Here is a 70,682-nt window from a genome sequence, read left to right on the forward strand (position 1 = left end):
CCCATGAGGATCTAATGGAAGGAAATAAAAAAAAGGATTTTTTCCCCGCCCTTCTCCTAACTGTTTTTTCAACTTGACTCCTTTCATCAGCCTCTTCCCTCACACCAGATTTCTAGGATTTCATCCTATTCTAGTTTTAGAGTCGTTACGCTGCCAAAAACTTGAAATTAAGAGAGTGGAGGCCTTTGAACTCTGGTGCTGGAGGAGACTCCTGCATTGAGTCCCTTGGACTGCAAGGCCATCCAACCGGTCAGTCCTAGAGGAGATCAACCCTGACTGCTCTTTAGAAGGCCGGTTCCTGAAGAGGAGACTCAAAGACTTTGGCCACCTAATGAGAAGGAAGGACTCCCTGGAGAAGAGCCTCATGCTGGGAACTATGGAGGCCAAAGGAAGAAGGGGACGGCAGAGAGAAGATGGCTGGATGGAGTCACCGAAGCAGTCGGCGTGAGCTTGAATGGACTCCAGAGGATGGTAGAGGGCAGGAAGGCTGGAGGAATGTTATCCGTTACGCGTGGGTCGGACACGACTTTGTAACTAACAACAACAACAACGCTGCCGGAAAGATGTACGGACAGCATGCATTTATGGGATTTCTTTTCAAATTTCTGGAGGAAAAAATAACAATGGTGCAAGCCCACACAAATTTCCTCTCCCAAGCTGAGTTTCATAGCTTCCTTTTGTCAGGGTTCCAACAGGTGCCCTAATTAAATCATGAGCCTCAAGCCAAGCTTCAAAATAAATCCAGATTTATTAGGAGCTTCATGTAGGCATGTTCCTAAGTGAAGCCAGCTCTGACCCCACATAATTTACGGCCCCAATCATGACCCTGTTTCACCCACCCACCCCCTTCCAGAGTGTGTCATCAATCACATTTGCCAAAGGGGGCAATTTCACAGGTTGTAGAGATCACTCCCCTCCGGCCTCTTGTAAGTAAACCTGGGATACAGCCTTGAGGGATACAAGTCTGGAATGTGCATCTGTCTTTTGCTGCCATGTTGTTTCATCGGTTTCCCATCACCCCCTTTCCTATGGCAACTCGAGAGCAGAGCAGGGGTGCTTCGCGAGTTGACACCTTTCTTCTAACATTCCTACGAATGGATTTCCAGAGAAAATTGCAGACTACAGGAACCATTTGCACCACTCAGGCGACCCTGAGGACACAGGTCAACCTCCAAGGGCTTCAACAGCCCTCTAAAAGGATGCAAATGACCAGCTGTCTGCAAGGAGTGTCAATCCTTCCATTCCCTCACCATCCTGTCGGAGCTGAAGAAGCTTCCCGGATGAGAAGCAAAACGTCTTCAAAAGAAAAAGCAAGGAAGTCCAGGGGCCTCCTGAAAAAGGGACAGCCAGGACTTGGATGATGGAGAATCTCTGCAGATTTTTTTAATAGGACATCTAGTGAATATTATAGATGGGGCAAATCAGAAGCAGCTGTTTTACCATGCTCTAGGACAGTGTTTCTCAACCTTGGCAACTTGAAGATGTTGGACCTCAACTCCCAGAATTCCCCAGCCAGCGAACGCTGGCTGGGGAATTCTGGGAGTTGAAGTCCAGACATCTTCAAGTTGCCAAGGTTGAGAAACACTGCTCTAGGAGAACGAGACAGTCAACTTCGTTTCAACAAGGAGGTCTTGGCAATAGCTTTCCGAACGTGCTACTTGCAGGAACCTGGAGAGGTTTTTTAATTCTCCTCTTAAAAAAAACCCGACAAGCAAGAATAAAGTGTGTTTACTGACTACTGTTTAAGACTTCTGTACCTATTCCCAAAGGTCTTGTGTTTCCTGTGGCTTCAACACTGCTGAAATTTCACGAGGCCTCAGAGCTTCGCTTCTAGCCCGTTAAAGACAACATGGTTAAGTTGCCTTCAACGAGGGGGGGGGAGAGAATGCAACTGAACTGCAGGTGTTGAGCTCGGGGTGTGTGTCTTGGAGAGTAAGTACCACTAACAAAACTATCAACAAGCTGTTAGTCGCCTGGAATCGCGTCTGGCCAGATGGGTGGCATAAAAGTTTGATAAATCAATCGATGGGAGAAGACACTCCTGGATAAGTTAAAATGGTTTTGACATGGGATTTATTTATTTTTAACCAGGGGTGTCAAACTCAAGGCCCATGGGCCATATCCGGCCCACGGGGTGCTTAAATCCAGCCTGCGGGGCCACCCTGAAATATCAAAGAAGCGGCCCGTGGTGTCTCTGGCAGTTGAAATGGGCGGCATGCAGGCCCTGGGCCTTTTTCTACCCTTTATGGCCTCCTGCAGCTGTCAGGCCTGCAGCCATCTTTTATTTTGGGTCTTTGGCCTGCCACACTTTCTATTTATTAGGCATTTTCTATGGTGGGAAAATGGGAGGGGGGGGATTGTATGGAGTTAGATGATATGCAGCCATAACAACATTCTTTCGAGAAAGCCAAGGTCATCCTTTGTCTTTGCACCTCTGCACCTGACCGGAACTGGATGGGTGGAATCTGCCAGCGTGGCAGTGGGAGATTGGACTATGGGATGGACTTGTGGGTGTGGGGGGCAAGATCTTGAATTTTCAACTGGGTGGGGGAAACTGGGAAGCTTTCACAGATTCGGGTTTTCCCAGCTGTGCCAACACGGCTCTCTTCATAAAGTGGAACTTTGAGCAATACTTTGCCTTGGACTCTGATTTACTTTGGATGCTGTTAGGGGTATCTCCGCTGGGAGACAGAAAGTAGCGCAGCGGAATGTACAGCTAGAGAGAAGGAACGTTGCTAGTAGAAGTAAAAACACACGAATAGAGTCTCAGACACTGCCAGTAAAAACAAGTAGCTTTAGTACTACTAATAGCTTCACAAGCAGTGATAGTAGGTATTCGTCCAAACACAATTCAAGAACAAACAATTGCTTACAGTTGCAGTTCATGTTCCAGTCATCAAGCGAGCAAGTAGTTATGAAGCATAGGACAAGCAGAGAGAGTGAGCTTTCTGACTCCCTCTTATTGCAAAGTTAATTGCAGCTGATTGTAAAGTTAATTACAGCTGATAAGTAATTCACCCATTTAAAGCAACATCGACCATTTATTATTGTATACGAATCTATATTTCCTTCCCAACACTAGGAGAATACTCCCAACAGATGCTATTTGGAACCCTGACATCAACACCCACCGGCCCCCAAAACGGGCCTGAAAATGGGCTGCACGCAACCCGTTTTCAACGGCAAAGTGCTGCAGGAGGCCATGAAGGGTGAAAATGAGGCGCAGGGGGCTGCTTGTGGACCCACCGACCCTGTTTTGGCCAGCAGAGTGCTGCTGGAGGCGGTCATCCTGTCTATCCCCCTGCCCCCACCAGCCCACAGAGGAGAACTACAATGCTGATCCGGCTCTCGAAGAAATCCAGTTTGACACCCTGTCTCAGACCAAGACTAGGCGAAGACCCCTTCAACAAAAACGAAGCCTTAGCTCTCAATCCTTACAGACGCTCAAATCGGATCAGTTACCATTCTTGAACCTTGGTCAATCGGCCATTATCCACGAAGATCGAGGAAGAGTTTAATTTGAAGTTTACGAGAAACTGACATGTGTCCTACTCGGAAGGTCGCTGAGGTTAGAATGACCGAAACACCAAATCTGGATTCGCTTGCAAACCACTCTAATTCCTGATCAGTGGGGCTGATAGGTGAGTTGCTATTTAGATTAGTGAAGAGTTTTACATGCTGGGGTTAAGTGGGCCACAGAGATGTTAGTTTTGCTCTGATATAAACACCTGAGCAGCTCCGTTGTGGTTTATAATTCTCCTCCCAAGAAAAAAATCGGAACTACGGTGAGAATATCGCTAGCGTGGCCAAACACACAAGAGACGTTATAGTGTTAATTAAGGGAAGACTTGGATTGCCACTGAATTTTTTTCAATGAACTTAACCCGGATAAATTTAGACCAAGGAAGAAATTCCTTGCAAGGCACATGAAGGTTTGTTCCTCGCAGTCTGAGTCTCCTTCCAGTGCTTTTTTAAATTTTTTCTTTGCAAATTCCCAAGTGGGCTTCCGTGTGTTTTGAACACTGAGGCTAGGCTTCCATCTAGCCACTCTGCCATAAAGCCCATATTGGTGGAGGCCTGCAGTGATGGTGGTCTATCCTTCTGGAACTCTGACCATTTTCCAACCATTTGTCTGAAATGGCCTAAGGCCGGGATGGCGAACCAATGGCACGCGTGCCACAGGTGGCACGCAAAGCCATTTCTCAGGGCACGCGAGGCATTGCTCTGTCAGCTGGCCAGAGCGCATGTGTGCGCTGGCCAGCTGAGTTCACCCTTTTTTAAAGCCATTTTTCGCACTCCCCAGGCTCCAGAAGCTTTATAGGAGCCTCAAGAGGGAGAAAAGAGCCCCCCCCCCCCCCGGGGGTTCAGGAGCTTCCCTAACCGGCCTGTGGGCAAACAGGAAGTTCCGGAACGGACTTCTGGTTTGCTCGTAGGGCCGGTTTAAGCCCTCTGGAGGCTTCAGGGACCTTCAGAAGGTGTCCCTGAAGCCTCTGGAGGGCTTAAACCGACCCTACGAGCAAACCAGAAGTGACTTCCGGTTTGCTCGTAGTCTCCTTTTATGCCCTCTGGGGGCTTCAGGGACATCTTCTGAAGGTCCCTGAAGCCTCCGGAGGCCTCCGGGAGGCGGGGGTGCTCTTTTCACCCTCCCCAGGCTCCTATATAGCCTCCGGAGGGGAGGGCAAAAAAGCATGCAAAAATGGGGGGGAGCGCCTCTCATGCACACTGGGGAGGTTGCATTATGGGTGCGCACGACCTCACTTATGGCACGCGAGCCAAACCCCTAATGCAATGCCCTCCCCACCATGCATATGCACACAACCCCCCTTGCATGCGATCTGGCCTCACTGAAGCCGCCAGACTTCCGGTAGGCCCGTTGGGCCGTTTTTCACCTTCCCCAGGCTTCAGGAAAGCCTCCAGAAGTTTGGAGAGGGCGAAAAAACGTCCCAATGGGCCTACTGGAAGTCTGGAGTCTTCAGTGAGGCCTGTGTGCATGGGCGGAGGGGAGCACCGGGGGGTTGTGCACGTATGCGCGGGGGGAGAGGGCATTGCAGTATGGGTGTGGTCCTCTGGTAGGCCGAAAATCAGTTGGCCAGCATGTGTATGGGCCCTGGAGATGACATAGGACAACGCCTCGTGTGCCCTCAGATATGGCTCCACATGCCACCTGTGGCACGCATGTCATAGGTTTACCATCACGGTTCTGTTCTATTCTATTCCATTCCATTCTCTATTCTATTCTCTATTCTATTCTCTATTCTATTCTCTATTCTATTCTATTCCATATTCTATTCCATTCTATTCCATTCCATTCTCTATTCTATTCCATTCCATTCCATATTCTATTCTGTATTCTATTCTGTATTCTATTCTATTCCATTCTCTATTCTATTCTATTCCATTCATATTCTATTCTGTATTCTATTCTATTCCATTCCATATTCCATTCTGTATTCTATTCTATTCCATTCTCTATTCTATTCTATTCCATTCCATTCTCTATTCTGTTCCATTCCATTCCATATTCTATTCTGTATTCTATTCTATTCCATTCTCTATTCTATTCTATTTGTATCCTATTCTATTCTATTCTTTCTGTATTCTATTCCATTCCATATTTTCTTTATTCTGTTCTATTCTATTCTCTATTCTATTCCATTCTCTATTCTATTCTCTATTCCATTCTATTCTATTCCATATTCCATTCCATTCCGTATTCTATTCCGTATTCTATTCTATTCTATTTTTAAGCCCAAAAAACCCCATATTATCCTTCAAGTATGTGGGTCCCCTCCTTCTTCAAAATGAGAGTTAAAAAAAGATACTTACTCTTTCTTTCTCAGTCAGTTTGTCATTAATGTTATCTTTGATGGCCGACCGGGAGCCCTTGTGAATGATGGGATACCTGAGTGGTACTTGCAAGAAGTAGGAAATCATGGAGACCAGGTGAGCCGTATAGCCCAGAGCGACGGCAATGCTCCCATCATCCTTTGCTGTAAAGAAGAGCAAACAAGAGCACACGCCGTTCAGTCCATCTGACCAATTCAAGCTTTCAGAGCGGGACCCACAGTTGTGCTCTCCAGATTTTGGGATTCGTTCTTAATTGAGGGATTTAGATTATATTTGGGGCCTTCGAATCAGAGCTGAGTCCAGCCAGACTCCTGGACAAATCCTTGCAGTTTTCCAGGCAAGATTTTGGAAGCTGTTTGCCATTGTTTGCTTCCTAGGGCAGGGAGGAAGCGACTGGCCCAACTGTCTTTCATGCCTTGGGTGGGACTAGAACTCACAGTCTCCTAGTGATCTGCCCAAAGTCACCCAGCCAGTTACATGGCTAAGTCAGGACCAGAACTCACAATCTCCTAGTGATCTGCCCAAAGTCACCCAGACTAGAACTCACAGGCTCCTAGTAATCTGCCCAAAGTCACCCAGCCAGTTTACATGCCTAAGTCAGGACTAGAACTCACAGTCTCTAGTGATCTACCCAAAGTCACAGCCAGCTTACATGCCTAAGTCAGGACTAGAACTCACAGTCTCCTAGTGATCTGCCCAAAGTCACCCAGCCAGTTTACATGGCTAAGTCAGGACTAGAACTCACAGTCTCTAGTGATCTGCCCAAAGTCACCCAGCCAGCTTACATGCCTAAGTCAGTACTAGAACTCACAATCTCCTAGTGATCTGCCCAGTCACCCAGCCAGTTTACATGGCTAAGTCAGGACTAGAACTCACAGGCTCCTAGTGATCTGCCCAAAGTCACCCAGCCAGTTTACATGCCTAAGTCAGGACTAGAACTCACAGGCTCCTAGTAATCTGCCCAAAGTCACCCAGCCAGTTTACATGCCTAAGTCAGGACTAGAACTCACAGGCTCCTAGTGATCTGCCCAAAGTCACCCAGCCAGCTTACATGCTTAAAGTGGGATTAGAAGTCATAGGCTCCTAATGATCATCCCAAGATCACCCAGCTGGCTTTCAGGACTAGAACTCCCAGTCTCCTGGTTTTCTAGTCCAATGCATTCATCACTACCGGTTTAATTGAGGTATACGGAAGTCAAAACAAGAGTGCTTCAATAGAGAAAGAATTTGAGCTGGATAAAAGGATGCAAGATGGCAATTTCATGCCCAGCACTGCTTTTAATTTCACTCAAAATTAGCCCTTTTGTGTAGCACCTTTCCCCAAATACCTCCTGTCCAGGGAAAGCATCCTTCATGGCCAAAACAGCGGTCCCCCACCTGGCCACATCCCCCACTAGCTCACAATCTCCTTCTTCCTTGGAAACTCCCCATTTCTCCTCTTCCTTTTTCTACTTTTCCTTTTTTTTCTACACAGAAAACTCAGGTTTATGGAAGACAGAAGGATGTTAGTGGAGGAACTAACTTATCGTCTATGCGTCTGAGTTTTTTGTATAGAAAAAAAAATCATTTTCTGGGGCAAACCTTAAAAGACATTACAATTTTTACTTGTACAAATTTGTGTCAAGGTTTTTTGGTGACAAGAGACAACACAGGAAACCTTAAGAAAAGAGATATTAGATTAAAAAATATGATTTAGAGCAAGAGGGGAGGGGAGGGAGTTGTTAGTTCAAAGACCTTTGATTTTATGGATTAACTTTATCCTCTGGGGTTCAAATCTGTGTTTTCCATAGCCTCGTTCCTTTAATTCTTTCCCTCTCCAAAATATATTAAAAAAAGATGAAAGCAACTCTCCCTCAATGCAATCTGATTTCATTTTCCTCTCCAAAATTTTTAACCATACTGTGGGACAATTGAAGAGTTTGTAAAAATATTAACAGCCTCACAGGCACTATCAAATAGCAGCCTTAAGAAACAGTATCCAGCTGTTGAGGAATATCAAGATGGTTTCCTTTCTCTCAGTTTTATCCTCTCCTTTTGCTCAAGTCCAATTCATAAAAGTGCCACATAATGCTAAGATCGTGCCGTTGTTTTGCAGGTTTCTTCGCGATTTGGGCAATATGGCTTTGAAACAGGAGTAAAATGCTTCAAGAATACTGTTCCAGGACTGAATCTACTCCAAGCTACTCACAATTTTCTAGTGCGGCATTTTGCAATCATGGCAAGAGGTTGATTGAAGAGGTGTGGACTTCAATGCCCAGAATTCCCCAGCCAGCAATTTTTTTTTGGTCTCAACAACAACAACACAGTTTTAACAGAACCGGGGGGGGGGGGGTTGTTGGCCTATTCCATTGCACAAAATGAGATCACAAAACGAGAAGGTAAAATCCCCAGTTACCTTGGAAGTTTTCAGAATTGGGCAGCTTCACTCCACAAATAAAATAATGTTCTTGATCGTTCTGCGGATTGAATGGCAGAAAGTGAAGTTGTATCAGGGCCATGTTGATAAAACTCCCGATTCTGACAGCAAGCTGGCACACATACTGTACATCTTAATATATATACATACATGTATGTATGTAAAGGTTTCCCCTGTCCAGCCAAGGGGACCCAGCATTGTCCGAAGAAGCACACAGAACGCTGTGACCTTCCCCACCAAAGTGATTCCTATTTATCTCCCTGCCTTTACATCCTTTCCAACTGCTAAGTGGGCAGGAGCTGGAGCAAGGGACGGGAGCTCACTATATATATGTTATATTTGTGCTGATAAATAAATAAAGGGAGACTAGTATAGATCTATTTCAAGCTATTTAGCTCTCATCAGCTAGCCATACCCTTGCTGGGAATCGAACCTGTGCTAGCTGATGAGAGCTAAATAGCTTGAAATAGATCTATACTAGTCTCCCTTTATTTATTTATCAGCACAAATATAACAAATGTAACAAAAAGGCAACAGTAAAAAATATTGGGTTTCTGTCTGGATGGTCTCTTGTGACAAGCCGAAGGACAGAGAATGGAAGTGTGATCTTCTCCCATATTTGGGCATACCAGGGGTTGTGACTTAAATAAATAAATAAATAAATAAATAAATAATAAATAAATAAATAAATAAATAAATAAATAATAAATTATATATTATACATATACATATATATATTAACACACATATACACATACACATACAACATACACATACACATACACATACACATACACATACACATATATCTATATATGTATGTGTAGTGTATGTGTATGTGTATCTAATTATATATAATTAGATTTTTACAACCCCTGGTAAGCCCCAATTATGGGAGGAAGCTAACTGCTTCCATCATCTGTCAATCGGCTCGTCACAAGAGTCCATCACGACAGAAACCCAATATTTTTACTGTTGCCTTTGTTATATTTGTGGGTTTTTTTATTTGTGCTGATAAATAAATAAAGGGAGACTAGTATAGATCTATTTCAAGCTAGTTAGCTCTCATCAGCTAGCCATAGGTTCAAATCCCAGTAAGGGTATGGCTAGCTGATGAGAGCTAAATAGCTTGAAATAGATCTATACTAGTCTCCCTTTATTATTTATCAGCACAATAAAACACACACACACACCACACACACACACACACACACAACACATATATATATATATATATATATATATATCTTCTCACCCACCCACCCAACCTCCCCTCCCCTCCCCATCCATCCATCCATCCATCCATCCATCCAAAATTTATATGCTGCCCCTTCCACTTTAGACAGTACATGACTGCGAAGTGTTAGCTGATTCCTTCCCGCCGCCTCAAATATTTCAATAAATACAATGGGAGAAACTACAGGCAGTCCTCAACTTACAACTATTCATTTAGTGACCATTCATACAATGGCACTGAAAAAAAGTGACCTATGACCGTTTTTCACACTTGCGGCCATTGCGGTATTCCCCATAGTCGTGTCATCCAAATTCTGAATGATTGGCCCTTGGCTCATATTATGACGGTCGCTGTGTCCCGGGGTCATCTGATCCCCTCAATTTGGCAAGCCAGATTCATTAACAACCAGGCTACTAATTTATCAACTGCAGCGATTCATTTAACCACCGTGGGGCAAAACAGAGTTAACAAATGTCTCACTTAGCAATGGAAATTGTGGGCTCAAAATGCGGATGTAATTTGAGGACTACCTGTACTGGCCTCTCCCAGCCCTATCACCCCTCTGAATTTAAGACCCCAGGAATTGAACCTGGAAATATAGGGATGCAGAACCTTATGTCCCAAAAATGAGCTCTGGGCTGCTTGAGATAAGGTCGTTTTTTGTTCATCGTGGATAGTTAATGTTGAGGACAGTGTTTCTCAACCTTGGCAACTTGAAGATGTCTGGACTTCAACTCCCAGAATTCCCCAGCCAGCGAATGCTGGCTGGGGAATTCTGGGAGTTGAAGTCCGGACATCTTCAAGTTGCCAAGGTTGAGAAACACTGGTTTAGGATAACTGAGGTTCAGATTTTCCTCCAGCATAAAAGCCAGACACTTAACTAAACTCCCGAAACGGCCCTTCCTCCTTAGAAAAACCCGTCACTCACCGTATCAATCGGATAAATACAGGAAAGCTCCGAGAGCAGTTGCCTCCGCCTGATGGTCAGCTGAGCATTGGTCTTCAAGAACTGCTCTCTGGGGAAGGAGACAGAAACCGGTCAGATGTGCAAGGACAACTTCCTGAAACAGCTGTCGACACACCCGTATTCTCTGAGAAATTGTTATTTCTGCCCCATTTGAGAGAGGGGCCCTACTCTTAACTTCCAATATACAGTGTAGCTGGGCTGAAAATGGCCAACGTTAAGGAGGATACCTTTCCTGTGTAATGCGCTGACATGGACATTAGGGAGGGAAATGATGTCTTGGGAAGTTTTAACCTAGGACAAGGATGGCACTGAGTGCCCAAACCAGAACATGCATGAATGAGGGCACATGCGGGCACCGGCCAGCTGGTCTTCGCATGCCCAGAGCATCGGAAACCCAAAGGCCAGCTGGCTGGTGCACGCATGCCTGTTATTTTGGTTGTTTCTGGCTGTTTTCAATGCCAGAATACGGCCAAAAATACAGCCCCAAAAACAGCTCCAAACCTGGGATTTTTGGCCGTTTTTCGGGCCGCTTTCAATGGTGTTCTCCAGCACCCACGAAGACCAGGTGGGCGTGTATGTGCGCATCGGAAATTATAAGAGCAGCTGGCGACAGTGCCGTGTCCCAGAGAGGGCTCGGCATGCCACAGGTTCGCCATCAGGGCATTAGACAAATAAAAACCTTGGTAGTCATTGAATTTTGTCAGCTGCAGGAATTAAGTGTCCAGCAAAATGATGGACACCTGATTCTCGCAGCGCCTAATAAGTATATCTTTAGCAGATGTTTTTATTATTATTATTTTTCCCTTCTACCAACACCTTACAGTCATTACATCAACATTGTTTATGTCAATCATACCTGTACATGTATGTAATATTTCACTTCTATATTTACACACTTTATACACAGTTCTATATAGAATTTAGAATAGAATAGAATTTTATTATTTGTATTTAGATATTGTTCTATATATCTATATATATCTATATATATCTATATATATCTATCTATCTATCTATCTATCTATCTTTATATCTATCTATCTATCTATATATATATATATATATATCTATATATCATCTATCTATCTATCTATCTATCTATCTATCTATCTATCTATATCTATCTATCTGGCTTAATTAATTTTATTCTTGTTTTGCAGCCATTTGTACCAATTGTTCCAAATTTCATAATATTCCAACTCTTCTTTATCTTTTAATTTCAGTGTTAATTTGTCCATCTCTGCACAATCCAAAGTTTTTTTTAATCACTAATTCGTCCGAGGGGGTATTATTTTGTTTCCAGCATTGGGCAAATGCTATTCTAGCTGTAGTTAGCAGATATGTGTTAATATGTACTTAATTTTCTTTGTATATCTCCCTTTGATTATTCCCAGTAGAAAGATTTCGGGTTTGCATTTTATAAGTATATCTAACTAACTTTATCTCTCTAACCATCTTCTCCTCTGCCCTCCCTTTCTCCTTTTCCCTTCCCTCTTTCCCAGCAGCAGAACCTTTTCCAAGAAGTCGTCTCTTCCCCGTTAGTGGCAAAAATATTTGCGTTTCAGCTTCAGTACCTGTCTTTCCCAAAAAACCCAGGCAAGTTTGGTTTTCGTTTAGGATATGTGTTGGTTAGTATACAAACAAGCAAAAGATACACAAATCTCCCTGCCCCGATTTAAGAGTGCTTTTTACCTCTTGGCAGTGCATTCTTTCCTTAATTCTTGTAGAGGTTCCTTATCTAAGAGGAGCTTTGAATGTTCTTCTTCGAACACTTTTCCTACCGAAATCATTTGAGGAAGAAAAAATAGCGGAGGTTACTCTTCAGTTGGAAAGACTGGCAATTAAGCAACACTGTTTAATTAGTTAAAGCATTGGTAATACGCAAGATCATTCTACGGCATTATCTCGTGCCAAATCTCTAATCCTATTCTGCCATAATAACCCTTTGTTCTGACCAAGGCTACCCAAGAGCAGGAAGCAAACTCCTTTTATTAATTTAATGGTGAATTCTTCACATCAAGCAAAGTGTTTCGAGGCAGGATTTACAGTCACAGACCTTATCTGGCTTGGAGAGCTGCAAAACTTGGCAAGGGGTCTCGGAGAGTGACGAACCAATTAAGCGAACTAATTGTCTCCTGCAAACTCCACTCCCCTTTCGCTCCTCTTTTATTCCCTCTGGGAGGGGCCGTTTATCGTCCACCTGTGGCCTTACTCCCAAGTCGACCCTGTTCTTTAGCTGTTCCCTTCGTCTGGCAACTCTGCGCATGCGCACACTGGGAACAGGCTCCAGCTGTTCATCTGCCTCACTGATGTCTGACTCTGAAGGCAGCTGATAACTTGTCAGATGGCCCTGGCTTCCTCTCTGCCTCCGACACAGAGCCCTCATCAGAGCCTTCCCCAGACTCCAGGACTGGCCCATCTTCTCCCCAACCTCCTCACTGTCTGAATAGGCTGGCAGCTCCACTGGCAGGCCACAATACTACCTAATCCCACAAATGCACCAAATGTTTTGTCGCATTTTTTTCACATGCTTTTCCCGCCACTAGCACGGTCTTGTTCCCACCTGGCCACGGATCAGTACTAGCCGTGGGCCAAAGATTAGGGACCCCTGGTTAAGGCCTCTTTCCCTGGATGTATTAACATCCATAGTAAAATATTTATTTTGCCACTGTTTTTCATTGCTCTGTTTCTGAGGGCTCCTTGGTGCTCTCTGAGCTTGGTTGTTTTCTTGCAGGCGTTTCATTAGTCTACCCCTAACACTGATGAACAGATGATGTTCCCTAATCGGGTAATGAAATGTCTTCAAGTGAACACCAAGGACCCCTTTGTTTCAACCCTGAGCCGAGGGTGGCGCAGTGGTTAGAGTGCAGTACTGCAGGCCACTTCAGCTGACTGTTATCTGCAGTTCGGAGGTTCTAATCTCACCGGCTCAAGGTTGACTCAGCCTTCCATCCTTCTGAGGTGGGTGGAATGAGGACCCAGACTGTGGGGGCGATAGGCTGACTCTGTAAAACGCTTAGAGAGGGCTGAAAGCCCTATGAAGCGGTATATAAGTCTAACTTGCTATGCTATGCTACGTGACCCGTCAAACCGCGCTCGGACAAAGCCGCGCCCGATTAAACCGCGTCGCTGACATCATCAACAGGGCACAACAGCGAGCGCGGAAAAAAGAAGGGCGCTTTAAATAGCGCTTTGAAAGCAAGCCGATTCAAGTTAAGGTAAGGGTTAGGTTTAGGGTTAGCTTTAGGGTTAGGGTTAGGTTTAGGTTAAGGGTTAGGGTTAAGGTTAGGGTTAAGGGTTAGGGTTAGGTTAAGGGTTAGGTTTAGGGTTAGGTTAAGGGTTAGGTTTAGGATTAGGTTTAGGGGGGTTAAGTTTAGGTTAGGGGTTAATTTTAGGTTTAGGGTTTACAGCGTGCTTCTGTCTCCGTGCTGTTGTCGCCCTGTTGATGACGTCAGCGACGGGGTTTAGTTGGGCGCGGTTTAGTCGAGCGCCGTTTTGTGGTGGAACCCTATTGCTATTTATTCTTCTGTTATTTAGGCCAGTGTTTCTCAACCTTGGCAACTTGAAGATGTCCGGACTTCACTCCTAGAATTCCCCAGCCAGCGAATGCTGGCTGGGGAATTCTGGAGTTGAAGTCCGGACATCTTCAAGTTGCCAAGGTTGAGAAACACTGATTTAGGCTGGTTTTTGGGCGGCAATGTCACTTGTTGACATCAACTCGAGAAGTTAAGAGACAGCTTAGCAATGTTGTCGAGCAAGGATTTGAACCTCAGGATCTAGTGTAACAGCTGCAGAGTGAACCAATTACAGGCAGTCCTCGAGTTACGACCACAACTGAGCCCAAAATTTATGTTGCTAAGTGAAACATTTGTCGAGTGAGTTTGCAGGGCTTTTCTTGCCACAGTTGTTAAATGAATCGTGCATTTGTTGAGTTAGAAACACGGCTGTTAAAGTGAATTTGAAATTTCCCGTTGATTTTGCTCCTCAGAATGTCGCAAAAGGTCACATGACCCTGGGACACTGCAACCGTCATAAATATGAACCCGTTGCCAAGCGTCTGAATTGTGATCATGTGACCATGGGGATGTTGCAAAGGCCAACAAGTGTGAAAAACGGCCCTAAGTCACATTTTTCAGTGCATTGTAACTTGAACCGTCACTAAATAAACTGTTGTAAGTTCAGGGACGACCTGGATTTGGGTTTTACTACCCTCTCTTAACATTATTACCGTGGATCAATTCAGCTGAAGCGAAATTCTAAACGTTCCTTGGTAATTTATTCCATTTAAGCATTTGTTCTTTGGACTACGCAGTCCAATTTCTACTGCTGGTATAATTTATAAGGAGGAAATCTCCGGACCAAACATAATTTCTAATGTTGGATTTTTCCCATTACCAGAGGGAGCCCCCCTTGTGGAGGACTGTGAAGCCGTTACCACAGCAACTCCACTGCGCTCTACAGTAGAAGCACATTTTACGGCAGTACAGTAGAAGCCATTTTACGGCACAACAGGCTGTATCTTAACAGAACGCACACACACACACCCCGAGGAGTGTTAGGGGTGTCTTACCACCACAGTATTTTTTTTCCAGAGGGTAAACTGTCTGTGTACCAAGTTTGGTTGAAATTTCTCAAGCCGTTCCAGAGTTATTCTGGAAAACACAGGACACACAGCCATTTTTAGATATAGATTGATATAGATAATCTTTGGAATACGATGCTCTATCCTATTCCGGCAAGCCAGGGCAGAGTTAATTTAAAGAATATTAAATTAGTCCTTAGTGAGAAATGGGGAGGTTTTTTCTTGTTTTTCAATCACAGGGTTTAGCAAAATTCATATAAAATCAAAACAGTCTATTCAGTTCGATTCCTTCCCTCTAATGTTAACAGCGCTATCTATCAACTTCTGCTTTCATATCTTCCCTGCAGCTATTGTTACATGTACATCTACATTAAGCAGTGGGAAATGGATTTTTTTTTTCTTCTACACAAGACTAACAAAGGCATGATCTAAGTTCCTGATGTAATTTGCAAATTACAAATTGGACACTTTGCAGAATTTTTAACAATTCTCGAACAAGGATTTCAGAGCCAGAGCAGTTGTTCTGCTCTCGAAAACACCATTCAAGGAGAGGTATTATTTACTGACGTGCTCTGGGATTCCCTGCTCACACTTCTGGCGTGAAATCTCAAAAAGTGTGAACATGATTTGGGGCTGAATCGTCCCATATTAAGGGCGTGCATGTTCTTCTTGGCTAGATTCTCAGGGCTAGGAATATTTCAAAACGTCGAAAACGGTGAACTTTTCACACGTTAAGAGATGGCCGAGAGCCTTGGAAAGAATAACTTCTACATTTGAAACATAGCAACCGATGGCTGTGTTATCTGTCAACCTCTGAGGCAGATTGTTTGGCAAAGGAATGGATTTTGAAGCATTTTTTGCTCACGTTTTAAAGAGCTATTTTATATCATTTCTTTTTCTAGATTGGTCCCATGCTGTTCTCAGCTTTGTTTAAAATTGAGTAACAAGCATGTCATTACTAGGGTTAATTTTAAGGGTCTATCCTGTTTCCCTGAAAATAAGACCTCCTTGGATAATAAGCCCAATTGGGCTTTTGAGCACATCCGCTGAAATAATCCCTCCCCTTGAAAATAAGCCCTCCCTGAAAATATTGCAACAGAGCAGCAGCCATGAGGTGACCACGCTCTCCGTCTCCTGCACCTCAAAAATAATAAGACCTCCCCCAAAATAAGGCCAAACAATTCAGGGGTCAAAAGAAAATAAGACCCTGTCTTATTTTTGGGAAAACACAGTAGTCGTTACCACAGGTTTTTGCTACTTGCTGGTGTTTCACTCATTACAGCTAGTCCTTGACTTATGGCCACCATTGGGACCAGAATTTCTGGTACTAAGCAAGGTGGATGTTGTGAGGCGTGCCCAATTTTACCACTTTTTTTTTGTTGCCATATTTGAATCATGTCGTTAAGAGAATCCAGTATTTACTTTGCTTATGTGAAGCTGCCTGGGGGAAAAAAAATCGCAAATTTTATTTATTCCTTTTATTTTTACAAATAACCCAGGGGCACCAAATATATCTCTAACACACCTTCCACCTCCTCTTTTCCCCACAACAACCACAACACTGTGAGATGTGCTGGACTGGCCCAAAGTCACCCAGCTGGCTATCATGGCTAAGGCAAAAATTAGAACTCACAGTTGCCTAGTTTTCAAGCTTGGTGCCTTAACCACTAGATTGTTTAACCCTTAAACTGGCCAACGGGGATAACTGTGTTAAATGCCCAATTCTGATCACGTCACTGTGGGTATGTTGCAACACACACACCCCTCCAGAGTCATAAATGCGAGGACTGGTCACAAGTCACTCTTTCCAGTGCCATTGTAACTTTGAATTGTCGCTAAACGGATGGTTAAGTCAAATGCTACCTGTACAAACTGTAGTTTGGCCTGTCTTCTTCAGACTTCATAAAGCAATGGGAGATATTAGGAGACGATCTGGGATTAAGAAGTTGGGAACTCTGAACCACTAGGGTGGCTTGAAGGAGGAAACTTCTAATTTGATCTCTCATGACGTATAGCAGGGGTGTCCAGCCTTGGCAACTTTTAAGACTTGTGGACTTCAACTCCCAGAATTCCCCATGCTAGCTGGGGAATTCTGGGAGTTGAAGTTCCCAAGTCTTAAAGTTGTTCAAGGCTGAACACTCCTGATCTACAGTACAGTATCACCAGGAAAGATGCCTGGCTTAGAAAATTTTGGTATTAAATATTATGGATGTTTAGCTAGAATAGGATATGAGGATTTACTGTTAATGGAGGACTTTATAAATAAGTAAATGAAATGCCAGTATGTAGTTATGGCTTAAATCTTGGTATATTTTATGATGAAAGACGTTTAAATAATCATAGTCAAATAAAAGTGGAGGTATGATGATGGTAAAATAATAAATATCCGAGTTAAGATATTAGAATTAATATGAATTATATTTGATAACAGTGGAAGAGATCCACAAAAGCCTTTTGTAACCAACTGATACACTTTCTATGTAAAGAAGGAGGATTTGTATGTTTGTTTTGAAAATATATATATATTTTCAGTTAGCTTCCTCCCATAATCAGGGCATACCAGGGGTTGTGACACTAAATATATACCTACTTCCCTGGCTTCAGCTGATAAGGAGGAGGACCTGTGGCTTAATGGTTAAGACATCTGCCTAAGATGTAATACAGCACAGGTTCGAATCCCAGTAAGGGTATGGCTAGCTGATGAGAGCTAAATAGCTTGAAATAGATCTATGCTAGTCTCCCTTTATTTATTTATCAGCACAAATACAACACAAATGTAACAAAGGCAACAGTAAAAATATTGGGTTTCTGTCTGGATGGTCTCTTATGACGAGCCGATGGACAGAGAATGGAAGCAGTGAACTTCCTCCCATATTTGGGCATACCAGGGGTTGTGACTTTAAATATATACCTTTCTCCCTGGCTCAGCTGATAAGGAGAGGAACTCTGTGGCTTAATGGCTAAGACCTGCCTAAGATGCAATACAGCACAGGTTCGAATCCCAGTAAGGGTATGGCTAGCTGATGAGAGCTAAATAGCTTGAAATAGATCTATACTAGTCTCCCTTTATTTATTTATCAGCACAAATAACAAACACACACACACACACACACACACACACACACACACACACATCACTACTTCCATTCTCTGTCCTTCGGCTCGTCACAAGAGACCATCCAGGCAGAAACCCAATATTTTTACTGTTGCCTTTTTGTTACATTTTGTTGTATTTGTGCTGATAAATAAATAAAGGGAGACTAGTATAGATCTATTTCAAGCTATTTAGCTCTCATCAGCTAGCCATACCCTTACTGGGATTTGAACCTGGGCTATATTACATACTAGGCAGACATCTTCGCCATTAAGCCACAGGCTCTTATCCGTTATCAGCGATAATATATATATATAAAAGAAAAAAGATATATATATAAAAGAAAGATATCTGGCTACCATCTGAGCAAGACCCAGAGAATGTAAAGAAGCCAGTAACAAGCAATCACAGCCTGCAAAATTATATATATATTTTTAGGAGCAACCTGCTCTCAAATAAGTCCTCATTCTTGGTCGTTAGGCTGCAGGGGGGCGGGTACAAGAACACTGGTATCGTTCGCACTCACCTCTTTCAAGTAGTGCCCTTTGTTCCTTATGCAGTAAGGCTACTTCCCGGCCCAGGGCTCTTTTCTGCCTCTCTAGCTCATTCTGAAGCACCAGAATCTTCAACTGTAAACACTCACTCTCTTTTTTCTATAAAAACAAAAACGAAACAAGGACAAGGATTGCTCAGAATATATGCAGACACTTCGGGGAAAAATGCTACCGGTGAATATTATACATTTCCGTGGAAAATAAGATTATGAGCGTTTCAGAAGAGGTAACCAAGAGAATACTTGTAGCTCGGAGCTGAACTGTGGAGTCCTTGGAGCTCTCTGAGCTTGGTTGGTTTCTTGCAGACATTTCATTACCCAACTAGGGAACATCATCAGTGCTAGATGTTACAGAATAACAGAATTGGAAGGGACCTTGCAGGTCATCTAGTCCAACCGAGGTGGCGCAGTGGTTAAATGCAGCACTGCAGGCTACTTCAGCTGACTGCAGTTCTGCAGTTCGGCGGTTCAAATCTCACCGGCTCAAGGTTGACTCAGCCTTCCATCCTTCCGAGGTGGGTGAAATGAGGACCCAGATTGTGGGGGCGATATGCTGACTCTGTAAACCGCTTAGAGAGGGCTGAAAGCCCTATGAAGCGGTATATAAGTCTAACTGCTAACTGCTATTGCTATAAGTCTAACTGCTATTGCTATTGCTAGCCCCCTGCTCAAACAGGAGACCCTATCCTATTTCCAACAAGGGACTGTCCAGTCTCTTCTTAAAAGCCTCCAGGGGATGACGCTCCCACAACTTCCAAAGGCAACTTCTGTTCCATGGGTTGATGGTTCTCACCGTCAGGAAATTCCTCCTTATTTCCAAGTAGAATCGCTCCTTCATCAGCTTCCATCCATTGTTCCTTGTCTCGTCTTCTTCAGGGGCTTTGAACAATAGGTTGTCCCTCTCTTCTTGGTGAGGATGGGGAGGAGGAAGAAGAAGACCATGGGATGCTCGGTGCTCTCTGTGCTTGGTTGCAGGCATTTCATGACTGGCCTAGGCAACATTTTAAACGCTGGAGTATGGTTGGCTCAATGCTTATATTCAAAATACCATGATTCTAGCCATTGTCTATCTACTGTTGGATGAAGGCCACTTCTCCTTGTTCCCAACCAATACTGCCCTGTGCTTTCTTTGGCCAATTAGGGCCACCATACTTGCTGATGTCGTCACTCCATCCTGTTTTAGGTCTCCTTCATGGATGCTTTTGATCAAGTGGGATCCATTCTACGACTGTCTTGGTCCACCTACCCTCAGTTCTTCTCGGATCTGGCGAGCCCGTTTCCATTTCAATTTTTTTTTTTACTCTTTTGATGGACACTGTATATTTTTCTGTGGTCTCTAATCCACGCGCAGGGCTTTCTATCTTGTCTCATGATGCCGAGCGTGTCTCTTTCCGTGGCTCTTTGCGCCATTCACAGCTTTCGTACCGATTGTGAGGTCCCCTGTCCATGTTTTCGCTGCGTATGTTAAAGCAGGCAACACGCACCAATTGAAAACTTTTCTCTTCAGGCCTAGGGAAGAAGGTTGCGCTTGAAAATCATGCTTAGCTTGCCAAAGACCTGCCAACCGTTCAAAGTATATAAATATTTATAGGTAAACAGAGAGCAAACCCCACTGCCTTCTAGCACTGATGATGTCACCTGGATGGGTAACTAAATTTCTGCAACAACATAACTGAAGATGACTGGCAGAAATCTCCTTCTGACACACAACCCCAGACATCTAAAACTCAAGTTATTGTGTTGTATACATTTGCAGCCTGGAAACTCACAGCATCACACCGGCAATCTTTAATGCAAAATCACCCACGATCACACCGATGCTACTGTTTTCATTTTAGAAGGGTGGTGGGGGGAAACAAACGTGCAAAGCACGTTTTCACCCCTACCCCAAAATAAACTACCGTTCTTGTCTTTTTAATCACTTCACAGAAAGACAAATGCCGAGCGCATTTCCATTCCATGCAGCTCTCACATTTTATTTTTTTGACTTATTTGTTGAATTTATAGCTCTCCTGACTTCCCGTGACTCTGGGTGGCTTGCAACGGTGGAAGAAATCAAAACAAGAAAACCGAAAAAGAAATTGTAAGTGGCTTGAAAGTAAACACAGAAAAACCTCTTCCCCCCCAAAAAAACCCCCTCCATCCAGCGGGTGTGTGTGTTTGTGTGTGTGTGTGTGTGTTCAACCATCACCCTTGCCCCAAAGCCTGGGAGAATAGCCAGCCCTTTTTAACAGCTTCCAGAACTTCATCAGGGTGGGAGCCATGCGGATCCAATTTAGGCGAAGATGCAACGGCTCTCTACGTTACAAAGTCTTCCTGAAAAGCGGTAACTAAACACAGTTTTCGGTTGGGTTGTGTTTGCGTGTTTGTCTAATTGTGGTCTTTCATGGAAAGAATAGCAGCCGCGCTCCGTTTCCAGGACGACAGCCAACCCGACAACAAAGTTTGGATGCTGTCTCTTGAAGGAGACACTGATGATGATGTCCTAGAAAGATTATAGCGAACGCTGGGAAAGGCTTGCAAATAATGGTGTAATCCTCTGGCTAAGGGAGAGTGCGGAGCAATGCCAAAACTCTTCATCATTGTCAACCTGCGTCGTGGAGGAGTCCGACTTTTTCCTTGCTTCTCAGAATTGACAAAAGCTGCAGAAAACCCAATTCAAATCTTGACTCCTTGGGTCAAGGGCCCAGCATAGAGCCACCGTCCTCCTATCTCGCCGTCCTCCGATCTTTATAAAGAACTACGACTTTATAAAATTCATACAGGTAAAGGTTTCCCTTGCACATATGTGCTGGTCGTTCCTGATTCTAGGGGGCGCTGCTCATCTCCGTTTCAAAGCCGAAGAGCCAGCGCTGTCCAAAGACGTCTCCGTGGTCATGTGGCCGGCATGACTCAAAGCCGAAGGCGCACGGAACGCTGTTCCCTTCCCACCAAAGGTGGCTCCTGTTTTTCTACTTGCATTTTTCACGTGCTTTTGAACTGCTAGGTTGGCAGAAGCTGGGATAAGTCACGGGAGCTCACTCTGATATGTGACACTAGGGATTCGAACTGTCGACCTTTCTGATCCACAAGCTCAGCGTCTTAGCCATTGAGCCACCACGTCCCATTCATACGCGTATTCCTCGACTTACAACTGTTTGTTTAGTGACCAAATCCAAGTTGTAACAGCGCCCAGAATGTGACTTATGGGCAATTTTTCACACTTATGACCGTTGCAGCATCCCCGTGGACATGGGATCAAAATTTGGAGACTTGGCTAAACTAATAAATGAGTATGTGTCTATGACCTTGGGTGTTCTGTCCCAAGGTCAATTTAATTGCCATTTGCAACCTTCCCAGCTGGCTTACGACCAGCAAAATTGGTGGGGGAAGCCAGATTCCTTTAACAAAGGCATGATTCACTTAACAATTGGCAGTGATTCGCTTTAATAGCTGTGGTTGAAAAAAAAGGTTGTGAAACGGAGCACAACTCCCTTCGCGGCCTTGCTTAACAACTGAAAAGATGGATTCAACTGTGGTCGTTAAGTTAAGTTGAGGACTAGCTGTACAGTTAACTAGTTGCAAGCCGGGCTTTAGCTATCCAAATTTTTAAATGCAATCATTAGCTAGAATGGAACTGGAAAAGGCTAGAATGGAACTAGTTTTGGTCACCACACTATAAAAAAGATGTGGAGACTCTAGAAAGAGGGCAGAGAAGAGCAACCAGGATGATGAGGGGACTGGAGGTTAAAACCTACGATGGACGGTTGCAGGAACTGGGCCTGGCTAGTCTAGTGAAGAGAAGGACCAGGGGAGACATGAGAGTATCTTCCAATATTTGAGGGGCTGCCACAGAGAGGAGGGAGTCAAGCTCTTTTCCAAAGCACCTGAAGGCCAGACAAGGAATAATGGATGGAAACTAATCAAGGAGAGATTCAACCTGGAAATAAGGAGGAATTTTCTGACAGTGAGAACAAGTTCTAGGTTGGTTCTCTCCTTGATTAGTTTTTGTGAATATTTTATTTTATATAACAAATCGACATTGATGTGCTTAACTGATGTGAGGAACGGTTTCAGGAACTGGGCATGGCTACTCCAGTGAAGAGAAGGACCAGGGGATACATGATGTTCACTGTTCCAATATCTGAGGGGCTGCCACAGAGAGGAGGGGGGTCAAGCTATTTTCTAAAGCCCCTGAAGGCCAGACAAGGAACAATGGATGGAAACTGACCAAGGAGAGATTCAACCTGGAAATAAGGAGGAGTTTCCTGACAGGGAGAAACAATCAACCAGAAGTTGCCTTCAGAGGTTGTGGGAGCTTCATCACTGGAGGCTTTCAAGAAGAGGACTGGACAACCATTTGTCTGAAATGGTATAGGGTTTTCCTACCTGAGCAGGACTAAGAGGACCTCCAAGATCACTTCCAACTTTGTTATTCTGTTAGAATGGTTCCTATTTCAATAGCTGGTCTCACGGAAGGCTTTCTTCCAAAGCCATAATGCGTCAGTCCTAAGCTGGCCAGTAAAATGCACGTCCCAGCACCCAAAATGTCATCCGTTCCTCCTGTTACTTGTCCTCGAAACCTTAGAGCATCACCCAGCTGACGTGGTTACGAGATTCACCACTCTTTCCAGCTGGCAATTGATGGATTTGCGAGAGGTTGCGTTCCCTGGCAACCCTCTCGCTCACCACCGAGTCCACTCAGATGCTTTGTAACCGGAGAGCATTAGGAGACCTATTAATTCATTTCCCCGCCCCCCCTAGGTTTAATCCAACATATTAAGCTGTTGGACTTTCCAGATAAATATTTTCATTTAATGGTAATAAAAAAAGAGAGGTTTTGTTACGCGCACGGGGGAGAGCGCTTGAGAAAATGCTTGTAGTTTCGATTAATACCAAAAGAGTCCTCTTGACATGCAAAGCGGGTCATTACGGAAGTTGAGAAAAAAAGGGAATAAATTCTATAATTGCATTTCGTTCTTTCAAAAAATTCTCTCCCGTCAGTTTAAAAAAAGGGGAGGGAGGGGGGAAGGTCTGAAACGGTATTGGATTTCCTGCCTAAGAAGGGGGTTGGACTAGAAGACCTCCAAGGTCTCTTTCAATTCTTTTCTTCTCTTCTATATTCTATTCTACTGTAGATGCCATTCTATTGTTCTGTTCTGTTCTGTTCTACTCTATTCTATTCTATTCTTACATCAGATGCTTCAACGTTCTCCATCATCCAGGTCATGGTTGTCCCAAAGGTGCTTTTTCAAGAGGCAACTGGACTTACTCGTGGCACGACAAAACCGCGGTCCACTAAAGCGCGCCCAATTAAAGCGCGTCGCTGACGTCATCAGCAGCGCGACAACAACGACCACGGAGAAAAAAGGGCGCTTTAAAAAGCGCTTTTAAAGCAAGCCGATTCACGTAAAGGTAAGGGTTAGGTTTAGGGTTAGGTTAAGGGTTAGGTTTAGCGTTAGGTTAAGGGTTAGGTTTAGGGTTAGGTTTAGGGTTAGGTTTAGGTTAGGTTTAGGGTTAGGTTTCGGGGGGTTAGGTTTAGGTTTACGGGTTAATTTTAGCTTTACCGCTCACAGCGTGCTTTTTTCATCGCGCTGCGATGACGTCAGGTACGCGGTTTCGTCGAGCGCGCTTTAGTCGACCGCGGTTTTGTGGTGGAACCGGACGTACTTAGTTTTTCCTTGAAGAGGTTTCTCTCCTCATCCAAGAAGCTTCTCCAGTTCTGGCTGAATGGTGGAGAATGGACGCATTTATATTCCTTGCAGTCATGTGGTCCTTAGCCCTCCCTCTCAGAGTCGCGGACTCAACGTGGACTCTCAGAGAAGAGTACTAAGATGACTGCAAGGAAGATAAATCCTTCCATTCTCCAACATTCAGCCAGAACCGGAGAAGCTTCTTGGGCGAGGAGCGAAAGATCTTCAAGGAAAAAGAAAGGAAGTCCAGTGGCCTCTTGAAAAAGCACCTTTGGGAGAGTTTGTCTATAAGTTTTGATATTTGCAGTGTTCAAATCGGGAAACTTAAAATTACCTCTTACAGGTAGTTCTTGAGTTAAGACCATAATTTCTGTTTGCTGGGAATTTTACGACACCTGTCTGAGACAGACACCCCCAGACCCAGTTTAAGAAAAAAAAAAAAGCATACCAGTTCGTTGCTTGTAGACGTAAGCCTCAGTTTCTCTTCAATCTCCCTTCCTATTTTCTGAACGGTTACCTGAGTCTGCTTAATGGCGCACTGGGCCCAGTGGAGCCTGCGGAAAAACACACACAGGTACAATTCAACGTTACTCAGGTGGCCAAGCAGCAGGACGAAGCGTGATTCGAAGCCAGTCTCTTGAGGATTGCTGAAGCTGGGCAGCTAAAGCACTGAGCTACGAGTCATAAATTGTCTACCCGACTACTTTAAGAGTGCTGTGAAACCTCAAAGGTGTCAATCAGTGCTATTGGCCTTGAAGGTTGAAGGTTGATTTTATTTATATGCCGCCCTATTCCTCCCTCCCTCCCTCCCCCCCTCTATCTATCTATCTATCTATCTATCTATCTATCTATCTATCTATCTATCTATCTATCTATCTATCTATCTATCTCTATCAGCAAATCATCTATGAATCTGTCTATGTACACATATTCTCTCTCTCTCTCTCTCTCTCTCTCTCTCCATCTATCTGCAAATCTATCAGCATATCTATCCATCCATCTATCAATCTATTTTTTCTATCAGCAAATCTATCTATGTATCTATGTATGTATCTATGTATGTATCTATGTATGTATCTATGTATGTATCTATGTATCAATGTATCTATCTATCTATCTATCATCTATCTATCTATCTATCTATCTATCTATCTATCTATCTATCTATCTATCTATCTACCAGCAAATCTCTCCATCTATCCATCCCTATCCTCCTCTCTCTCTCCCTCTCTCTCCATTCATCTATCAACAAATCATTCCATAGTATAAATTATTGTTTTTAAATTTTCCTTTGGTTCACCTGCAGCCTCCTGCCAATAATATAGCAATATAGCAATAGCAGTAGACTTATATACCGCTTCATAGGCCTTTCAGGCCTCTCTAAGCGGTTTACAGAGAGTCAGCATATTGCCCCCAACAATCTGGGTCCTCATTTTACCCACCTCGGAAGGATGGAAGGCTGAGTCAACCCTGAGCCGGTGAGATTTGAACCGCTGACCTGCTGATCTAGCAGTAGCCTGCAGTGCTGCATTTAACCACTGCGCCACCTTGGCTCTTATAAATTACCTGAATCAAGTCCTCCTGTTTGAGATTTTTTTTTTTAAAAACAAACCTTACTACTACAGATAGTCCTCAAGTTACGGCCACAATTAACGTAAAGAGAGTGTGCTTTATTGAAAAAAGCAACCAAATATCTCAGACACATAAACTAGTTGGTCTGATTGATCATAAATCATTCAGCCTGTTTGTTGCTGAGGCAATTCCGATGAATGCCAGGTTAAAGGGTGACCATCTGCAAGCAATGAAATCTAAATAAGTGAAATATATTGTTTCAGGCAGGTCCGTTCTAGGCAGGCTTCACGGTTCCTCTCGTTTGCTCCAAATCCATCTGCAATCTTGTTTACCTCCACATTTATTCTGCGCACCCAAACAAACAAACAAAAAAGCTTGCTATTTCTAAATTTCCTCATGAAACAAGACCAGAGGAAATTCTTCCCTATAGTCAGTTTTGAGATGCAAAGCCATTCTCAGTTGGGAGAGCCTGGGTATTCGTTTCATGTAAATAAAAAAATAAAGAAATAGGTGGAACACTTAAAATAGAAAAAGGAAATTATCCTTCAATGATGATTGTCTGAGGCGGCATGGGGCTTCCTGCTTGAGCAGAGGGGGTTGGACTGGAGGACCTCCAAGGTCCCTTCCAACGCTGTTACTCTGATTCAATTATGTTGTAAGATGGATCTCCAATTATTATTTTTTAAAAACCCACCATTTGTTTCTCTCTAAAAGATGCATATAGAAAAAGATCTAACCATACTGCACTATGGACGGTGAACTTAAGAGACATGTGTTCTGGACCAGTGATCACCAACGGGTGGTCCGTGAGAAAAATTTGGTGGTCCGCGTAAAAATAATTTGCATGTTTTATATTGCACTAAATCAGGGGTCCTCAAACTACGGCCCCCGGGACGGATACATGCAATGAACGCTTGTGTTGCTGCAGAGAGTCTCCCCCTTCGGGGTCTTTTTGTGGGGGTTGGAGGGGGGCAGAAATTCCAACTTTGGGTCTGCTTCAGCCTCCCGGTGGGGGGCTTTGGGCGAAGGCTGGAGGGAAGAGCCGCTGGTGACGAAGAGCCGGAGGGCCTCGTTCCAGTGGGACTGCATCATGGTCTGGAACTGGCTGACCATCTCAGCCCGTTGAGCCTCCAGGCGCCAGCACCTGGCCTTGCACTCCCCCAGGTCTTTCTTCCGTTTGGAAAGCCTGTGCTCCTAGTCCTCAGTGAGGTGCTTCTGCTGAGCCTCCTTCTCGGTCAAATCCAATTTGAACTGAGCTGTTTTGCCAACTCTTTCTCCTGGTGGCTGCTTAGCTCCAGCAACTGCTCCCTGTTGGGGCCTTAAGGAGTCCGGGCGAGCAGGCAAGGAGGGGCTGGGAGGGGAAGGGGTGAGTAGAGGCCGGTGCGGCGCCCCTTGACATGAGTGACATTGAGTTGGCCATGCCCACCCAGTCACATACCACCTAGCCACGCCCACCCAGCCGGTCATTAGGCAGATCGTAATTATGAATTTAGCGGTCCCCAAGGTCAAAATGTTTGGGGACCCTTGTTCTGGAAGGTCAAGAAGCTTCTGGAAAAAGCACCTTTGGGACAACCATGACCTGGTTGACTGAGAGTCTCCATGGATAACACGAAATCCCAACAGCATCACTATTCCAGAAGCCAGACGCTCTGTCTTTTAACCTCAAAAGTGTGGTAAGCAGACAGAAAAGGAAAAAGGAGATAACAGCACTGAGAAAAATGGAACTTTTCAGTAGAGGTATTACTCGACTTACAACAGTTCATTAAGTGGCCGCTCAAAGTTGTGACGTCACTGGAAAAAAGTGACAGGCGCATTTTTCACACTTACCAACCATCCCAGCATCCCCATGGTCATGTGATCAAGATTCAGATGCTTGGCAACCGACTCATATTTATGACGGTTGCAGTGTCCCGGGGTCACGTGATCCCCTTTTGAGACTTTCTGACGAACAAAATCAATGGGGAAGCCAGGCTCATTTAACAACCAGGTTACTAACTGAACAAGTGCAGTGATAACAACAGTGGCAAGAAAGTGGGGCAAAACTCACTTAACAACTACCTTGCTTAGCAATAGAAATTTGGGTCATAAGACAAAGACTACCTGTATTTGAAACTGGTAAGGCTTTTGGCACTTCTGGTTTGCCTTTCGCTTGAGTCACAGAAGTAGCCACTTATTTATGATATATAATACTATTTTAAGCTCTGAAATTTGCTTTTGAACCAGAATAGAATGGAATGGAATAAGGAATGGAATAGGAATGAATAGAATTCCAAATAGAATAGAATTCCGAATAGAATAGAATTAGAAAAAGAAATAGAAGAGAACAGAATAGAACAGAATTCAAAATAGAATAGAATTCAGAATAGAATAGAATAGAATTGGAATTAGAATTAGAAAAAGAAATAGAATAGAGTAGAAGAGAACAGAACAGAATTCAGAATAGAACAGAATTCAGAATAGAATAGAATTAGAATTAGAAAAAGAAATAGAAGAGAAGAGAATAAAATAGAACAGAATTCAGAATAGAATAGAATTGGAATTAGAAAAGGAAATAGAAGTGAAGAGAATAGAACAGAATTCCGAATAGAATAGAATTCCGAATAGAATTCCGAATAGAATAGAATTAGAATTAGAAAAAGAAATAGAAGAGAAGAGAATAAAATAGAACAGAATTCCGAATAGAATAGAATTAGAATTAGAAAAAGAAATAGAAGAGAAGAGAATAAAATAGAACAGAATTCCGAATAGAATTAGAATTAGAAAAAGAAATAGAAGAGAATAGAAGAGATAGAAGAGAATAGAATTCCGAATAGAATAGAATTAGAAAAAGAAATAGAAGCGAAGAGAATAGAACAGAATTCAGAATAGAATAGAATAGAATTCAGAATAGAATAGAATTCAGAATAGAATAGAACAGAATTCAGAATAGAATAGAATTCAGAATAGAATAGAATAGAATTCAGAATAGAATAGAATTAGAATTAGAAAAAGAAATAGAAGAGAAGAGAATAAAATAGAATAGAATTCAGAATAGAATAGAATAGAATTGGAATTAGAATTAGAAAAAGAAATAGAACAGAGTAGAAGAGAACAGAACAGAATTCAGAATAGAACAGAATTCAGAATAGAATAGAATTAGAATTAGAAAAAGAAATAGAAGAGAAGAGAATAAAATAGAACAGAATTCAGAATAGAATAGAATAGAATTAGAATTAGAAAAGGAAATAGAAGTGAAGAGAATAGAACAGAATTCCGAATAGAATAGAATTCCGAATAGAATTCCGAATAGAATAGAATTAGAATTAGAAAAAGAAATAGAAGAGAAGAGAATAAAATAGAACAGAATTCCGAATAGAATAGAATTAGAATTAGAAAAAGAAATAGAAGAGAAGAGAATAAAATAGAACAGAATTCCGAATAGAATTAGAATTAGAAAAAGAAATAGAAGAGAATAGAAGAGATAGAAGAGAATAGAATTCCGAATAGAATAGAATTAGAAAAAGAAATAGAAGCGAAGAGAATAGAACAGAATTCAGAATAGAATAGAATAGAATTCAGAATAGAATAGAATTCAGAATAGAATAGAACAGAATTCAGAATAGAATAGAATTCAGAATAGAATAGAATAGAATTCAGAATAGAATAGAATTAGAATTAGAAAAAGAAATAGAGAACAGCAATAGCAATATAATTCTTTATTGGCCAGGTGTGATTGCACACACAAGGAATTTGTCTCCCGTGCATAAGCTCTCATCATACATACAAGCAACAAATGATAAATCATGGTCATAATCATATGTGAGCTAACCTCTGAATGTGCAAGAAATGTAACAGCCACTATATAGGACAGACACACAGACAACTAGCACAGCGCAGCCAGATATGCCAACTAGAAGTTGGAAGACATAATGAAAACTGCTTATTTTGCAACTCATGGGCAAACTTAACCATAGTTTTGACTGTGAGACTGTGAGCATCCTAGATTAAAGCAAATCCAAAACTGCCAGAAAAATTCCTGGAAGCCTGGTACTCAGCCAAATAGTGCCATCAATGACATCTACATACCATTCAAAAGAAGCAAAAGCAAAGAAAGAAAGAAAGAAAGAAAGAAAGAAAGAAAGAAAGAAAGAAGAAGGAAGGAAGGAAGGAAGGAAGGAAGGAAGGAAGGAAGGAAGGAAGGAAGGAAGGAAGGAAGAAGACCAAAATACCACCAAACAACACTCAGATGAGTAGAGATTAACACCAAGATTAATACTAGACCAACAATCACAAAGCAAACAATACCCCAGTCAAGGAACTAGCTCAGACAAATAATCAAGCAGTGAACAACAGGAACCAACAAAAACACTCCCACCAACACCTGTACATAAACAGAGAGTAAATCTCATTTCTTTCCAGCACTGATGATGTTATCTAGTTGGGTCGTGAAACGTCTGCAAGAAAACAACCAAGCTCAGAGGGCACCAAAGAGCATCCCCTGTGGAGTTTTTCATGACTAAAATCTATCCCATTTCCTCACACATGAATTTGTTTTGTGTTTGGCTGGAAGAATTTTTTTTCTTCCAGAAGTTTACTTTCAGCATGATTTAAAACACTTTTTGTTTTAATTAAACCGAAAAAGCGAACCAGAAGCCAGGAATCATTTCACTTCGTCCAAGTTTTTTAATTTGTTGATATCCTTTTTTCAGAAAACTGTGCCTCGTCCCGGGCTTTGCAAACCCACCCACCCCCACCTCCCCCAAAAAGATCTTGAAAAGTCTCAGACAGCAAACAGGCTGTTTATGGGGAAAGTCTGCTCCTTCCTCCATGGATGGAAATTCTTGCTTTCAAAGGCAGGGAAGACATTTGAACCATGTCGGTGGTCCTCAAGAATCCTCCTGAAGTGGCACTGAGGAGATGTGGATGCAACACCGAGAGAACAGAAATGAGAAAAAGATGTTTGGTTGGCTTGCTTTTTCAACTGCTTGTTTAGTTTGAAGACAGATTCACACAGATACATCCCCCGTTGCCCTGAAAATAAAAGCTCCCCGGGTAATAAGCCCAATCGGGCTTTTGAGCGTATGCACTAAAATAAGCCCCCCCCCCCGAAAATATTTAAACGCATGCGCAGCCAGTCCCTGCCGTTTCCTGTGGGGGGAAAGGGGAGGGAACATGCCTCATGCGCTTCACATGCACCTGCTATCCACGCGGGACGGCCTCGCGGAGGCTGCTCCCGCAATCCCTAGCTCCCGCGCCCCTTCTCTTAGTGGCGGGCCACAAAAACAGCGGCAGTCCCAGCGATGCGAGGGCTGGCAAGAGTGTGCCAGAAACAGAGACAGAACTTCCGGCCCTCTCTGGATCAGCTGAGAGGTTAAGGGGCCTCCTGCACCTCCAACATAATAAGACCTCCCCGAAAATATGGTCAAGGGCTTATTTTAGGGGTCGAAGGAAAATACGGTAGGATACTATACAATAGCAGAGTTGGAAGGGACCTTGGAGGCCTTCTAGTCCAACCCTCTGCCTAGGCAGGAAACCTTATACCGTTTCAGACAAATGGTTATCCAACATCCTCTTAAAGACTCCCAGTGTTGGGGCATTCACAAATTCTGTAGACAACTTCTGTTCCACTGGTTAATTGTTCTCACTGTCAGGAAATTTCTCCTCAGTTCTAAGTTGCTTCTCTCCTTGATTAATTTCCACCCATTGTTTCTTATTCTGCCCTCAGGTGCTTTGGAGAATAGCTTGACTCCCACTTCTTTGTGGCAGCCCCTGAGATATTGGAAGACTGCTATCATGTCTCCCCTGGTTCTTCTTTTCATTAAACTAGACATGCCCAGTTCCTGCAACCATTTTTCCTATGTTTTAGTCTCCAGTCCCCTAATCCTCTTTGTTGCTCTTCTCTGCACTCTTTCCAGAGTCTCCACATCTTTTCTACATCGTGGCGACCAGAACTGAATACCGTTTCAGACAAATGGTTATCCAACATCCTCTTAAAGACTTCCAGTGTTGGGGCTTTCACAACTTCTGTAGACAACTTCTGTTCCACTGGTTAATTGTTCTCACTGTCAGGAAATTCCTCCTCTGTTCTAAGTTGCTTCTCTCCTTGATTAGTTTCCACCCATTGCTTCTTGTCCTACCCTCAGGTGCCTTGGAGAATAGTTTGACTCCCTCTTCTTTGTGGCAACCCCTGAGATATTGGAAGACTGCTATCATGTCTCCTCCAGTCCTTCTTTTCATTAGGGGTAGTCAACCTTTTTATACCTACCGCCCACTTTTGTATCTCTGTTAGTAGTGAAATTTTCTGACCGCCCACCGGTTCCACAGTAATGGTGATTTATAAAATAGGGAAGTAACTTTACTTTATAAAATTTACAAAGCAGAGTTACAGCAAACCGCCCACCGCCCACCATGAAAGCTAGAACGCCCACTAGTGGGCGGTAGGGACCAGGTTGACTACCACTGAACTAGACCTACCCAGTTCCTGCAACCGTTCTTCATATGTTTTAGTCTCCAGTCCCCTCATCCTCTTTCTTGCTCTTCTCTGCGCTCTTTCCAGAGTCTCCACATCTTTTCTACATCGTGGCGACCAAAACTGGATGCCGTATTCCAAGGGTGGCCTTCCCAAGGCATTATAAAGTGGTATTAACCCTTCACGTGACCTTGATTCTATCGCAGCGATACTGACTCCATCTCCTAACAGAGGGATAAAAGTAGGTCAAACCTTGCCTATCAACATAGCTCTAGTAATATAGATGCAGGGAGTCCTCGATTTACAACTGTTCATGTAATGACCGTTCGAAATTACAATGGCACTATAAATAGTAACTGGTGACTTTTTTTCACATTTACAGCCAGTGCAGCATCCCCATGGTCAAGGGACCAAAATTTGGATACTTGACAACTGGTTCGTATTTACGACGGTTGCAGTGTCCCGGGGTCAACATGATGCCCTCATTTCGCGACCGTCTGTCATGCAAAGTCAATGGGGAGGCCAGATTCATTTTAACAACCGTGTTAATAACAGCTGCAGCAGTGATTCACTTAACAGCAATGGCAAGCAAGGTCGTAAAATGGGGCAAAATTCATTTAACAAATATCTCAGCAATTGGAAGTTTTGCGCACAATTGTGGTCATAAGGTGAGGACTGCCTGTAGTGGTTTATATACAGGCAGTCCTCGACTTACGACCACAATTGAGGCCAGAATTTATGTTGCTAAGTGAAACATTTGTGAAGTGAGTTTTGCCCCATTTTACGGCTTTTTTCTCCACATTGGTTCAGTGAATCACTGCAGTCGTTAAATTAGTCACACGGTTGTTAAGTGAATCTGACTTCTCTGCTTGTCAGGTTGTCGCAAAAGGGCATCACATGACCCCGGGACACTGCAACCGTCATAAATATGAACCAGTTGTCAAGGAGCTGAATCTAAATCCACAAGACCGTGGGGATGCTGCAAGGTCATAAGTGTGAAAAATGGCCACAAGTCACTTTTTTCAGTGCCCTTGTGATTTCAGTCACTAAATGAACTGTTGTAAATCGAGGACTACCTGTAATGTCACCAGTAAGATACCACATAAAGCCCCATTTAACAAATCGCTACCTCAACTTTTCTTTTTTTTTCTTTTCTTTTTTTAAGATGTTTTATGCTGTTTATTTCATAGATACACCCACGTTACACCGATCCTCCGCGAGCTGCACTGGCTCCCCACTGAACTCCGGACTCGCTTCAAGGTGCTAGTCGTTACTTTTAAAGCCCTACATGGTTTAGGACCTGTCTACCTGAGAGACCGCCTCCTGCCACTCACCTCCCAACGACCAACAAGATCGCACAGGCTGGGCCTCCTCCTGGTGCCGTCAACCGGACAATGCCGACTGGCGGCTCCCCGGGGGAGGGCCTTCTCTGTTGCTGCGCCGGCCCTGTGGAACGATCTACCCGCAGAGATCCGGACCCTTACCACTCTCCTGGCCTTCCGTAAAGCCATTAAGACCTGGTTGTTCCGGCAGGCCTGGGGCTGTTGATGGATATCCAGCCCCCGCTTAGATGGAATGGATGACGTGAATTTTTAATATTGTATTTTTCTATTTTAAAATTTAAACTGTTTCTGTCTTGCTGTGAGCCGCCCAGAGTCCCGATGGGAGTGGGCGGCATACAAATTTTAATAAACCTTAAACCTTAAGCCATAGTGCCCAGCTCTTTTTTATTATTATTCATAAACATTTTGAATACAGTGTATTGTCAGGGCATATCATTTACAAAAAAGCAAGGAAAGAACAAAAAGAAATATTAACCCATATACTAATAAGGATAATAATAATAATGGCGTAACATAATGTTTTTAACTAGATTTCTCTTTATATTGTCTTGTTTGTTAATTCTGTTCATTATATTCTCTACCTCAAACTTTCAACTGCCCAGATTCCTTTTTCCCCGGTGAATATCCCCTCTGATCCAGGGGTCTGGTTGGTTGGAGGATTCAGGGAGTTGAAGTCCACAAGTCTTAAAGTTGCCAAGTTTGGGGACATCTACGTCTGATCTCTCTCCAAATGACAACCACGAGGCCTTGCTTTACTTATCCCATCTTCAAATGTGAGCCCAGAGACACTTTGTGCACCCCAAGTTTAAAAATAACACAATAGCCATAGACGGATGAATAATAGATGCCGCGCATTTTGCAAGAGGCGCTTCCGCAAAAGATGATTGCAGTCCAAATAAGCAACCTTTCAAAACTGTCCCAGATACGCCGCACACAATAATTGCGCCCAATTTTGCTCCGCAATCAATTCCTCTTAGGCGGAAAAAGCTCTACGATTAACCATACACCAGAAATCACCGTCAGGTTCTTCCATTTCCTGGCACAACATAATTCTCCTGATAAACAATAATGCCTTGGAACGGGGCCCGGCGGTGACCCAATTCAAACTGAGGAAAAGCTATCGTTGCAAGATTTAATACTAATTGCGTGGATTAGGGCATGATGGGTTAGGGCATGATGGGTTGTCACGAAGTGCTTTAATTTCCCGCAAAGGGGTCCAGGAAGTTCAGAGAAGTTGGCCAAGGGCCAAGAGATTTCCAAAAAATTAAGCTTTCAAAATCTTAAAAGAGGTTGATAGGAACGGCATGGGAACAAGCCGGGCACATCAATTCAAGTCTTGCAGAAAGTAAATATTTTCATTCAGAATTGGAATGTATTATCAGATAGCCCCCAGACATACATCTATGAGAGAAACATTAATTACGATGGACTGACTTATTAAGTGTAACTTATTAAGTTACAGTGGTAACTACCACTGAATTCAAGATCGATTTCTTGGATTTAAATGCCAAGATTTATCCAGGAAAGAATGTGCTTTGGGGAAAGAAAGAAAGAAAGAAAGAAAGAAAGAGGGAGGGAGGAAAGAAGGAAGGAAGGAAAGGAAAGAAAGAAGGAAAGAAGGAAGGAAAGAAAGAAGGAAGGAAGAAAGAAAGAAAGAAAGAAAGAAAGAAAGAGACGGATGGAGGGAGGAAGAAAGAAGGAAGGAAGGAAGGAAGGAAAGAGAAGAAAGGGAGAGAGAGGGAAGGGAGAGAAAGGAGGAAGGAAGGAAGATACAAGGAAAGAAAGAGAAAGAGAAAGAGAAAGGAAGGGAGGTAAGGAGGGAGGAAGAAAGAAAAAAAGACAATGGAAGAAAGCAAAAAAAGAAAAATGCCCTAACCATTTATTATAGGTTGTCCCCAACTTACCACCACAATAGAGCCCAAAATGTAGGTTGCTAAGTGAGTTAAGTGAGTTTGTCCCATTTTACGACCTTTCTGCCACAGTTGTTAAGTGAACCACCGCAGCTATTAAATTAGTAAGTCGGTGGTAAAGTAGATCCGGCTTCCCCATTGACTTTGCCTGTCAGAAGGTTGCAAAATGGGATCCACATGATCCCCAGGGACACATGCTAACTGTCATAAAGGAGGAGGAGGAGGAGGATGACTGTGGGGTCCTTGATGCTCTCTGAGCTTAGTTGTTTCCTTGCAGTTGTTTCACTACCCAACTAGGGGACATCATCAGTGCTGGAAGGATGGAGGGGGGCTTGCAGGAAGAAGAGGAGGAGGACAAGGACTAGGACCATGGGGTCCTTGGTGCTCTGTGCTTGCTGTTTTATTGCAGGCGTTTCATTGCCAAACTAGGGAACAACATCAGTGCTAGAAGGGAGTGGGGTTTATGGAGAGGAGGAGGAAGAGGTAGAGGAGGAGGACTGTGAAGAAGAAAACCAGAAAGTCCAGTTGCCTCTTGACAAAAAAACGCCTTTGGGACAATCATGACATGGATGATGGAGAATCTCCATAGCAATAGCACGTAGACTTAATATAGAGCCGAGGTGGCGCAGTGGTTAGGGTGCAGTACTGCAGCCACTTCAGCTGACTGCTAGTTCTGCAGTTCAGCGGTTCAAATCTCACTGGCTAAGGGTTGACTCAGCCTTCCATCCTTCCGAGGTGGGTAAAATGAGGACCCAGATTGTGGGGGCAATATGCTGACTCTGTAAACCACTTAGAGAGGGCTGAAAGCTATTGCTATTGCTATACCGCTTCATAGGGCTTTTACAGCCCCCTCTAGGCGGTTTACAGGGTCAGCCTCTTGCCCCCCAAAATTTGGGGTTCAGAAAAAGGCAGGTTCAAAAATCGAAGAGATACAAATTGCTTCAAGCTTTAAATGCCAGAGTTCAGGATTTCAGGCATCACCTGAAAATATTCTTAAGACCCAGTAGAGAATCAGCTCATCTTTCCTCTTTTTCTTTTTTTCATGCACATTCTCTCCCCAGATCAACCTACAGTTCACCAAGATCTCTATCTCCAGGCTAATACTCTGCACCCACTTGCCAGCTGTTAACATTCCTCGTCTAATCCTTTTTTGCAAGATGTCCAGAGGTGATGGCCGCCCTTCCCCGCAACCTAATAGAAAATTGCACTGTCAGGACTTATTAAGGAGAAAAGGAAGGAAAGGGCTTGGGTGTTTTGCTCGCTCTCCTCTCTCCCCGTGAGTAAAATACAAAGCGAGTTGCTAAACTCAGGCGGGGCTGCTCCTGATCCTTGAGGTTCTTGGAAGAATTTAGGATTCCTAACCAACCCATCTGTCATGATTAGCGCGGATTTTGAGAAACGCTGGCATGTATTTTATGTATTTTCTTTGGAGACTGGGCTGCAAGTTGGCTAAGAATAAAACAGTGAAGGAGAAAGAGAGAAAGTCATCCTTGGGAAAAGATAGGCGTATTTTCAAATATTACTAAAGCCTTAATTCTCACTTAAGTCCACCCTGGCCAAATAAAAATTCCCACCACTACAGTCACGGTCTGCTCTGATTACTAGAATACAAATGATTTCACCTATTAATTTTTCCTCCATAAGAAGCCGGTATTGTGTTTTTCTTCCAGTTTTATTATAAAACGCCAAAATACCACAGACTGGGTTTGCCTATCCCCATCAAACCGTGGTTTGTTTAACTACAAGTATTGAATGAACTATAGCTACCTAGGTTCATACACTGCTCTAAACCATCATGTAGCTTCATTCTGGTATCTTACTGGGAGAGAATGAAGCTTCGTGCTGGTGTCCCCAAAGCTATGGTTAACACGGGGCCACGTTTTAATAAGACATTAAAGGGATTTGGGGAAACAAACTTTGATTAATGGCTGTCAGGCAGGAAAATAGAACTTCCATGTTCCCCGATTAAGAAAAATCTCCTTGGATAGGAAATCAGCACCGTCAGTCTTTCTGGAAGAATTTAACAGGCCATTGTTGGAAGGAATCTCCATTCGGTTCAGATCCACTGGAAACATGGAGGCTGATTGAAAAGAGGGTTTAATGGTGAAGCAGAAGCACATGGGTCGTTCCGGGCAGCTGACCACATGGAGTGGAGAAAGAAGGGTATTTATACCCTCCCTTGGGCTTTGCCCTTGAGCTTCCTGTTCCTGTGCAATAGCCTGCATTCTAGTGGCTGTGGTCAGACTCGCACGGGGCCATGTAGAGGTCATGTTTGTCTGAGATAAGTTTGGTTGAAGTTTGCCGGATGATGCATTGTCCTTAGGAAATTTTGCAATGCAGTGAGCTCTGCTGTTAGATAATCCTATTATGTCCCAGAGGGTCATGTTTTAATCCCTTCACCCTGGAGCTGGAGGTCTTTTGTCTGGTAGGTAGGCTGGCCCAGTCCTTCTCAATGGGCACCAAATGGGCTGGGGCCAGGGAGCTGGTTTCTGTCTTTAAAAACTTTTTTCTCCTTTAGGGAAATATAATTTTTCCCTTTTTTAAATAGTTCTCAAAATATTTCATTCTTCTAGGAGGGGTGACTTCCCTCACAAGCCACATTAAGTAAAACTTTGCATTGTATCAAACATATGTATTGCTTTGGTGGTTGTTAGATTTTTGATTGATTAAAGCTAATCAATCAAATTAAAATAAGCAACCTTTTAAGACGAATGAAGGCGAACATACCTGTCTCAGGATAATGTCGCAGGATCCAAACTGGGTCGGTCCCAGTTGACGCAGATCGAATCCTGCAGCCTTCTAAAAAGCCCAATTTACATGCAAAATGTTCTACCTGCTTTTGATTACGACAACAGAACCTCGGGTATTTTGAGAATTTAAGAATTTCGCTTCCAACATTTTTTCTTAGAAGTTTGGGATTCAGATGCCTAAACTAGAGGATTCAGTTCAGCTCTATCCTAACTTCTTGCAAGGCAACAGTGACATCTGCTGGTTTGTCTCCCACAAAGGAATTTGATTTACCAAATGCCAAGCAAACTCAAGTGAAGTTTTGGAAAGTTTTATTACTATCCTTTATTTGTGAAACATATGTGGCCGCCTATATTGTCGAGCAACTCTGGGTTACGAACAACATAAAAACAAAGGTACACAACATTCAAATTATTATTTTAAGGATATTTGCGAGGTTGGGAAGCAGATCTGCACAAACTTTGAAACTCTTAAGCATTTTCAACAGCTCAGCTGGAGACCCAGCAGAAATTCTTTACAGTAGTTCAGTAAGGGCACTCCCACGTACAGGAAATGCAGTCCTTAAGTTACGACCACGACTGAGCCCAAATTTTAGGTTGCTAAACAAGGTCGTTTAGGAAGTTTTGCTAAGTGAGTTTTGCCCCATTTTACGACCTTTCTGGCCACAGCGGTTCAGTGAAGAAGTGCAGTTGTTACATCAGTCACACGGTTGTTAAGTGAAGCTGGCTTCCCCATTGACTTTGTCAGGTCGTAAAAGGAAATCACCCGACCCCCCGGGGCCCTGCAACCGTCATAAACATGAACTGTTTATGTCAAGCATCTGAATTTTGATTACATGACTACGGAGTTGCAGCAACAATTGTTAAGTGCGAAAAGCAGTCGTAAGTCACTTTTTTCAACGTCGTTAACATTCAACGGTTGCTAAACAAACGGTTGTAAGTCAAGGACTACATGATGCAACTAGTTTAATGAGGGTGGTTGTCTGGACTAATTAATTGTTGGTCAGAGGCAAGCTGTTTGGAAAGGCAACATGACACTATTGTCACTATGCTGGCTTCTCATCGTGAAAAGATACAACAACAATGCTGTGCTGTCATGCTTACACAACGATCAGAAACTGCTTCTGCACATACCCAGGAGCAGAGTTTAGAATCATTTATTTTCGTTTTCCACCTTTGCATTAATCTTTATCTTTTTAAATGTAATCTACCGTATTTTATAAGACGCACCAAGGTTTTGAAGAGGCAAAACCTCTTTAAAAAAACCTTTCAAAAAAAGCTTTTGCACTCTTCAAACCTGCTAAAAAAGGCCAATTTTTCACAAAAACTGGCCCTTTTTTTAAAAAAAAAAAGGGGGGGATGGATAGCCCTTAGGAGGCTTGTACAGTGTTCCTGGGGGAGGGGGGGGCAAAAATGAGCAAAAAGTGGCCTGTTTTTTGCAAAAATGGGACCGTTTTACGTCAAAAAAAGGGCATTAGGAAGCTTATAGTGTGCTCCTGGGGGCTGGGTGCAGCAAAATTGAGCAAAAACAGCCTGTTTTTTGCTCATTTTGGCCCTCCCCAGCCCCCAGGAGCTCTCTGAAAGCCTCCTACAAGCTATGCACGGCCATTTTTGCAAAGGGGGAGGGGTTTCAGGAGGCAAAAAATGCTGTATTCAGTGTGTAAGATGCACCCGGTATCTCTATAAAAAATGTGTGTGTGTGTGCGCGTGTGCGTGTTCCAGCGTAACTCTGGAACGCCTTGAGCAATTTCAACCAATCTGGTACACAGGTGACTTACTCTCTGAAAACAAATACTGTGGGGGTAAGACACATCTAAAACCCCTCCGGAGGGGGGGGGTTGTTAAGATACAGCCTGTTGCGCCTTAGAATGGCTTCTACCGTATTGCCGTAAAATGACTTCTATTGTGCAGCGCAGTGGAGTTGCCATGGTAATGGCTTCACAGTACTCCACAAGGGGGCTCTCCTCTGGTTAAGGGGGAAAATCCAACATTAGAAATTATGTTTGGTCCAGGATTATTTTTGAGGACAAATGTATGGATTAGGATAAATAAATACCCAGGCAATGGGTTATCAGCCAGCGCATAATAAAAGTATTATAAAAGAGGAACCGCTCACAAGAACACTCCTCTCACGAAGAATGACATTCCGACTCCTTCCACTGAGGGTAAAAGAAACAAACTTTCAGCAAGTCGACATCAAGGTGACCTTGAGGTTAAACAAACTCATTATGCAAGGACCTTAGGACTATCACTAAATGCATGACTTGCAAAAACATCCTTGGAAATTATGTTATTTTTCAGTTCAGCTGCTTCTTAATCGGAAGCCAAGAATTACCTTAGCAAAGAGAAGACATCATATGAGTTACGGACACAATTTGGATCCACTTGCAGATTCTTTTGGATTTCTGGGACACCCTTAAAGACAAACAAGACCGTGCATTAACATTTTTTGTTTTGGTAACACTGGAATTAAAGTCTATCTTCCTAATTTAAAAACTCTAATTGCACGTTTTGTTCGTGCACGGCGTTTACAGCCTACCTTTTACACGGGATATGCGTGTTTAAAAATCTTTATCCCCAAGCTACTCTTCATCATTGTCTTTTAATGATCCCGTAATCCCCTGTGGGGTGGAGTCTAGGCAACTGAATGGAGTTGAGTGTTTACTGGCCGGATGCTCGTCCTGTCGCCAGTGCGGAGTTTTGTTCAGCAGATAATATTCTCATTGTGCCCACAGAGAGAGAGAGAAATATCTGCCTCTACCTAGAATCGAACTCACAGCCTCCTGATTGTGAGGCAAGAGCGCCACCTCTAGGCCACCGCACCACTCCCCAAGCTATTCATTCTTATTTATTTATTAATTAGATTTTTGACCCAACTTATTTCTTATCAATACCTCAAGGCAATGAACACACCACACATACCGAAGACTCCTTCTCTTACGACAACCCTGTGTGGTGGGTTAGGCTGAGAGAGTGTGACTGGCCTAAATGTCCCTCACGCCTGAAGCGCGACTAGAACTCACGGTCTCCTGGTCTCTAAGCCAAGACCTTTAACCACTAGACCAAACTTGCCCCCTTATGTTTCACCGGACAGTTAATTCGATTTTTAATGAAATGGGGAAAAAGATATTCCGGAAAGCTAATGCGCTACGCAGGGCGACGATTTTAAGAAGTTACGGACGCAGCAGGCGTAAGCTTACCTTTCGCTCGTACAAGGCTCCATAATAGCCATCGTTCAGCCCAAAAATGATTTCATTCGGGCTACGAGCATGTATCTGTTAAGTAAAACCAGTGTCACAGATTCAGTCAGCTTACTTTAAAGCCATTGTTTTAGTTCTTTTAGCACCCAGAGTGGCATTCTTTGTAGGGATCATTTGTTTTGTGGCATCCTTCTGTTATTCAGGTTCACCACTGACCCTATAGAGGGGAAAGGAAGAAGCTGAAACTTGATCCCTTGAGTGGATTCATTTTCTGGGCCACAACGAACATCATCAGAGAGCTTAAAAACTGACACATAATCACACATAGCCTTCGCTTTCAGGGGCCTTGGCCACCCCACAAAATGCACAATAAATCTGCTAAATCTTCAGTATTTATAGTCTACTGAAGCACACCCAAAGCTAAACATCTGGAATGCACTGGAGGCATCTTACCGTGTTTCCCCAAAAATACGACCTGTCCTGAAATTAACGCCTTGCCACATTTTTCACGTGGACAAAAATATAAGCCCACCCCGAAATTAAGCCCCCTGGACAACCCCCCCCCACCGGCCAGGCAGAGCACCGCTCACCGACCTAGCGTTATCCCGAAGGCACCAAGTCGCAGGAGCCAGGGGGGGAAAGGCGCTCACGTTGCTTGCCGCCTTGGGGATACCGCTAGGTTGGGGAGTGGTGTTCTGCCTGGCCGGAGGAGGGAGTTGCCGGGCGGCTGCTCCCTTGCGAACTGGCTCCTGAAGAGCCGGGCACAGCCTCAGGGGCGAAGCAGGCATGAGGTGACTATGCTCACGAGCAGCCACGCAGCATACCCTCTCCAGCCGGGCAGAGCACCATTCACTGACCTAGGGGGTATCCCTAAGGCGCCAAGGCAAGTGGCACTCTGCCCGCTCCCCAGCTCCCGCGGCTAGGCACAATTGGGATACCCCCCTAGGTCAGTGCATGGAGCTCTGCCCGGCTGGAGAGGGGGGGGGTTGCTCGAGAGCCTGTTCCGTCCCCGCCGCGCTCCGAGCATAACTTCTTCTCCGGCTTCCAAACTCCAAAACTCGGCTGCAGAGACTTCCAGCAGCGGCCGCTCTAGGAGTGCGCTCTATGGTTGTGGGCTGGCTTCTGGAAGACTCTCTGTCCGGCAGCCGGCCCACAACCATAGATACCTAGGGGGTATCCCAAATGTGCCAAGCCGTGGGAGCTGGGGACCCTAATGCTGGACAGTCTCATGGTCATCTAAGAAAAGTATATTTCATAAATTGGAAATTAATGGTAGTGGCAATTGAAGTTCAGTAACAAGTCAATTATGCAAATAAACAGGAAGATCATAGGCAGGCAAAGCAGCGGGATTGACATTTGACTTCCTGCTGGCTTCCCCACCGACTTTGCTTGTGGGAAATTGGCAGGGAGTGTTGAAATTGTGGCTACAGGGATGGCTCCAATAGCCACAATTTTGCACATAGAACTGACCTGAACATCGTGGAAATTTCAATTCCATAGGACTAATGAGTCCTGGATTCTTTTATGCATTTTTAAAATTAATTGTTTAAATTAATGAATTTTAGGTTATCTTGATTCAAATATTGTTGTGGTATAATATATGGTTTGAGCTACCTTGATGGTACAAGCAGATAAACACAGTAAGAGTTTTAGTAATATATAGAAGATTTCTATTAAGCTGCCAATATTTTGTCCAGCATCTGCTAACTTTATATCTTGCACCAAAAGTCCTTTTCAAAAGGCAATCGGACTTTCTTAGGTTTTTTTCCCTTGAAAATGTTTCGCTTCTCATCCAAGGAAAAAAACAACCATTAAGAAAGTCCGGTTGCCTTTTGAAAAGGATCTTTGGGACCACCATAACCTGAATGACTGAGCATCTTCACTTATCTCTTGCAATAATTCTTTGCTATTCCATCAACAGATATTTGCTGTAAATATTCTTAAATAGCCAATCCAAGTTGAAACAGTATACTTTTCTTTTACCTGCTGGCCCAAATATTTGAGTCCATCTAGAGTGACTTTCCACTCAATCAGTAGCTGATAGGTATCATTCTTGCCACCCCATATCCTCACCACAAAACAGGATACAGACGTATCAAGGCGATCGGGCATTAGACCAAAATCAAGGCTGCGCCATGTCGGATTCTGTTCATGTGGAAATAAGGGGAAATCCACTGTAAATATTCCAGATTGTTTTCCCAAATAGAGATTAGTATATCAGTAGTCCTCAACATTAAGACCGGAATTGTGAAGAAGGCGGGGCTTAGCAGTGAGAAGACGGAGTTTCAGGCTATTCCTGAAATTCCCCTATTCCGAAGGAAATTGGACGGGTCGTTTCGGACCCTAGCTGTCCCGGAGAGACAGTGAAAGGTTGGGGAAGATCCAGTGACCTCAGAGACGTTCGCAAGTCTCTGGGGGGCTTGAAATTTAACCTCATTTGCCAGCTCCTTCTGGATTAGCTGTAAGCTAACCGAAACAGCAAGTTGCCCCTAAGAATGGTGGGAGTGATTTCAACTGGTAAGCTGATTTTACTACTCAAAGAGATAGGGTCCGCATTAAAATTTAAGCTAATTGAAACCAAAGAACAGAAGAATCTAGCGGCGAATTGGTGTTTTTTTTATGGATTTATGGCCGGTGGTTACCCTATTTCTTAAATGTTTTAAATGCTGTTTACGTGGATAAAGGAAAGATTATTCTAACAACATTAAGACCGGAATTGAAATCCGGAATTAGAGTCCTAAGTCGTGTGTGGTCATTAAGCGCATCACCATGTGGCCACGCCCAATATTACCAATTTTGCTACCGTGTTGCAGCAGTCATTAAATGGGTCCATTTAATGGCTCAAAATCAGCAAAAAAAGGCTGAAAATTGCGTTCCCACAAAGACGGGATGCTGAAAACAGCTGTTGAAATGAGCCGGGTTGCTAAGCATCCCAAATGCAATTACGTAACCATCATTTTTAAGTTTTAACTATTTATGATTCTAAGCTGACCAGAGTTGCCTTGAGGTTAAGACGGGTGGCTACAAATTTTATAAACAAACAAATAATACATAAAATAACCCTGTGGGTGTGGGGGGCGCATCAGAACTTCAAAAATAGGCTATTAAGTAGCTCTGGGGAAATCTGTTGTAACTCGGCATGGTGGCTAAGTGACGAGTTGTTAAACAAGGACAAACAAGGTGTGTTCAAAAAGGCTTCCAAAGAGGGTGGGTAAGTGAGTTGTTCAAAGTTTGTCCTGATGCGGCCAATTGCTCAGCTACATAATAGGTTTCCAAAGAACATTGAAGGGCAAGTAATCTGGATTTCTCCCCCCAAATTAGACAATTGCAAAATCTGTTCCATTCATGGGAGTCAGCTGCTCAGGGTTGATGGGATTAGCTTCATCGGGAACGGACAACACAAGGTGCTACTTGGAACTGGGCCAGTCTAGTCCAGGGGTCGGCAAACTGCGGCTCTGGAGCCGCATGTGGCTCTTTCATCCCTCTGCTGCGGCTCCCTGTCGCCGGTTGGCTCCACAATTGATAGCGCTTTCGGTTAGAACAGGTAGAGAAAAAAAGGACGCCGTGCTAGGAGGAGACTCTATGGTGGGGGAACCGGACTTCCGGTCGGCTCCAGAATTAAACGGGGGGCTTCCGGTTAGGAGCTCTGTAGCTCTTTGAGTGTTTAAGGTTGCCGACCCCTTCTCTAGGTCCTCGTCTAGCTATTAGGATTCACCAGGGAGAGTCTATTAAGTCCAAAATACAGGTGTCTCTTCATCAGAATCCAAAGTGCTGCACAGCCCTAATGTGGACACAGGAGGTTCGCAACTTACAACTGCCCAAAGTTTATGTTGCTAAGCCAGAAATATGTTAAAACGAGTTTTGCCCCATTTAATGACTTTTCTTGGCCACGTTTGCCACATGAATCACTGCAGTTGCTAAATTAGTAACACGGCTCTTAAGTGGATCTAGTTTCTCCATTGACTTTGCTGGTCGGAAGGTCGCAAAAGGGGATCATGTGACCCCGGGGCACTGCAACGGTCGCAAGTGTGAAAAACAGTCATCATTTTTTCAATGTCGTTGTAACTTCGAACGGTCACTAAGTGAACATGTTGTAAATCGAGGACTACCTGCATATGTATCAGCTTTGAGAACTAGGAAGATTACCTGTATTGGAAAGACTTTTTCCAAAGGGACAGATTTCAACCTTTTGGGAGCTCTGCTTAATTACAAATTGTCATTAAAACCTTCACTAACAATTGATAGATCAGCTATGACCTTATCTCAGGGGTCCTCAAACTACGGCCCACAGAAGCCATTAATCTGCCCCTCACCCCCACCCCCACCCTTCAGGTAGGAGTTCCAATAAAGGAGAATATCTGTAGCTCAGGATTGAAATGAGGGGTCCTTGGTGGTCTCTAGTTTTAGAACAGAACAGAACAGAATAACAGAGTTGGAAGGGACCTTCTAGTCTAACCCCCTGCTTAGGCAGGAAACCCTACACCCCTTCAGACAAATTGTTATCCAATCTCTTCTTAAAAGCTTTCAATGTTGGAGCATTCACAACTTCTGGAGGCAAGTTGTTCCACTGGTTAATTGTCCTCGCTGTCAAGAAATGTCTCCTCAGTTCTAGGTTGCTTCTCTTCTTGCTTAGTTTCCATCCATTGCTTCTTGTCCTGCCCTCAGGTGTTTTGGAGACTAGCTTGACCCCCTCTTCTCTGTGGCAGCCCCTCAAATACTGGAAGACTTCTATCCTGTCTTCCCTGGTCCTTCTCTTCACTAGACTAGCCATGCCCAGTTCCAGCAACCGTACATTCATACATTTTAGCCTCCAGTCCCCTAATCATCCTTGTTGCTCTTCTCTGCACTCTTTCTAGAATCTCAACATCTTTTTTACATTGTGGTAACCAAAGCTGGATGCAATATTCCAAGTGTGGCCTTATAAAGTGGTATTAACAATTTAAAGGAAAAAGTTAAAAGGAAAATCTTAGTAAAGATAATAACTGTTCACTTACCAATGAATTCTTTATGACTTCACTCTTATAAAATTCTATTAAGAAAAAAGAAAAGAAATTAAAAGGAAGTTAGGGATCACATTGCACAGATTCCCAAGGCTATCGAGCCGGGAGAGCAAAACAGCAATTGATAATTAAAATCAACTGGAAGTCCTAGAGATGCCAGGATATGCAAACAATGATTGTCATAAAATATTATCCTTGGATTACATGGAAACCAAGCCTGTGAGAACCCATACCCATTGAACTCTTGTTATCAGTAAAAGCCAGCTTTCTTTGATCCAAGTATATATAAACATGGCTGTCTCCTTGATTTGTGGGTGTGGGTGTTCCAGCATAACTCTGGAACACCTTGAGCAATTTCAAACTTGGTACACAGATGACTTACTCTCTGGAAAAAAATACTCCGGGGGTAAGACACCCCTAACATTCCTTGAGGTGTGTGTTCTGTTAAGATACAGCCTGTTGTGCCTTAAAATGGCTTCTACTGTACAGCATGGTGGAATTGGGCATCCCTCCTGAGCTCTGTTCGCTGGCAGAGGGTTTCAGGAAGTCGTTGCAGCCAAAAACGGAGCTTGGGAGCCTGTTTTCGCGGGCAGAGCACTCAGGCCGCCACAGGTGCCCCCAACACGAGTGACGTTGAACTGACCACTCCCACCCTGGCCACATCCACCCCAGTCCTTTGAGGTCAAACACAACCCTGATGTGCCCCTCAATGAGTTTGACACCCGTGCCTTAGACAAACTGAGGAGATGGTGATGGAAATCAATGAAACAGATATCTCTTTACCTTTACATATATTTATGTTGTCGCACAAGTGAAGAGTGAAATAGGTATCCAGGAGGCGATAACCGTTCCTATTGACAATATTCCGGGCTGCGATGTTACGCAAATGACGGAGGCGACGCTGGAAAAGAAAACGTTAACAAATATTAAGCAGTGTTCGCTATTTAACAAATGCTATATTGTTTAACATGGAACGCTGGGTAAGAATTGCTCATGTTTGTTTTGAGGTATTTTTATTCTTTATAAAACTTTCTCACCGGCTCAGGGTTGACTCAGCCTTCCATCCTTCCGAGGTGGGTAAAATGAGGACCCAGATTGTTGGGGGCAATATGCTGACTCTCTGTAAACCGCTTAGAGAGGCCTGAAAGGCCTATGAAGCGGTATATAAGTCTACTGCTATTGCTATTGCTATTGCTTTGTTCTCAAGGGCCCAGCCTCCTATTGCCTCTCTGTCACAGCCTTTCGAATAAAAATCCTGCGTGTGTTCCTTAAGCACCCAGATGTAGAAAGCAAAATAAATTCTCTCGTTATGTGTAGCTTCAGTTAAAAATGTACAGAGTCCTCCTATACTCCTTGCAAACAGCTGGTCATTTGCATTTTTTTTAAGAGAGTCGCTGAGGCCACTTGGAGGTTTGTCTGTGTCCTCAAGGTCCCCTGAGTGGTGCAAATGGGTGTGGAGGCATCTTGGAACTGCTGAAACATCCTGCAGAAAGCACAGCTCCACAACACAATCCTTTCAGGAGCTCCAAGAAGGCTGCACATACCTATCTGCACCACTCGGGTGATCCTGAGGACACAGATAATCCTCCAAGTGGCCTCAACGACCCTCTAAAAGGATGCAAATGACCAGCTGCCTGCAAGGAGAATCAATCCTCAATTCTCCCACCATCCAGTCAGAGCTGAAGAAGTTTCTTGGGTGAGAAGCGAAACTTCTTCAAAAGGAAAAAGCAAGAAAGTTCATTTCCCTCCTGAAAAAAAGCACCAGAAAGGGGATGAGGAGGGAAAGGAAGAAAGGGTAAAGAAGAGAAAGTTCCAGTTTCCTCCTGAAAAAAAAAACACCTTTGGGACATTGAAAAACAGAAATGTTTCAGCAGAAAGCAAGCAGTACGTAGGAGTGTTTCACCAATTTCGGCAACCTCCTGCAACTTCTTCGGTTAAACACACTTACAAACAAACCACACTATGACCAGTGCCAATTAAAATTATCTCTTCCTATCCACTTCATTCTGAACGAGAAAATCACATTACAATCTCAACGGCTATTGACTATCAACATGGTTTAAACCCATTAACAAGAACTACAAAACAGCATTCCAGGAAGAAAGCAAGAGATAAAAACCATCTGGAGAAAGACATTCAGTTTTCCTAAACTATTCAAAGACTGTTGTTTTTAAAAAAAAAGAAAGAAAAGTTGAGCTTATAAACTAGAATGCTTGGCTTCCTACTTTTCAATGAACAGCAATAACTCTTTCAGCAACTTAGTGTTAGATGAAATTTTAATTCCCCTTGACTACTTCTACATTTTACTCATAATTTGTTTTACTCAATTTGCAACACAAGTTGCAAGTAGCCATCTATACGGAAAGAAGCATGGACTTCTTTACCACGTCATCGGGTTTTCTTTTTCATTAATGAGTCACATTTGGTAAGAAATACGATGGTAGATAAATAAATAAACCTAAGGATTTACAACTTTCCATTTATTCTTTTATTAAAAGTATTAAATGAGACTATACAAAAAAAAGCAGGCCTTTTCCAAATACACATCATTCTCTGCATAAAAACTTGAATATGTCACTACCAAAAGGAAAATATTAATAGGTAATTATTCTGTCTTGTTTTAATAAATCTTATTAATTTCCGAGCTGTAGTGGCGCCAAATGCAGTATTGCAGGCGTAACTCTGCCCACTGCCAGATCCTGACTGGCTCAAGGTTGACTTCCATCCTTCCGAGGTCAGTAAAATGAGGACGCAGATTGTTGGGGGCAAGATGCTGACTTTGTAAACTGCTTAGAGAGGACTGGAAAGCGGTATATAAATCGGCTATTGCTGTGACTAATATCCTTTCACTGGAAACTTGAGTCAATAGAGAATCATATCCTCTTTTTCTTCCCGGGAACTCTTCTTCTCACGAAGGAAATAATAAGAGGCTGCTTTGAAACTCTTCCCTTACCATTTCCTGGCATATCAAATTTCCTTTTCCCCCATATCAGTTTACAGGGCCAGAGCAGGGCACTGACAGGCTCATGTGCCAGTCAAACACTGCAGCAAGAATTCTGTTGTACCCAACTTCCTGAACATTCACAAAAATCAATTGGACCACTGTAGCAAGATCTCCGTGTGGCTGCCCTTGAAGAGCATTTTCTGCTGCTCCAGAACACAGTAGGTTCCAGTAGGTACAAGCATTTCGTGATGTACTGAGCAGCATCATGCTTTGAGAATTGTCCTAGCTACCAATTGGGTGTGATTCAAAGTTCTGCTTATCGAGTGAAAGCCCTTCATAGAACGCAGGGCCTGGATATCTGCCTTCCGGATAACATCAAATAAGGTGGGTTCCATCTGTGTCCCCCAATTCAGGGACTGCATCTTTAGGGGCCATGGAAAGGCAGCAATAGTCCTTGAGACTTATATACCGGTTCACAGTCCTTTTCAGCCCTAAGTGGTTTACAATGTCATCCTCTTGCCCCCAACAAACGGGATCCTCATTTTAATCACCTTGGAAGGATGGAAGGCCGAGTCAACCTTAGCTGGTCAGGATCGAACTGTTGACAGTCAGTGCCTTTTCAATCACCGCTTCCTCCTAGTCTAGAAGTTGAGTCGTGACCACTGGACTCTTTTCCTTGTTGGTTTCAAACGTTTCGCTGCTTATCCAAGTAGCTTCTTCAGTCCTTTGGGGGAGCATTTTCCTGGACATCTTCTCCTCTCTCTTAGAAAGTCAGAGCTGGCTGTTCCAAAAGATCTCAGGAGCTGGAATAGGTTGGCTTCTCTAAGTTGCCTGATGTTTGGTTGGGTGGTTGTGTGTTCCTAGTCCTATATATGTCACTTCCTAAATTACATGGATTGTTACTTTTTTGTGTTTGTGTTCTTCTGGGGATACAGAATTAGGGGAATATATGACATTCAGAGCTGATTGTGATTTAAATGGTTTATAAGCCCTGGAAACTCTTGAATAAATACATGTATATTCTGGATCTTAAATAAGACACCTCAAAATGCCAAAAGTACCTAAAAACCCTTCCCTAGGCTTCATTCATTACCAAATTTTGTTAAGATTCATTTAATTTTTTACATGACACTTTTAAAGTATGTTTTAGTATTTTTGTATTGCTTTTCATTTTTTGTAAGCCATTTAGAGTCCTGCATTTGAGATACATAGCCCCCTATCTCAAATGCATGAATTTGAGTGGCTATACAAATCAAACTTTAAAAAAATAACTACATTGGAAGCTAACATATTACAAAATTAATATTGCCCTCATAGTATTTTCTAGAGCAGTGATAACTAACCTTTGTCCTCACGTGCCGAAAGGGACAGTGTGTTCACATGTGCCCATACCCATAATGCAATGCAGGCATCACACACACACACACACACACACCGCCCCACCCCCCCCACCCCCGCACATGCACGCACAACCCTTCCGCGCCCCCCATTTTGGGCCTAGCAGGCCTCCCTGAAGGCTCCTGGGACCAAAAATGGGGCATGGGGGCGCCCCCACACTCCCCCCACCCACTCACGCACAACCCCCCCGCCCCCGCACATGCACGGCAGAGACCCAAAAATCACCTTGCCAGCGGGAGGCGCGCGTGCATGCGCAGTGGAGCTGAGCTGGGGCAACAGCCCATGTGCCCGCAGAAAGGGCTCCACATGCCACTTATGGAACGCGTGCCATAGGTCCACCATCACAGTTCTAGAGTGTTTTCGGGTTCTTACGGTGCCTCAGGAATCTCCAGGGCACTGCAAGAATGAAGCCTCCAGCTTTGGGGGGCGATTTGGCCACCTGTTTCAAAAAATAAACTGCAGTAATAAAGAATTTCTGAGAGGCTACGGCAGCCACAGATAGTTGCGTGAATAAAATCTGGAGAAATCTTTGCTGTACCTAAAACACAGCGGATAGCAATAGCAGTTAGACTTATATACCGCTTCATAGGGCTTTCAGCCCTCTCTAAGCGGTTTACAGAGTCAGCATATCGCCCCCACAGTCTGGGTCCTCATTTCACCCACCTCGGAAGGTTGGAAGGCTGAGTCAACCTTGAGCAGGTGAGATTAGAACCGCTGAACTGCAGATAACAGTCAGCTGAAGTGGCCTGCAGTACTGCACCCTAACCACTGCGCCACCTCGGCAGTAGAATTGAAATAACATCCCCATGAAAGAGGTGTTCCTTTATTTCTAAATAAAAATGCATCTGCTGACTGAACACCAACAATCAGCAAAGCAACTTCAAAGAGATCAACTGATGGCAGTGTGACTACTCTCAATGTTAAGCTTGTGTTGTTACTCAAATACTATTCAAAGGAATGTACTAAGAATATAGCTCTGTTCTACTCAGTAGCCTATTCACAGTCAAACGGGGAAATAACTCCCATGGAGTATTAAGCTCATTAAGAACCTTAGGAGTTGAAAAAGTTGCTAAGCGTAAAATTTTAATAGACAAGACTTGCACAGAACAAAGTGCAATAAACATTCGCTTTCAACACTTCGCTCTCTTTAAATTATTGTAACAGTTTGTTTGTGCAATTGTTCTGCAGGGAAGGAAAAATGAAAAACCAAAAATATAACACAGTATAGCCATAGGAAAAAAGGCCTTCTTCCAGCATGCAAATTAAATTTCCCCAGTTAATAGAAACTTCTTCTGAAACAATACTGTGATTTAGTATAGTTCAATCACTCACATGCTCAACTATTTTTAACACTTAAGGAGATTAATGGAAATTAGCTTCATTTCAGCAAATGCCGTTGGGCTCCTCCTACCATTCTCAGGACATTAGAAACACAACTACATCACATTAATGCCAACAAGGTATAGCAAATGACAATTCCAATAATTAAGCATAAAGATGGAATCCATTATACCCAGAGGACACCAAACTGGGTATGTTCTGCTAAAGACCACCCAAAGAATTTTTATTTTTTATCCAAGTTTTTAAAATTGTCAGGGCATATTATTCGAACAGCTATTCAAGAACAGAAACACAGGCCATAGCTACTAAAGCTGTTGCAAATGAAGGCAATCTCGAATGAACTTGTGACTTTCACCTCAAATAATTACTGAGGATAAAAACTAGAAACTACAGCATCCCTGAAAGAGAGATAAATTAAAAAGAGAGAGAAGTAACCTACGTTAGCCAAGGTGGCGCAGTGGTTAAATGCAGCACTGCAGGCTACTGCTAGATCAGCAGGTCAGCGGTTCAAATCTCACCGGCTCAGGGTTGACTCAGCCTTCCATCCTTCCGAGGTGGGTAAAATGAGGACCCAGATTGTTGGGGGCAATATGCTGACTCTCTGTAAACCGCTTAGAGAGGCCTGAAAGGCCTATGAAGCGGTATATAAGTCTACTGCTATTGCTATTGCTACGTTCCCAACTTGCAATTCAGTAGAAGTAATTTGTGCTGTCTGAGCTTGGGGATTTGCCTGCAGGCATTTCATCACCTGAGTAGGTAACATCATCAGTGCTGGTGAGTGGTATATTTGCTCTCAGATTGTATAAAGTAGTTTTAAAGTAGTGGGAGTGTGGTTTTCCTCCCTGGTAGATCTTAGTTTATCAAAACCATACCCCAACCAACCCTGGCAAGGCAAGCTACTGTATATGAACAGGCAGCAAACACCACACTCCCTAAACACTGATGATGTTACCTAGTCAGGTGATAAAATGCTTGCAAGCACAACCCCAAGCTTAGAGACTACATGGCTCTGCCACAAGTAAGCCTGAGCTAGGAAGATTCTCTTCTATTGGTATCAGTACAAATAAATGTGTAATTATCCAGCTATGTTATGTGAGAGTTGTCTCCACTTCACTAAACTTTACACACTTTACACAGAAAAGATAATTTAGGTCAACTCTACAGTGGGGGCCTTTTGCAGCAGTTAAAACTCAAAAATCTCACCTCTGCAAACGTAATGCCAAATTAATAACATGGGGCAAAGTAGAAGCCTATCAAGGAAACTTGACACTTTCTTTTCCTCTTGCTTATGTGGCTGTAACCTCAAGGAAAGGGATTATAGCAAATTTATTCAGCTACTTCAACCAGTATTATCTGCCCTGGGATTAGCTAAGAGAGTAAAATCTAAGAACAAGCTTACCCTTCCCAGCCCCCGTTTTGATTCAGAGTGCCAAGAAGTTATGAAATAATTGGCTGGGCACTTCAAATGTAATGAAGAATCAGCTTCACATTCCACCCGAAGAATTTCTCTTCTGAAAAATCTGCTAGGAATTAAGAAAACAGGACTTTTCCAGGACTTCTTGAAATGCTTATAAAGAACATGATCACAAGCTAAGAATGTTTGGTGCTTGATAGCTTCGTATCTAATCACCAGGTCCTTTTCACTCACTTTTCTTTTGCTAGAAAAAGTGTAAGAGGATCACTTCCAGGGGTGAAATTCAGCAGGTTCTGACAGACCCTGGAGAACCGGTAGCGGAAATTTTGAGTAGTTCAGAGAATTGGCATATGCCACCTCTGGCTGGCCCCAGAGTGGGAATGGAGGTTTTGCAGTATCCTTCCCCTGCCACGCCCACTAAGCCACGCCCACCAAGCCACACCACACCCACCAAGTCATGCCCACAGAACCTATAGTAAAAAAAATTGAATTTCACCACCGATCACTTTAGAATATTATTAGCAATAGGAGGAGCTAAATTGGCTCTAGAGCTCAAAACCAATTGCTCCCAATTTCAAACTTGTCTAACAAGTCTGCTAAAGCCCAACTTTTGTTATAAACACCGTTCGGTATTAATTCCTTTCTCTGGAATTTCTTGTACATTTTACTTTTCTGCTAATGGCCAGCGTGTAAAATAACTGCACCTTCCCATGTTGTGTTTCCGCATTGTTGTGCCTCTCCTCCACTCCCTTTGAAGGAAGAAATACCTTTTTTAAAACATTTGGCTGCTTTACTTTGTTTTCTGGTGGATGTAAGGTTTGCAAAACACAGGGGTCTCCTTTGTTTTGCTTTGCTCCCACACACCTGTTGCAGCTTTATTGGCAACTCCACTGGGCTGATGATGAGGAGAAGGCTCAAAGGGAGGAGAGGAAGACAGCGCAGGGGCCTGCAATTTTTCTACACAGCCTGCTCTTCCACGCATTTATACTGCCCGTCTAGAAAAATGCACAATCTAAAATGTTCTATTAGCAGACTAATCATCCACGTTAGTGCACAGCCTTTGACTTACAAACACAATTGAGCCCGAAATCTCTGCTACTAAGGGAGACGGTTAAGCAAATTTTGTCCCATTTTACAACCTTTCTCCCCACAGTCGCTAAGTGAATCACCAAAGTTGCTAAGTTAGTTAACACGGTTGTTAAAGGAATCTGGTTTCCCCGTTGACTTTGCTGATCAGAAAGTTGCAAAAGAGGGTCGCGTGACCCCAGGACACTGCAATCGTCATAACAATGAATCGGTTGCCAAGCATCTGAATTTTGAACACAGGAATGTTGCAATGGTCGTAAGTGTGAAAAATTGTCATTCGTCACTGTTGTAAGTCAAGGATTACCTGTCTAGCTAAGCAACTCTGTGATCCATTGGGTCATCCTTTGGGAGAGAGACAATGTAGTCTGACATTACCAGAATGGACACTAAATATTAGGCTGACTATGTATGTATGTATGTATGTATGTATGTATGTATGTATGTACGTACGTACGTACACACACACACACACACATATATATATATATTTACACCAATGCTGGATCGTCATATGGTCACCCCAGAAGAGCATATATCATAAATAGAAAAATAATAATTGGCAAACAAACATCAGTAAGTTAATATTTACTTAAGGTAAATAGATAAACAGAATGACCACAGGTGGGCAAAAAAGCACTGAGAGCGGGTATAACTTCCAACTTCCCGCTGGCTTCCCCAGTGACTCTGCTTGTAGGAAGCCAGAACATTCAAAATCACAATCATGTGACTGCGGGGACACTGCAGTAGCCACTACTTTCAATTTCAATTGCACAGGAGTACAGGTAGTGCTTGACTACCTGTACTCCTGTTTGTTTAGTGACTGTTTGAAGTGACCATTTTTCATACTTACAATCATTATAGCATTCCCATGGTCACATGATGAAATTTTATTTTGCATTTTGATATTTTACACATTCTTTAAGATAGCAAATTTTAGGGGTCTTTATTCAAAAATTGTTTGGGCATAAGGTACTGTCTGAGATATCTTGAGAATATAAACAGACAAACCCAATGAAAATTTTAGTAGTTATAGATAAAGAAGCATTGTACTATACTAAGCACTTATTTAACTGACTGAATCAATTCATAACACATTCTGGCAGATGATCAGACACTCTGTTTTTTGACCATGCTCTTATATTACAATTTCTAGCAGAAAAAATATCATGCAAGCCAGGTCTTGTATTCCACACTGCCTCTACTGATTTCCAATCTGCATTCAAGCTCATCTCCAGAACAAAGCTGTAAGGGTAATGCAAAAATACTGCTTCTATAAGCAGATGTAAGGCAAATACCAACAGGATTAAAATGAGCTTTTTTAGCCTCTTGTTCTGAGGAAACACTTGAAAGTAATTGTGCTAAAATCAAGATCCTAATTTCTACTTATCTCAGCTTAATAAATGCCTGGCGATTAAATGGTCAGACATTAGGCATGTTAAAATGTTTAAATGCTTGGAATACATTTTCCATAGCTCTACCAAATGTAGACCACATAATTATTATACAGCTTACATGCACAATACTAGCAAGAGAAATGTAATCTCTCCCACTTGACCCAAAGGCAAAGCATACACAAGCAATATAATTATAGTTGGCTAAGGAACTTATTAAAAATGATATTCTAGAATGTCAACAGATGTATAAATCAAATACCAACAACAGACACCGCTTTAGTGTGGCTCATCTTATCATTTTGAACATTCATTATTTGACCAAAGAAATGTAGTGGGAGGAGTAAGCAGAAGCAGCATGTATTTCAAAGGAATCTATAAAAAAAACTTTTGTCTGGGGCTCTGTCAAGATCATATCAGTCCTTGCTCTTCTGCAAAGAGTTCCGTTCCTAAGGACTATATATATTCCAAAGGACCCCTCGTGTACCTAAAATGGCACGAAGGAGGCAGGTTGGTCTAAATCAGAGGTGGGGAAAATACGGTCCCTTTATGACTTGTGGACTTCCTCCACAACTGTGGGTTTCAACTCACAAGTCAGCTGTGAGTTGAAACCCACAGTTTTGGAGGAAGTAATAAAAATAATAAAAGGGCCATAGTTCCTCACCCTGCTCTAAATAAAGTTTAGAGCATAAACTTATGCGTTCTTAGTGTTCTCTGGGCTTCGATGTTTTCCTGCAGATTTTGTTGCCAGGCTATGGAACATCAACTGTGCATGAACGAATAATGAAACTTCTGTAGGAAAACAACCAAAAGCCCAGAGAACACTAAGAACCCAAAAGTGTAAGTAGGCATGTTAATCGTCCTTATAAAAACCGCAATGCTGTTTCTTCAAAGAGATAATCTTGACCATGGGCTATGATCATGTGATGACTGTGCTCTAACAACCCAGAAGCTTGGAAAGCCATTTGAAACAGTCTGCCCTATCTAGGATCCTTCTGAGTTCTCAAACTCCTTTTTCAGGCCAGCAAACTATCAATTAAGAGCACTGACATCGGCATGTTTTAATTCCTTCCGAATAGCCATTCTTTAGGGTGGAATTATAGAAAATATTTCATATAACGTAAGACTGTGCACTTTAAGAGAAAGCCGACTGAATCAATTGTCCCTGTTCTGTTGCATTGCACCTTTTATAAGAAAGTCATTTATTTCATAAAGACATAATTAGGGGAAGGACTGTCCCAAAGGTGCTTTTTTCAAGAGGCAACTGGACTTTCTTGTTTTTTCTTTTGAAGACGTTTCACTTCTCATCCAAGAATCTTCTTCAGCTCTGACGGGAAAGTGGGGAATGGAAGGATTTATATTCCTTGCAGAAAGCTGGTCATTTGACTCCTTTTAAAAGGTCATGAATTAGGGAAAGGAATTCCACACATTCACTGGTCCTGTGTTATAGGGCAGCATCAAGTCCCAAAAATAATAGCAGAGCTACTTTGATATACATCAGTCCAGGAGTTAAGGTGCTGGCCTAAGGAACCAGAAGGCGGTGAGTTCTAGTCCCACCAAGGAAGCCCATTGGGTGACTTTGGTCTAATCACTAACAGACAGGAAGTTCTAGTTCCACATTAGGCGTAAAACCCACTGGGTGACTTTGGCCCAATCACCAGGAGACTGAGAGTTCTAGTCCTGCCTTGGCATGAAAGCCTGCTGAGTGACTTTGGGCCAATCACCAGGAGTCTGTGAGTTCTAGTCCTGCCTTGGCATGAAAGCCTGCTGAGTGACTTTGGGCCAATCACCAGGAGTCTGTGAGTTCTAGTCCTGCCTTGGCATGAAAGCCTGCTGAGTGACTTTGGGCCAATCACCAGGAGTCTATGAGTTCTAGTCCTGCCTTAGGCATGAAAGCCAGCTGGGTGACTTTGGGCCAATCACCAGGAGTCTGTGAGTTCTAGTTCTGCCTTGGCATGAAAGCCTGCTGAGTGACTTTGGGCCAATCACCAGGAGTTTTTGAGTTCTAGTCCTGCCTTGGCATGAAAGCTGCTGAGTGACTTTGGGCCAATCACCAGGAGTCTGTGAGTTCTAGTTCTGCCTTAGGCATGAAAGCCTGCTGAGTGACTTTGGGCCAATCACCAGGAGTCTGTGAGTTCTAGTTCTGCCTTAGGCATGAAAGCCTGCTGAGTGACTTTGAGCCAATCACAAGGAATCTGTGAGTTCTAGTTCTGCCTTAGGCATGAAAGCCAGCTGGGTGACTTTGGGCCAATCACCAGGAGTCTGTGAGTTCTAGTTCTGCCTTAGGTATGAAAGCCAGCTGGGTGACTTTGGTCCAATCACGAGGAGATGGTGAGTTCTATCTCTGCAATAGGCATAAAACACTAGGTGACTTTGGGCCAATTCCAGGTGATGATGAGTTCTAGTTCTGCCTTAGGCATGAAAGCCAGCTGGGTGACTTTGGGCCAATCACTGGGGGCCTGTGAGTTCTAGTCCTGCCTTGGCATGAAAGCCAGCTGAGTGACTTTGGGCCAATCACCAGGAGTCTATGAGTTCTAGTTCTGCCTTAGGCATGAAAGCCTGCTGAGTGACTTTGAGCCAATCACAAGGAGTCTGTGAGTTCTAGTTCTGCCTTAGGTATGAAAGCCAGCTGGGTGACTTTGGTCCAATTACCGGGGGCCTGTGAGTTCTAGTTCTGCCTTAGGCAGGAAAGCCAGCTGGGTGACTTTGGTCCAATCCCCAGGAGATGGTGAGTTCTATCTCTGCAATAGGCATAAAACACTAGGTGACTTTGGGCCAATCACCAGGTGATGGTGAGTTCTAGTTCTGCCATAGGCACGAAAGCCAGCTGGGTGACTTTGGACCACTCACTCACTCTCACCCTAACCCACCTCACAGGGTTTTTGTGATGAGCGCGCGATTCCAGACACCCGGAAGCAGGACGGGAGCTGGAAGTGAGGCGGCGAGGAGCGCGCCCGCACGCGCGTGGAATCGAGGGAGCGAGGCCCCCCTCCCCTCCCCAGGCCCCGCCCCCCTCTCACGTGCTCGCTCCCGCGGCTCGTTAACCCTTTCCCTCCCGGGCCCGCAGCAAAAACACCGACCGACCTGCTGAGACGGCAGCTCCACATGCATGGAGCGGGAGGTGGGACCCGGCGGGGGCAGGACGGCAGCACTTTGGCTCATGCTGACGGCGACCCGGCGGCGGCCCGGAGGGCTCGGAAGCAGGAGAGGCCTTGGCGCATGCGCATTGAGCCCGCTCCTGCCGCTGCCGGTGGAGGATTTGGAAGAGTTAAGGGTGATGACGAGGCCTCCGAAAGGACCCGGCGGCCGCCCCCGGGGCTTCTTTGAAAGCCTCCAGCTCGCTTTTTCCGGGACCGGCGAAACGACTCCAGAGCCTCCCGCGCTTCTCCGCGAAGCCCTGTTATTTCCAATACGGCTGAAGCGACTAGAAGACGGAGCGACGGAGACACGCCGCCCGCTGATTGGCTCCTCGGGGAGGAAGGCGGGCTTCCTCCTTGCGGCAATGCGGACGCATTGGTCCCTAAGCACGTCGGTCTAACCAACGTCTCCGTCTTTCTGAGGCGCTTCGTTACGTCTGCGTGTGTATTTGGAAACACCGCCTCTATGGACAGCGAACGCGCATCTCGCCCCTCATTGGTCGGCGGGCTCCTTACAAGCGGCGGGCCTAAAGGGATACTATATAAGACGTCCTTCGCGATTGGACGGAGCTTTATAGTGATGGACAGACGGATGGAACTAGGTGAAGGGTGGGAAGCCGAGGACAGGGGGTCACGTGGTCTTGTTTTGTCAAGTGACGTTCGGAGGGAGGGGAGCGCATCTCCATAGCAACAGATGAAGGAGGCCGGGCCCGGCCTGTCTAGAGGGATGCTGTATTACCCATCATGCATTGCGTCGCCCGTTTGCAAAAAAAAAACGGGAATTAAAATGTTTGTGGCTTTTCTGCAAGCCGCCACAAAGAACTTTTGTTAATGGCATAAATGCACAATGAATAAAGTTGGACTCTGTTGGCAGTGGCTTCTGTTTATTTTTATAGCTCAATATAAGAACAAAATGTTCATGATACCATGAAAGAAAAGAAAATTAAAAAAAAAAAACAGTTTAAATCAGGGATAATTATATCACAATTGATCCTCACAGCCCTTTAAAATAATTCAAATAATAACTAGCTAACCGTTTCAGTTATAATTTCAGAGATATTCCCTTGTGGGGAAGTAATGTCCATCTGGGTTCATTTCCAATATGGGAAAAAGACCGGAAAAATGTGTGGTCAATTGGAAAGAAGGCTTAATGATGAACAGGACCACCAAGGCCATCGTTCTGGGGCAGCTGACAAAATGGAGTTGAGAGGGGATTTTATACCTTCTCTTAAGCTTTGCACTTGAGATTCCTGTTCCTGTGCAAGAGCATGTATTCCTATTGGCTGTTGTCGGATTCCCATGCGGCCCTGCAGGGGTTATGTAGGGTAATAGCTGGCTCTATAAGCAAAATACAAATCTTAGGTGTTTGTCGGAGCTAAGTTTGGTTGATGTTTGGACTGCTCTGAGGTTAATGCAATAATTCCTATTGTGGCTTAACAGCTTTGTCCTGTTTTGGATTGTGGGAAGTTATCATCCAGCCCTCTCCCAGAAAAATGAAATATCCTAGGAAATATTGAAAAGGCAGAATATTTCTCTGGATGTGAAAAGAAACATGTTTCAAAAGACAGAATAGTTGCCTGTAGCTTTCTGCCCATCCCCAGCTAATGGGCCATTAAGATGGCCTGGCTAGCCCACTTTACATAATAAAGACTTCTCCTCACTGCAGCTGTAGGGGGAAGGGATATTACTCAACTGACCACAAGGCAACTGAGAACTCATCACAGCCTAGAGAGTAGCCCCTGCATGGCACCATGGGAGCCTGATAACCAGTCAGAATACATTTCTTACACAGAAACAGGAAACAGAGAGGTGGGACTAAGCAGGGTATAAAAAGCCTAGCAAGCCCCTTCCTCAGCCCTTCTCTTCTTCTTCACCTACATTGAAACATGTGATCACCTTTTCTGGTCAGGGCTCAAGCCATGTGGCCCTGTCCAACAATAAACCATCTTTCCAAGCAGCCTCCATGTCTCCAGTGTCTTTTTCCCCACTTGGAGCCGAACCCAGAATGACATTTCTTTCAACAGGATCTTGAGTGATGGCTGCTTTTGATCCTACCATTCTGCCTGTTAGGGTTCCAAATAGGATCCAAAATTAAATCAGAGTCCGAGGCAAAGGATTCCTCAAAATTCCAATTTATTAAGAGAGCCATGTTGGCACATCTGGGAAAATCTGAATCTGAAAGCTTCCTGGTTTTCCCCACCCAGCTGAAAGTTCAAGATCCTGCCCCCACACCCAGAAGTCCATCACAGGGTCCAATCTTCCACTGCCATGCTGGCAGCTTCCACCCATCCAGTTCCGGTCGGGTACAGAGGTGCAGAGACAAAGGATGACCTTGGCTTTCTAGAAAGAATGTTGTTATGGCTACATATCATTTAACTCCGTACAATCTGGAACGAACTCCCCGTGGAGATTCGTACCCTCACCACCCTCCAGGCCTTCCGCATAGCCCTTAAAACCTGGCTATTCCGACAGGCCTGGGGCTAAAGATTCGCTGCCCCTATCTCGAATGGTATGATTGTTGTGCTTTTTAACTATGTATAGTTTTGTGTTCTTGTTAAACTGTTTGTATCCCCCCCTTCCCTTTTTGAGTTGTGAGCCGCCCTGAGTCCCCTTAGGGAAAAGGGCGGCATACAAATGAAATAAAACTCTAAACTCTAAACTCAATCCCCCCTCCAATTTTCCCACAATAGAAAATGCATAGTAGAATAATAGAAAGTGTGGCAGGCCAAAGATCCAAAAGAAAAGATGGATGCAGGCCTGACACTGCTTCTGCTTCAAAATATCCTGTCTTGGGGAGATCTCTTGCTTTGCCTATGAATAGAGCTATCTAGTTTTCAACAAGCTCTTTAGCTTGTTGAAAACTGATGTGGGCTATTAAGGAAAGTGGGGAGCTGCTTTCTGCCTCTAAAAAAACATGTTTCTCAATTTCTCCCTTTGGAAAATATAATACTCTGCCTTTTTTTTAATATTCCTCAAAATATTTCATTCTTCTAGGAGTGGGTGCGGCTTCCCTCTCCCCATCAGATTCTTTAATGCCTTCAACAATGACAGAGCATCTGATGTACTGCCTTCCTTAGAAAAGTTGGCATACCTTCAGAAGAGGTGTACAGATAGTCCTCAACTTAAAACAGTTCACTTAGTGAATTTTCAAAGTTACCACAGCACTGAAAAAAGCGACTTTTTCAGAGTTACCCCCTTTGCAGCATCCCCATAATGATGCAATCTAAATTCAGGCACCTGGCAATTGGTTCACATTTACGACCATCGCTGTGTCCCAAGGCCAGGCGATCCACTCTTATGACCTTCTGACAAGCAAAGTCAATGAGGAAACCAGATTCACTTAACATCCAGGCTAACCAACTTGCCAACTGCCGTGATTCACTTATCAACGAAGACAAGAAATGGGGCAAAACTCGCTTGACAAATGCCTCACTGAACAAACATTTGGGGCTCCATTGTTGGGTCGTAAGTTGAGGACTACCTGCATCTTCTGAATTATACAGGTAGTTCTTGACTTACAAACATTTAGGGGCGTTTCAGAGTTACGGCACTGAAAAAAAGTGACTTACGGCTATTTTTCACACTTCTGATCACTGCAGCATCCTCGTGTGATCAAAATTCAGGGGTTTGCAACTGATTCATATTTATGGCAGTTGCCGTATCCTGGGGACGTTCTCAGAAGCAGCAAATGTAATGGGGAAGCCAGATTCACTTAACAACTGCATTACTAACTCAACTGCAACGGTCCGCTTAACAACCGTGGCAAGATGGATTTTTAAAATGAGGCCAAATTCACTTAACTCTCTTGCTTACCGACAAAAACATGGGGCTCAATTGTGGTGATTGTCAATGACTAACTGTGTATCATCATCATCTTTTAATGACCCCATAATCCCTTGCGGGGTGGAGTCTGGGCAACTGGAGCCGAGTGTTGACTGGCTGGATGCCCTTCCTGTCACCAATACGGAGTTATATTCAGCAGATATAATTATAACAATAGCAATAGCAGTAGACTTATATACCGCTTCATAGGGCTTTCAGCCCTCTCTAAGTGGTTTACAGAGAGTCAGCATATTGCCCCCAACAATCTGGGTCCTCATTTTACCCACCTCGGAAGGATGGAAGGCTGAGTCAACCCTGAGCCGGTGAGATTTGAACCGCTGAACTGCTGATCTAGCAGTAGCCTGCAGTGCTGCATTTAACCACTGCGCCACCTCGGCTCTTATAATATGCCCAGAGAGAGAAATATCTGCCTCTACCTAGGATTGAACTCTGAGCCTCCTGATTGTGAGGTGAGAGCACCACCTCTTGGCTACCGCACCACTCAATGACTAACTGTATATATAGCCTAATAAAGAAAACAACATAAGTATTAGATAAGAGTCTTATTGGGGTATTTGGGTTGATCAAACCACCTGAAGGCTGCATCTGTTTATATATTCTTAGGGTGGTTTTCAAACAGCACAAATCATAGTCCAGTCTTATTTATACACATTTCTAGCTCAATCTTCTCAATTCTTAAACCACAATTCATTCTTAAGGTGGCTTGATCCCATAAAATTAATAAGGACTAAAGCATAAAAACCTGCGGTAGAAAAATGAAGAAGAGGAAGGCAAGGAGGTTGTAGTTGGATAGAATCGATGACAGCTAGAAAAAAATTAAAATGCTTAAAAGAATAATGTACGAAGAGATATATATCAACATAGTTGAAGCCGAGAGGAATGGAAAACTTTGGTGAGATGCTGGTATAATAAATTCTGTTGGTGTAACCTTGATTTTTCCTCATCTTTAGTTTATTATTTCTCATTTTTCTGCACTCTGCAGAATGTTGCTTACGGACTAAACTTTTGAAGACCAGATCCAGGAAAATAACAAGCAGTAAAGCAGTGTATTTTTGTTTAATGTTTATTTTTATAAATTTATACAAAATCTTCCAGCCCAACCCCTATGTTCAGTCGTCTCCGTGAAATGTCCCAAGAATGCAGCAGTCTAATTTTTCTAAATGAAGATGTGTGTAACATGATCAGCGTCAGAGAACCTTAAACATTAATTAAGCCCCTGGCTTTTTGCATTACACCAGTTTTATTTTTTTTCCAAACGTGACTTTTAAGATGTCCAGACTTAAATGCTGGCTTGGGGATTCTGGGGGTTGAAGTTCAGACACCTTAAAGTGGCCAAGTTTGGAGAAAAAAACTGCATTACACAAAGGCACATATATATAGCTTCAATTATTATTGGCAGTTAAAACACTTGGAAGGCTAAGGGTTAAACATACAATAGTGCAAAACATTTAAACATATGTTAACATGTCAGCATGATTGGCTCCGAATTTATTCCTCTACAAAGCTTCAGTCAACATGTAAACATTTAGAAATAGGAACTACATTACACCGGATAACTAGCATATATACATCAATCTAAAATGGCCCAGAGGATGGGATGGGATTAGAATAAGAACAGCAAAGAAAGGAATAGGAGTAGGAGTAACAATAGAATAGGAATAGGAATAGGATGGAATAGAAGAATAGAATAGAATAGGAATAGAATAGGGAATGGAGTGGAATAGAATAAGAAATAGAATAGTATAAGGAATAGAATAGAAAATAGAATAGAATAGAATAGAAAAAGGAATGGAATGGAATGAAATAGGAATAAGAATAAGAATAGGAATGGAATAGCATAGAATAATAGAATAGAATGGAATAGAAGAATAGAATAGAATAGAATAGGAATAGAATAGGGAATGGAATGGAATAAAATAGAATAAGAAATAGAATAGTATAAGTTATAGAATAGAAAATAGAATAGAATAGAAAAAGGAATGGAATGGAATGAAATAGGAATAAGAATAGGAATGGAATAGCATAGAATAATAGAATAGAATGGAATAGAAAAATAGAATAAAATAGGAATAGAATGGAATAGAATAGGAATAGAATAGGGAATGGAATGGAATAAAATAGAATAAGAAATAGAATAGTATAAGGAATAGAATAGAAAATAGAATAGAATAGAATAGAAAATGGAATGGGGTGGAATGAAATAGGAATAGGAATAAAAATAGGAATGGAATAGAATAGCATAGAATAATAGAATAGAATGGAATAGAAGAATAGAATAGAATAGAACAGAACATAATAGAAAATAGAATGGAATGGAATAGGAATCTGGAAGGGAACTTGGAGGTCTTCTAGTCCGGCCTCCTGCCCAGAGCAGGAAACCTTGATATCATTTCTGCATTCTTTTTAAAAATTACCAAAGTTATTGGTAAGCCCCAAGGTTTTCTCCCAAACTTTCATCCGGATTAAATTCTCCTTCTTAACTGGCTGACAAACATAGCAAAGGATATTTCTACAGTACATGCTTTTAAATAAAGGGAAATATTTTTTAAGGCCTGGCCGAACCGTTCAAGAAAGCAACTTTTTGGCACCCTTAAAACCTCCTTCACCTCGCCTTTCTCACGTCTTGAAACAGTAGTGGGAAAATATGGCTATTTTGCAGCTAAATTTGGGAAGAGCGATCTCGGGGTGACATGGTGGTGATGGTGGTGGGGACACAGGTTGCCCTCTCGTTTTAATGGATGGACTACTGGGAAAAAAATTACACCTATTGGACAGTAAACTGCTTATACCGCATCATGATGGGAGGTTTTGCACAAACGCCCGGGAAACTTTTAAAAAAGCAAAATTAAATTCAACGTAGAGAAAAGTAAAGTTTTACACTTAGACAAGAAAAACCCAGAGTGTCCATATAGATCATACCTAGAGTACTGCATCCAGTTTCGGTCACCACGATATAAAAAATGTCGTTGAGACTCTAGGAAGAGTGCAGAGAAGAGCAACCAAGATGATGAGGGGACTAAAACATACGGTGGTGGACGGTTGCAGGAACTGGGCCTGGCTAGTCTAGCGAAGAGAAGGACCAGGGGAGACACGAGGGCATCTTCCAATATTTGAGGGGCTGCCCCAGAGAGGAAGGGGATCAAGCTATTTTCCAAAACACCTGAAGGCCAGACAAGGAACAATGGATGGAAATTGATCAAGGAGAAATTCAACCTGGAAATAAGGAGACATTTTCTGACAGTGAGAACAATCAACCCATGGAACAGAAGTTGTGGGAGCTTCATCCCTGGAGGCTTTCAAGAAGAGACTGGACTGCCATTTGTCCGAAATGGTGTAGGGGTCTCCTGCTTGGACAGGGGGTTGGACTAGATGACCTGCAAGGTCCCTTCCAACTCTGTTAATCTGTTAAGATTGACCCCTGAATTATGATAAGTGATAGAAAGAAGAAGAGAAAGAACGGCCTGATCCCAAGGTGCATCTCAGAGGCGTCTTGATATAAACCCTTCTTAAATTGTCTAGGAAGCTTCTCGGTCATCCAGCTGTATCAAAAGAGGGTGTTTTTTTTTGTTTAATTTTTGAAAAGACAACTGGACTTATTTTTTTTTTTTTGAAGAGGAAAAAGACGTTTCGCTCCCAATCCTGGAAGCTTCATCAGTTGTATCGGATGGTGTGGGAGATGGAAAGAGAGTTATGGAAAGTTGAAATGAGTTGGTGGGAGAGGGAGAATGATAGATTTTGATGGGGAGTGGGAGAGAGACGGAAAGATTGTGTTTCTATGCAGTCAACTGGTCTTAACCAGTGGTGGGATTCAGCTGGTTCGGATGATCAGCCCGTCCTGTCCTATCCTATATTTCCTTCTTTCTGGCTCAGCTGATTTCCGTGCCCCCGCTATTCTACTTGCCTTAGAAGATAAGCAGCTGAGCTTCAAATTTCTGTATTTTAAACACTGCGTGCAAGTCAGTGGTGGGATTCAAGTAATTTAACAATCGGTTCTCTGCACTAATGACTAGCTGGGTAGGCGGGGCTCGGTGGTCATGTGACCGTGTGGGCATGGCCAACTCGACGTCACTCATGTTGATGGGCGCTTCGCCTTAGCTGTGACAATGTAATCAGGGTTAACCGGAGAGGCAGTTTCTGTAAGTAGGGCAATAAAGATGAGGCTAGAAACAACACCAGAATGTTTCTTTCCTGCCTTCCTTACAGGATTAGCCCTGGAAAGTGGAAAGGAGATTTCTTCCAACAACCGGTTCTCCGAACTGCTTAGAAAGTTACCAACCGGTTCTCCCGAATAGGTGCGAACCGGCTGAATCCCAGCACTGGCACAAGTGCATTAGGCGTGCAATCACCGAAACCCGTTGTTAAACCGGTTGCAGCCCACTCCTGGTCTTAACGCTCTCTCGGAGCCATTGCGGTTACTTGGGGTTTTAGCCGCGACCTCAGGCCCTCCTGGAATCTTGTTGGGAAAAGCCAAAAGGACTATGTTTATACCCTGTTTCCTCGAAAATAAGCCCTCCCCCGGATAATAAGCCCGTCTCGAAAATATTGCAACACAGCAGCAGCAGCCATGAGGTGGCTCCAGTGTGCACCTCCTTCTGTCCCCATTTCTTATCCGTTTCCCTGCGTTTTCCCTTTCAGAAGAAGCTACGCCATGTCACAGGTCGGAGAACCTTCTTGAAGCAGAGAAGGTCTCCATCAGTGGTGAAATTCAAAAATGTTTGGTGCCAGTTCTATGGGCGTGGCTTGGTGGGCGTGGCAGGGGAAGGATACTGCAAAATCCCCATTCCTTCCCCACTCCGGAGGAAAGATACTGCAAAATCCCCATTCCCACCCCTCTCCCGGGGAAGGATACTGCAAAATCCCCGTTTCCTCTCCACTCCAGGGGAAAGATACTGCAAAATCCCTATTCCCACCCACTCCAGGGGAAGGATACTGCAAAATCCCCATTCCCACCCACTCCAGGGGAAGGATACTGCAAAATCCCCGTTTCCCCTCCACTCCAGGGGAAGGATACTGCAAAATCCCCATTCCCACCCACTCCAGGGGAAGGACAGTGCAAAATCCCCATTCCCTCCCCACTTTAGGGGAAGGATACTGCAAAATCCCCGTTTCCCCTCCACTCCAGGGGAAGAATACTGCAAAATCCCCGTTCCCACCCCAACTCCAGGGGAAGGATACTGCAAAATCCCCATTCCCACCCTACTCTGAGGCCAGCCAGAGGTGGTATTTGCCAGTTCTCCAAGCTACTCAAAATTTCTGCTACCGGTTCTCCAGAACCTGTCAGAACCTTCTGAATTTCACCCCTTCAAGGAAAGCCCCTCTCTTGCAAAGATGGTGGCCTGTATGCCGGCTTAAAGATGGCTGGCTACGTTCTCCCTGTTCTCAACCAGGGAAATCTAGGCGTCCCTGAATAGCAGCGGAGGGGGGGGGGGAAGGAAATGGCTGACCTTGGGAGATTTGAGGTGGGAAGAGGGGGGGGGGATTTAGCGGGGTAAGGCAACTCTTGTCAGCCGCCGAACCGTACACGGTCTCTAAGAGAGATCTAATATTTGAATATTTAGACAATATTCCTTTATCTTCTCTACAGATCCATGCTCGATTTCCCCCCCAATTCCATAGAGCAGAAGACAAAAACGAAAAGTGGCAGAAAGAGCCTCTTTTGGCGCCGGTTTTTTCCAAGCCCACCAGCAAATTTAAAGGCCCTCAAGCGCCGTCGACCGGGGTGGCCGTCAGTTAATCTCCAGCATCTCCGTCTCCGACAGGCCGAATTTCGTCTTGTACTTCTCAAAGAGTTTCGCCAGGGACTGTACGTACAAGCTGTGATAAAAGTCTATCTCCTTCTGGCTCGGATTGTCGGTTTTGGGGATCGTGATGGGCTCGCCGACTGGAAGGCAAAAGGAGAAGAAGAGAACATGAAAAGGTGGCGGGAAGAAAAGTTAGGCCCGAAAGTAAATTTCTCTCCGTTTGCAATCTAATAGAGTTACACTAAAATATGAGCAAACCCCAGGGGTGAGATTCAGCCTGTTCGGACCGGTTCAGGCGAACTGGATGCTAATTTCACATCTGGTTTGCTGAACCGCTAGTTGCAAGGATTGGCTGGCCACGCCCAAACCTCCCCTCCCCTCCCAGGAGTCTCCCCATGGCCCGTGGGAGGCCACGTAAGGGCAGGGCCTGCATGGAGGCTCCGGGAGGGTGAAAAATGGGCCTCCCAGACGTTCAGGCCCATTCCCAGCCTCTGGAGGGCCTCCGAAGCCCATTTTCGCCCTCCCAGAGGCTCAAACAAAACCTCCAGAGTCTGGGGAAGGCCCCCCCGCCATAGTGCAGGAGGGCAAGTAGGGCACGCCCACCATGTCCACGCCCACCCAGCAACCGGGCAGAGAACCGGTTGCTAAATTTTTTGAATCCCTCCCCTATCGCCTACTAGCACTGATGATGTTACTTAGTTTGGTAATGAAATGTCTGCAAGAAAACCACCAAGCTCAGAGGACCCCACAATCCTCCTCCTTCCTTTCTCATTCTCCAGAAATCCCCCTCCTTCCCTTCTAGCACTGATGATGTTATCTAGTTTGGTAATGAAACGTCTGCAAGAAAACCCACCAAGCTCAGAGGGCACCAAGGACCCCGCAAGTTCGACTCCGAGTGACAAACATTCTCCTCTACCGGCGCCGGGAATCGTTCTCTTCCCACTTACCGACGGTGGTGATGGGCCTGGCGTAAGGCACCAACCCCCAGCTGTTGGAGGAAAACAGCCCTCGTCCGTGGAAGATGCACGGAGCCACGCCGCTATACTTCTGCAATTTCTTCTGCACCCATCTGCACCAGGAGCCTTCTTCGAAAAAGATCTGCTTGAAAACATCGTTCTCCCCGAAGGAGTAAATGGGGACCAGATCGGCCCTAGAGAAGAAGACAGAAACCAGGGTCAGAATTGTAAAAAGCAAACAGCATCTCCATCACCACTGAGGTCCTTCGCGGGGTCAGTTACCCCCTAGAAGGGTATATTTCTTTTATTTGTACTCCACCGTTAATTTTTACAAATAACTCAGGAAGGCGCACGTAATATCCAACACGCCTTCGTCCTCCTGTTCTCCCCGCAACGACAACCCTGTGAGGTGGGCTGGAGTAACAGAGAAGGACTGGCCCAAAGTCACCCAGCCCCCTTTCAGACTTTAGGCGGGACTAGAACTCTCAGACCCCTGGTGATTGGTCCAAAGTCACCCAGGCAGCCTTTCAGACCTAAGGCGGGACTAGAATTCTCAAGTCTCCTGGTGATTGGCCCAAACTCACTCAGATGGTTTTCAGACCTAAGGTGGGACTAGAACTCTCAGTCTCCTGGTGATTGGTCCAAAGTCACTCAGTGGGCTTTGGTAACTAGGTAACCTAAGGTGGGACTAGAACTCTTAGTCTCCTGGTGATTGGTCCAAAGTCACACAGCCACCTTTCAGACTTTAGGCAGGACTAAAGCTCTCATTCTCCTGGTGATTGGTCCAAAGTCACCCAGGCAGCCTTTCAGACTTAAGGCGGGACTAGAATTCTCAAGTCTCCT

General features: G+C 43.7%; 2 protein-coding genes across 2 annotated transcripts; both read right to left on the reverse strand.

Annotated features, from left to right (window-relative positions):
- Window positions 1-5,826: 5,826 nt before the first annotated feature.
- On the reverse strand, window positions 5,827-60,132 carry LOC116523647 (UV radiation resistance-associated protein-like; the record flags this gene model as incomplete). Its single annotated transcript, XM_032238776.1, has 12 exons — window positions 59,247-60,132; window positions 47,372-47,489; window positions 46,583-46,617; window positions 43,572-43,733; window positions 41,589-41,663; window positions 40,724-40,803; window positions 24,817-24,922; window positions 18,670-18,796; window positions 12,160-12,244; window positions 10,429-10,516; window positions 8,243-8,303; window positions 5,827-5,990 (listed from the first exon to the last, which is right to left on the reverse strand). Coding segments are annotated over exons 1-12 (1,179 nt in total), but the record flags the coding sequence as incomplete, so codon positions are not given.
- An 8,561-nt stretch (window positions 60,133-68,693) lies between these two features.
- Window positions 68,694-70,089, reverse strand: LOC116523646 (diacylglycerol O-acyltransferase 2-like; the record flags this gene model as incomplete). The annotated part of the gene is made up of 2 exons (XM_032238775.1): window positions 68,694-69,023; window positions 69,831-70,089. Coding segments are annotated over 2 exons (414 nt in total), but the record flags the coding sequence as incomplete, so codon positions are not given.
- Between the last annotated feature and the right edge of the window lie 593 nt (window positions 70,090-70,682).

Source organism: Thamnophis elegans, unplaced genomic scaffold (genome assembly GCF_009769535.1).
Source record: "Thamnophis elegans isolate rThaEle1 unplaced genomic scaffold, rThaEle1.pri scaffold_7_arrow_ctg1, whole genome shotgun sequence".
NCBI classification, from domain to species: Eukaryota; Metazoa; Chordata; class Lepidosauria; order Squamata; family Colubridae; genus Thamnophis; species Thamnophis elegans.